The sequence below is a fragment of the Leptosomus discolor genome, chromosome 16, assembly GCF_034619465.1.
Source record: "Leptosomus discolor isolate bLepDis1 chromosome 16, bLepDis1.hap2, whole genome shotgun sequence".
NCBI classification, from domain to species: Eukaryota; Metazoa; Chordata; class Aves; order Leptosomiformes; family Leptosomidae; genus Leptosomus; species Leptosomus discolor.
The window spans coordinates 4,215,534-4,277,596 of NC_141406.1; the positions used below are offsets into that span (position 1 = coordinate 4,215,534).

The 62,063-nt window shown below is 47.1% G+C and overlaps 2 protein-coding genes across 3 annotated transcripts in view; one reads left to right on the forward strand and one right to left on the reverse strand.

The window, feature by feature from the left end:
- The first annotated feature begins 1,316 nt into the window (after positions 1-1,316).
- BICDL1 (BICD family like cargo adaptor 1) lies at positions 1,317-49,224 on the forward strand. The gene is made up of 10 exons (XM_086474345.1): positions 1,317-1,658; positions 6,362-6,577; positions 33,372-33,488; positions 35,516-35,662; positions 36,671-36,850; positions 37,162-37,380; positions 38,547-38,690; positions 41,887-42,017; positions 44,649-44,769; positions 49,024-49,224. Exons 1-10 carry the CDS (start codon positions 1,317-1,319, stop codon positions 49,222-49,224), a joined length of 1,818 nt encoding a protein of 605 aa, XP_086330471.1.
- Positions 49,225-55,992: 6,768 nt separating this feature from the next.
- RAB35 (RAB35, member RAS oncogene family) overlaps positions 55,993-62,063 on the reverse strand; it is a 13,637-nt gene continuing 7,566 nt past the window's right edge. For both annotated transcript variants that reach the window (XM_086474505.1, XM_086474504.1), the window contains 3 exons: positions 57,705-57,829; positions 57,488-57,612; positions 55,993-56,934 (listed from right to left, as the gene is read on the reverse strand). In XM_086474505.1, the coding sequence (XP_086330631.1) occupies positions 56,806-56,934; positions 57,488-57,612; positions 57,705-57,829 (379 nt within the window). In that variant the 3' untranslated portion in view covers positions 55,993-56,805. The remainder of the gene's footprint in view (positions 56,935-57,487; positions 57,613-57,704; positions 57,830-62,063) is intronic.

Here is a 62,063-nt window from a genome sequence, read left to right on the forward strand (position 1 = left end):
ATCGTGGGATGGGTGCTGGCAGGCAGCAAGGCACAAGGCACCAGCTCTCTGCCTGGTCTTTGGAGAGCAGGTGCTCACGTTACAAAAAGCACCACTAGCATTAACTGACGCTGCCAGGAAAAGGGCCAAGAATCGACAAGTCCTGCGAGCTGGGCTGTTTGGGCGTGTCCCTATGAAAGGCTAAGTCCCAGTGGCAGATGGCCAGAGGGAAGTTTGCATTCCCATAATTCATGCTCTAACCGTTACGAATAATCAGCAGCTCTCCAGGGCCCTGGATCTGATGCGAGGCAGGAGCCAGCCCTGATAGAAAACTGCGTCAGCCGTCAACTGCCCTGGCCAAAAACATCCTTGGACTGATGTGTTGGGGCAGTTGCATACAGATGAACACGGTCTAAGTGAATCTTTCATAGGAGGGAGGAAAGCAAGCCCTGTGGAAGCAGGGTCTAAAAAGAAAAGCTGTGAAATTCTCCATTTTCTTCTGCAGAATCTGGGAGTCAAAAGCACACTCAACCACTATTAAAGCCTCACTTGAAATTAAAGCATCATCAGAATTTGAGGAAACACTGTCTTGGCAAAGGCGACAATGTACCGTTTTACTCTGCCTTGCTCTGCCTCAGCCTCCCTCCTGTGGCAAGAAGGAAAGCGATGCCTGGATCTAAGGGAGGAGAAAGTCAACAAAACCAAAACTGAAAAACCAACTGGTCCTGCCCCCAATAGAGTCTCCTCCCAGAGAGAAAAGTGCTATGAGCAGCATCGACTACAACTCCCAACGTCCACTAAGGCAGCTTTTAAGACGAGTTTTATCCGGGAACATCCTTACCAATCTGAAATTGAAAGCAAGCCCCAGTGGTCGTTGGAAGCTGTAGTCAGCTCTCCAGGGGTGAACTACTGAGTAGAAAGATCCCGAGAGCTGCTCCCGTAACGAAAAGAGCCCAGCGGGAGCCCTGGAGGAGCAGGTAGCGGGCCCGCAGAAAGCCCCTTCGGGGGCGCCGCGCTCCCTCCTTGGGCTTTCCAGGCCGCCCCAGCGTTTCGGGGGGACCCTCGGCCTGGGCCCGCAGCACAACCAGTGAGACCCGCGGGCAGCGGGCGGCTCGGCAGGGTCCGTGCGCCGTCGCATAGCCCGAACCTCTCCCACCCCCACCCCCCCCCAGCGGCCGCGGCCCCCCGCCGATGAGCGCGCTGCGCGGGCGCTGCCGCCGGCGGGGCCCGGCGCCGGGGGGCGGGGGCCGGGGGCGGCGGCGCTCCCCGCCCAGCAGCCGCAGCCGCGGGCCGGGCGCGGGGGGCGCAGCGGAGCGGCGGCGGCGGCGCGCAGGGCCATGTCGGCGCCGTGCCTGCGCCTGCCCGCCGCCGGGTCAGCACCGGCGGAGGCGGACAGCGCCGGCGGCATGGAGCCGCCCGCCGCCGCCGCCGGGGCCGCCGCGGCCGCCGCCCTGGAGCTGGCCCTGGAGGAGGAGCTGGCGCTGCTGGCCGCCGCCGGGGAGCCGCCGGAGCCGCCGCCCGCCGCCGCCGCCCGCGACCCCGAGCTGCTCTCGCTGATCCGGCAGAAGGAGAAGGACCTGGTGCTGGCGGCGCGGCTGGGCAAGGCGCTGCTGGAGCGCAACCAGGACATGAGCCGCCAGTACGAGAGGATGCACAAGGAGCTCACCGACAAGCTGGAGGTGAGGCCGCGCCGCGCCGCTCCCCTCCCTCCCTCCCTCCCTCCCCCGGCCCGCAGCGCTCCGCAAGGGCCCCCGCTTCAGGGCCGCGGCCCCCGGCAGCCCCGCGGCCTCCCCTTCCCCGGCAGAGCCCGGGGGCGGCAGGCGGGCGCGGGCCCTGCCGGGCAGCCCACGGAACTCCCCGCGGCCGTGATCGCGAAGAAAACCCTCTTAGGCCTGGGGGAGGCACATCTGCCCTTCTCCCCCCTCCCCGGCTGCGAGCTGGCGGGTCGGCCTGGAGCGCCTGGCTCGGAGGGTCCCTGTGGTGCTGATTTGCCCCAGGACCAGGTACCACCCGGGCGAGGGGAGGTGCGCTGGGCTTAGCTCGTCACGGAAATGCCTCGAAGTTAAATTTATAGATCAGGTACTGAGCCACAGAGCATATCAACCCTTACGCTTAAGCTGTGGCAGCTAAGGCATTAGGCAGGGCAGGAGATAAGCCCTACTGATACGACTCTGTCAGCTGGTCGCTCTGAAAAATACCTACAGGTATCTAGAGAGAGCTGTTTGCCAGGAACTCAGTGGGTCGAGCTATTTATTGATCTTTAAGGATGAAATGGAGCAATTACAAAGAAAAAAAAAAAAAAAAAAAGACTTGTGCAGGCAGCTCCTTTTGGAACAACTCTCTTGCACAACTACATGCGAGAGCCACTGTCACCCCCACTCTTTTTCTCAGAGAAATTTTAATTCTCCCAGCATGTAATACTGCTTAGAAGGCTGAGAAAAAGCCTCTCACCTTTCTGGAGAGAGTTTGAACAGTGCCCTCTTAACATTCAAATTTCAAGTCACAGCCTTAGACCAGTTCTTTCTGCATATTCCTGTGTTCTCTCCTCACAGACTTGCATCTTTCAAGTTCAAGAGGATTTGTGAAATTACTATGTGCCCTTTGTTCTCTGGACAAAATTCCTCTCTATTATTAAACTTAGCACTTTACCCTAGCTGATCCCTTCCTCTTTGCAGGGAAATCTTTCTGCATTTACTATTCTGATGGAAACAATAGTGAAGGTGACATTTGCTCAAATTGTTGTTTAGTGGCACTATTTATCAGATTAGGATTGCCCAGAGTATTAAAATTTGCCAGAGCAAATGTTTTCAGGTTGATCTTTAAGCAAGAACAGACGTATGTGGTGTGGTGCTGACGTGGTTTTCCTGATGAGTTGGAGTAGAACCTTTCCTACCATTAAAGGAAAAACGCACAAGTTTAGGTACTTGCTGAGCTGCCTGTTAGGGAGTTCAGGCATCTCAAATACCGCTCACTGTCTGCAAAATGTAAAGATGAAAAGGAGAGGGGAGAACTATGACTTTATAGTACTTTAAATAACATCCCCCGAATGTTTACCTCTGCTCTTACAGGCCCATTCAGAAGATGAATGAAAGGATGGCAAACACAAACAATTGTTTACATCTTTTCATCCCATTACTATCGCTCTAACTTTCCAGTAGAATAACAGATTGCTATTTTTCAGGCTACCCATCTGAGAGGAGTTAGTTTTATGTACTTAAGGGTCAGATTTTTTCCGCTGGATTTGGCAGATCTAAGACCGCGCTACTTCACACACACACACACACAAAAAAAAAAAATCAAACTTGAACATTAATCTTCTACAACACAAGCCTGGTAATCCTAGCCTCTGCAGATTAAATGTTGGCCTCCTCCTGTTGCCACTGAAGTGAACAAAATTTCACAGTAAGCTTTTCAATGTCAGAGGAGCAGGGAGGAAGGACCCCCATCTGTTACCTCCCTCGCTATGCTGAGAACTTTCTGATGATGACCAGAAGCAAAGTCTCAGAAGAGATCCTTGGTGACAATTGCACCTGATGCGGTAACATTTAAGTGGCATTTAGGAGGAGAGATTTTCTCCCAGTTATCAGTTCAAAGTTGGTTACAAGAGCTCAGTGAAGCCTCTCCATTTCCCAACAGCCAGTGTGCTGGCCTGTTCCTTCGGTGCTTTGCCTCAAGACTAGATATGTTCTAGTTTTGTGGGTTCCTTACTGAAGTGCAGCATTCCTTCCATATACATACTCTGGCAACTCTTTCACTTTACGGCCTGAATTAAAATTCATTTCTAATCATGGAATTGAAGTCCTGTAATAAATTCTGATATGTGATCCCAGTCAGTTTTATCCTCTGTAAGGGATTAAAATGGCTAATGCCTCTGTTCCTGTGACATAGAGAAGCCTGCTGCGTCCAAGCATTTTACAGTATGAACCCTCTTTATCAGCTGGGAAACTCCCCCTTGCCTTTTTAAATGAGGATCAGCCCAGTTAAGTTGAAGAGAAGCTGTTTTCAGAAGAAAACATCTTCTAGAAAGCAGTTTGCTGTAAAAATTGGTAAGCAGCTGGTGGATGGGAGGCACTCGGAAAACAAGAAACTCCCCTACTGAGGACACCCTGTTTGCCCTGTCATCACTACATGCAAAAAAAAACCCAAACCCATCCAGATCTGCAGCTGTGCAGGTGCTGGGGCAAGGGCAGGCGAGGGGAGGTGGCTGCTGGGAGAGGAAGAGGCAGGAGGAATCAGTCAGACTGTCTGGTCTGGTTCATCCTCCCTCTTCGCAACAGCCTCTCTGTGCACCACTGCACCGTTCTGGTTTCTCCATCACAGCAGAATGAACTTGATATTCTTCGCTGCCATCTGACTCCAGCCCTTGTGATGACTATTTATTAGAGCTATACATAGTGTGGATTCTCTTTTCCAGTAAAGGACTAAAGTGGTTTTTAAATGACTGACAAGGCTTATCAGTGGCTTCTAAATCACATTTCAGTATGTCTGGGGAACTTCAGCTGCACTGCTGCTCCTCAGCAGGCTGAAGTTTCATCTTCCATTTAGAGAAGGCCCTGGATCTTTCTAAACGTTGCCTAGCAGTGAAGGAGACAGAGCTATAAAAGACAGCGTCTTCAGTGTGCTGCTACAAGTGAAATTGTGGCTGCTCCAGCCACACTGAACTTACAAACAAGATTTCTTTGCAATGGTTGTCATGGGCCTGGTGCTGGGCTCTCATGCCTATCTATTGCACTAAAAATAATTCTAATAATACTTTGTGCTCTCATTTGCAAGGGGTGCTCACTGTTCTAGTGTCTGAAACAAAGAAATACTGTTGCTTTGGGCCACTGTTTTTAATCAGCCTTCCCTCTCGTTTGAGGGTTTTCCAGAAAGTCCTGAATTTGCAGAAGGGTTTGGAAGGACACAAGCAGGGTGCTGCTACATTGTGCTGGAAGAAGCATAGGAAAGGGCTTGGAGATAAGACTGAGAAAGAGAAAACATGCATTTTCTGCAGAGCAAGAGGTGGAAGATTAGTGATAACGCAGGCCAGAGGGCTGCTGGAGAAGCAGAGAGCTTTGACATTCAGACCTGCTCGGGAAGGTGGCAGAGATCCTGCAAGGGAGGCTGTGTGTCATCGGCAGCAGGCACCCAGGGGAAACAGCCACCTCACAGCCTGTGTTTCTTAAAAGCAATAAAAAGCCACTTCACATAAATGCAGTGCAATTTTCTTTTCCTCCTAGCAGGTTGGTTTTCCCCTCCTGTCGTAAGTGCCATGGGGATTGCTCACTGGGGGATGATACTCTGGGAAAAATGGGCGAGTGCTGCCAGTGCTGGGCCTAGCGGGTTTCTGATCTTTGCTAAGACGCATTCCTAAAGGGCTGGTGAATCCGGTAGAGAGTAGCAGCAGGTTATTCTGGGGGGACAGAAGACAATGAACAAGGAGACAGTTCCTGCTCTTCAGGTTTCCCTGCTAATCCTGGGACATGCCCATGTCCCCAGTCTGTGACTGTTCCGCAAGTGTGCACATGGCTTCAGTCACCAGGGGAAATTCAAGCTCAGAGTTTCAGAGCAGGGATTCTTTCAAATGGGCACAACATAAACCTGTTTTGACCTGATTTGCAGCTCTGTTCCAGTCAAGCCCTCATTTAACTGAGCCCGTAAAACATGCAAAAAAGTTCCACTAGGTTTGTGCTGTCCCTCATTTTCCAGCCAGTCCTAAGCAGAGCAGTCTCCAGAACTGAGAGTGGTTTCTGAAGAACCTGCAACCCGGAACGTGCATGTACATAATATCTATAGAAAGTACTTCATTGCATCCATTGCCATTCCAGAGAGGACTGCATCAAACAATAGAGTTACTGTGCACTATCAAACTACCAGACAACTAATTAGGTCAGGAATAGAAGGAGCAAATGGATAGATGATTCAACTGTTGTTCATAAGAACCGTATGACAAGAAAAATGCCTCATCCAGATTCCTCATCAGCAGTAAGGATACAATTTGTGTAGTTTTGACTATAAAGGCAATTTTTAAAAGAATTCTGCCACTGCCCACTGAAATATTGCTTTGGAGTTAAGCTAGGCTCTGCTAAATCAATTGGCCTGCCTGACCTATATATTCAGCCTATTGACATGCAGCCTGCTTCACTCTTTTGGCAGTTGTTTCAGTAAAAATTCAATGTCCTGATCTCCAGAGGCCAAGGACAGGCCAATTGCTGAAAATGGAAAGCGAGTTTAGTGCCAGTGACCTGCCCTGACATGGGACTGCCACCTCCATGGCGTTGTCCCCTCTAGGACCGTTCTCTTTCCTGCACAAAAGATTTCAGCCCTAAGCACAGAGGAGGAAGAGGACGCAGGGTTCACTTCTTTCCTCCCTTCCTAACCTCTTCTCCCCCCTGTCATCTAGCATCTAGAGCAAGAGAAACATGAACTGAGGAGGCGATTTGAGAACAAAGAAGGAGAATGGGAAGGAAGGGTGTCTGAACTGGAAAGCGACGTGAAGCAGCTGCAGGACGAGCTGGAAAGGCAGCAGGTTCACCTGCGCGAAGCTGACCGCGAGAAGACACGGGCCGTCCAGGAACTCTCCGAACAGAACCAAAGACTCCTGGACCAGCTCAGCAGGGTGAGTCACTGCAGCACGGTGAGGGCAGGCACCCAGCCACCTTGGTCATGGGAAAGGCTCACAGCTCTGCTATAAACCACCTTTCAGGCAAATGAGCAGGAAAGTGTCCTCTTTAAGGAGAAAAAAAAAATACGGTTCTTTGAGTCAGATTACAGAGGTGTCCCTATAAAACATGCTGCCTTTAGACTGAATTTTACACCTTTAAGCAGTGCTACATTTCATTGGCAAAACAGTTATGTTTCTGGGTTGAGTGGTCATTTACTGCATAGATGTGTCTCAGCTGGTTTTGTATCTAAAACTGATTTATAAAATGTGGTTCTAATTTACGAATAGGCTGGACAAACTTAGGAAGAAAAAGGCTAATCTGTGACTGAGGTGAAAGGTTTTTTGCTGGCCTCTCTTTTTTGACATACATTGGCTATAATATTGTAGAATTGAGCATAGCATGTCATTCTAAGACGGTGTGTCCCTGCAGGTCAACTTTGCAATGGTTGGATGCATGAGAATCTACTGAAATTCCTTGGAATTACGTGTTTCAGCAAAGAGCTTAACTTGCCTCTGAATGAAAGTGGTTTTATAGTGAGGCTGCTACAGATCAGCCTAATTGACTGAATACTTCCAGCACAGGTTTCTTTCCGACAGCAAAAGACTTCACAGTTTCTGCCTCCTCCTTCAGAAGTTAACTTGTCTTCTAGAATTAAGAACAATGGGGTTTCCTCTGCACTGGACAGTTAGTACAAACCGTAATTTTAATGCTGGAGAACACAGTTACTCCAGCAGATGAAAGCATTTTCTTCTCATCAGTTGCTTATCCCCAAAGTAGCATAGAACAAAAACCACACATCACAGACTCATGCTGAAGAGGCCCATCTAATGTTGCAAGACCACATTTCAGACTAGATTCTGTCAGAGGTGAGTCTCTGGGGCTGACGCAGTGATTACCTAAGGGAGGGTTGAAACCTCGATCACAACACTAGCACTGTTCAGAGGGAAGACTCTGAAACGGGCCAAGTGCACAGGTCTCTTCACTTGTCTTCACTCGATCTGGGTATGCAGTTTTCCTGTGCCTCTGGAGGTAAGAAGAGCAGGTCTTGGGTATAACACTCTGTACTAGCGCTTCAGGAAATCAATCCTCATTCTGCTACAATTTTCTTGTCAAGTACTAAAAGAGCTCCTTAGTCTGTGGACTTGTTTAACTGGCTTTAAAGGAAAAAAAAAAAAAAACCAACCAAACAACCCCCAACTTCCTCAGCTCAGGAACATTGCAAAGTTGATTCATGTTTTTAAAGCAGTATCTCCCAAGTGTAGCAGATGAGCTAGTGAAGATCTTTCACCTCTTCTCTGGACAGAGCATATTTCACATGTATGTACATGAGTACACATACATTTTCTGTGTATGCATGATTTCCATCACTGGCTGGGAAATGTGAGGCTTGTTATGGTCCTAGCATAAGCACAAACTGAAAGATCAGTCTAGAAGATAGGGGAGAAAAACCAGACAGCTTGCTTTGGGCTTTAAACCACATGGGATTATCCTCACGTGACACTTGTGCTATAGGAGCCTCTTGCAGCCCATATGCTCAGAGAGCTGCTCAGCTAAGCCTTGTGCAAAGGAACTACCAAGTTAGGTCTACCAGCATGCAATGTCCAAGCATGGGTTTTGTTCCCTTAACTCCCTATTACTGACAGAAAGAGTCTTCATCCACCCATTTCAGAACTGCCACGGCCTGGGAAAAAGTTGAGTCTTGGTGCTGCCCTACCTGCTCCAGCCTAGCTCCATTCCCAGCTTGGAGAGGACTATTTTCTCCAATGCAGACTGATAGAGACAGCTTATGCTTGCTGAGGCATGATTCATTGCTCAGAGTTTGTCACCTGGCCAAAACCTGCTAGCAACTCAAATATAGCAATGGATATAGCAAAAGTGTAAACAGTCTTCCTAGACTCATGAGAATCTGGCAAATTGAAACTGAGTTGGGAACTAACTGTTGTCATTCACCCAGGGCTTTAGTTGAGGCTTTTTCAAATTTCAGCATTATATTAGCACTTGATTACTGGGTGCTTAGTGTTCCACATCTGCTGCTCCATAGTGCAATTGCAGTCTTATTTGCCTGGTCTCTTATTCTGAAGGTTATGCATGTAATCCTTGAGGCAGTGGTAGGGGTTAAAGCCTGCACCCACATAGTTCTGGCTCCTGTTACTACTTAGGCTTTCAATAAATAAAAAGGACAAATACAGCTCCCTGGGCATGCTTGCCTGCAGCTGTATTGCCATAGGCGGGAGTCTTGCTAGGGATCACGAACTGAGCACTGGGAAAGAGAAAAAAACCTACAAAGAAGTGTTGTTACAGCTTCTGTGACCTTTGAGGTGTTGCTGGTATCCTCCTTGCGTTCCTGGTTCTGCTTTTTTTACACCTGCATTTGGTGTCACAGCGGGTTGTTTGGGAGGAGAGGGTTGTGAGAAGCCTGGGATAAGGCAATGAAAGACTTATTCAGAACTTCAACTCCACCCCATCTGACACTGTATACCCTATCAGAGGCTTCACTCACAGGATAGAAGGACAGGTTCCTCTCTGGTACAAGTCATTCTACACTAGTAGGTACTAGCTCTTTAAGTTTTAATTTCTGCAGTTTTTAGCAATTACACCTCGTGGCTGAGTTTCACCGTACTTGAGCATCTCTCCTGGGGAGGGTATTCCCTTGGCACTAGGCTCTACATGTCAAATGACAGTCTCAGCCTCATGAGCTACCAGCCCACATGGTCCTGCTTACTCCTTCTGGAGCCCTGGGGCTTCAGCGCCTTCTACCTCAAAGCAGGGCAGCATCCACCATCTCCATCTTACCCCTCCTCCTTCCTGCTGCTGTGATAGTCTTTCACCAACTAATTAAGCTTTGGGACATTTTTTTAATGCTGCCTTCCCCAGAGATGAAAGGCCAACCTAAGCACATACTTTTTCCATCTAAACCTGGCACAAATGCTAACCAGCCAAGCACGCAGTCCCACACACCCACACAAGGATAACAAGGGGACATGGGAAGCTGTCTTGCAATTAAAGCATGGGACTGAAAAAATCCATCCTCAATTGTGGCAAAGACTGATAGGGAAAACTCAAGGGTTGGGATTTTAAGTCTGTTGCAGTCTCTAAAAATCAGGATAACTGTCTTGCCTCAGAGTCACCAGGAGGCTAAAAAGGTCCATAAAATGATTTGAGGTCTTCAGATGAGATGATGATACAGGAGAACTTTACATATCTAATAATAGCAAGTAGGCTATAAGGAACTTGGCCGCCTCTTGAAATACAGCTTTTGGTGTGGTTCTCTGCTTCTGGCAGAACGGAGATACTGCCTGGGGTTATAGCAGTATTAAACCATGGGGAAATTAGCTGGGCTGGACTGGGAGCTCACAGTGAAAGACATGATTCAGATGCCAAAGATCAAGTTGAAGATCTCCACAGTAATCTTATTTTTTAATTTGCTAAGTGATGATTAAAATCCCTTCTGCATGTTGATTCGATTTCCCTCCCCCTGCCTCAGCACAGCAAAGTGTGTGGTAACTCTCAGCAGTGTCTCCACACCAAGCTAAATGCCGATTTTACCTGGGAGAACTGCAGAGCACATTACAAGCAGTATGCCAAGGTACATACCATAAATGCTCAAAGGTAAAGTATAAGAGTCAAAGTACAGTTTCGCTGAGAAAGTCAAGGCTTGAGAATTATTACGTGTTCTGTTTCCAGCTCCTTCAGTCTCTCCCATCTGTTTCAGTTCCCCATTTGGAAAAAAAAAAATTCCTATGCTCTCTGTCCTTTTATGTTATAAAATTTGGGGGGAGTGTGTATAGGGGAAGGTCTCTCTTACATGTGCCCACAGCATCTAACACAGCGAGAGTCCTGTCCCAACCTTTGGGCTTCTAGGAGCTACTAATGCAAATAACAACAACGAGCAGCCCTCTTCCTATAATGAGGCAACATATTACTACTTTGTCAGGAAGTGAATGAAAAAAGACTTTCACACTGTTTCTAAGCGGCTTCACCAGATGGCTTTCCCACACATTTCCTGCTACCAAGCTCCAGGCTCCTGTAGCTGTTTGCTGCATGTAGCTTGGGCAAGGATGTATCCTTCCCAGTTCAGTTGGTCTTCTTTTATGGTACACAGAGCATAAGGAAGTAATTTCACAATGTCAAGCTCAGGTAGTTTTTGCAATGAAAATCTGTTTTCAGTGGCAGGAAGAAGCGTGTCATCTTGCACCGCTGAAATAGCTCTTTGTGTTTAGAGGAGCGCTCGGCTGCCACGGCATCCCTCAGAGGGGCCCTCAATCACCAAGTGCTTATATTCGCTCAGCATCTAATGCCAACATACTGCTACAAAGAATGAGGTGTTTCAGTCAATCCCTCTGGTACAGGACGAAAATGATCAGCCAGCCCACAAGTCTCCAAAGGAGTTTTTATTTGCTAGCCACAAAACCTTCCTTTCAGTAATATTTCAATTGAAGGAGTTTTGTTTCTAGCTCTGCACTGTAACATACAGCATAGCTTCAGAGGACTGGCAGGCACTGCCTGACTTTGATTTGAGAGAAACATGTTTTTATTCAAGAATGAGCTGATCATATTATATTCCCCTTTCCAAACCACTTCTACTTTAAATACATCCTTTTGTGGTCAACAACACACTTACAAGAGAGGCGTCTCTATTGTCAATTTTTGATTTGAATAGATTTTTCTGAATGATTGTTTGTCAGGTCTATCAGCATAGGAACAATGTTGGTTTTAAGAAATCCAGACTAATAATTTTAAAAGTTACTAGAACAAGTGTGCTGGGCAAGATTCACTACTTTTGCCATGCCAGAGATCTGTAGCCATTACACTATGAGCTAGCTTGTCTTTAATTCCTTATTTTACCTGTACAGATGCTTAGTACAAGCCTCCTTACATTTTGTGTTTATTAAGATGTCTCCCAATATACCCTGCTGGGCTATTGGAAACTCCATGCTCAGCACAGAGGCAAGTCAGTCAGTCTAGATTTAAGTACTGCTTCAGGGGTTTTATTTTTAAACAGATGAGGATCCTGAGTGGACTTAGGCTCAAGAAGAGTTGCTTTGACTAGCCCCACATTTCAAGGTGCAGATCAGCCACTACACTGAATTCTTTTTGATAAAAAGCCTCTACTTTTTGCTGTGGCTCAAAGTGTTTTCTCGACCTATTCGGTAAGGAGTAGCTTACTGTAAGGACCTCCATACTGAGCTACTCAGTAGCACATGGAGCCCTGCATAGCAAGTCTTGATCTGTATCACCTCTGAGCAGCCTACATTCAATGGAGGGGGGAGACTGCACAAGAAAAGGCAGCATCCTTTCCTGATGAAGGGGCTGAAGTCACCTTCATTTCACCAGCTTAGAGAGGGCTGCTCACTCCTTGGGGATAGGCCTTCCAGCATCGCTTCGTGCCTAGCAAAAGGTGCACTTGCATTACAAATGGTGAGACAAGAGGAAGGCAGATACCAGCGCAAGACAGAGCCAAACACTGAAGCCAGCAAACCTTCTCTTAACTACGCCAAGCACCCTCCAGCTCCCTGCCCCTCTGGAGCATCAACAGATCCCAGCACCACGTAACCAGATCCGCGATCATCCAGTGAATACCGATTAGCGCACATGCAGGAAAGGCTCCTTCTCACCAGCTACTCCTCCCCTAGCAGAAAGCACTTGTTAATAATTTAGCTTCATGCCACATCAGGACTGGAGTGCTGAGGCTTTCTATGCTAAAGCTGTAAATACAGGACGTGACTGCAGCTGCGTGTTCTCGCCTGCAAAGTCCTTCAATGAAATGATTCAGTGCCCTGGAAGGTAATGAAGAAACATCTTGAGGTCACTGCTGAGTGGCACTCACCCACCACCCATCTGGAGGAAGGGAGGGAGGCAGAAAGAAATGTTCAGTCCTCTGCTGAGAGTCTGGCCAAGCCTGCAGCACCCATTAACCCCATTTTAGGGCACCCAGAGCTTCAGGAGCCAACTGGAACAGGGCCATCCAGACACTAAGGCATAAGTGCAGCAAACACCAAAGTAGTAATTTCAGCAAAGATGGGGGGCAGGCACCCCTACAGAGTTTTCCCCAAAGATTTTGCACCCAGCCATTTCATGCAAGATTTTTACCCTTCTGTCCTTTGGTTTAAATACCAGCGAGCACGGAGGGAACGGGCAGAAAGCTGCACACTGAATAAAACGGGGGCACCCACTGCTACTGCCCTCCCTAGGGAAAGGGTTAAAAAAATTACTATAAAAGGTAAAAAAAAAAAAAAATAATAATTCTGTTCCTGTTAAGGCAGTGAAGCTCCACACATCCCTGCTCGTGGGAAGAAGGGCGGCATCCCTCGGCCCCGGGGGCCGGTGGGACCTTCGTCCCCGCGGGGCAGCGGAGCGGGTCCCCCGCCATCCCCCGGGGACCCTCGCCGGTTGCTAGGCGACAGCACACCACGGTCCCGACGGGTGGTGTTGCTGTGGCAACCGGCTGTGATTCCTCCGCTTGTAACGCCACGACAGCCCGCGGGCGCGCGGGGAGACGCACTGGTGACGTCCGCGGCGGCGGAGGCCCGGCTGCCACCCCCGCGGGCGCGGCGGGAGGGGGCCCCGGCGCCGCCGCTTCAGGCCCCCCCCCCCCCCCCCCCCCCCCACTTCTTCGCCTGTTCACGGCAGTTTTCCCCCCCAAAACCACCCCGGAGATCCCCCAGCAGCCTGTTGTCCGCCCCGCCCGCCACGAGCTGCGGGGGAAAAAACCCGTTTTATTGGGAAAAGCAGCCCCTCGGAGCAGTCAGCCCACCCGAGGGCACAACATTCCCCACGAGTGCAGCTTTTTTTCCGGCAGAAATGACCATCTGCCAGAGCCGCTTCTCCTCCGTGCCACGTACGGCCCATCTCGCATCCTCAGAGGCTCGTGGTGCCTGGCTGGAGCCGCAGACACCGGCCCCATGAGACATCCCCAAAGCCCAGACCTCCTGCCCACCACACCCCGGGCAGCACGTCAGCAGGGAGCGAGTGTCCAGAGCGCTATCTGGGACAAATATACTCGAGGGTTAAGCACCTGGGAGTCAGCCACACACTGCTCTTCCCTGGACTTCAGCTGAGCCCAGCTTACAGCCCAGCTTTTACCTCTAGCAAGTGGTTCTCAAACAGATTTCAAAAGTTTCTGCGAGGCTTCTGCCTCAAGATATTACCAGCACCACTAAGCCTTGAACATATGAAAGCAGGAATCCAACATGAAACTGAAGTTTAACTTGTTCTGGGGTGAAGAGAAAAAACTAAATGAGTCCTTCCCCTCTAAAAATGTCAAGTGGCTATTCTGTTTGGGTCCAAGTCCTTATGTTTATAGGAACTGTTTTATTATGCAGTAGCTCAGAGGTAGGAACACATGGGCAGAAGAGATTTTTTTCAAAATATTTCTGCTTATTCACACTTGCTGTAAACACTTCCTCTAGGAGATTCTAGAAAGTAGGACACAGAAGGTGTTTGCATCCAGCCACTGCATTACTAGCTAGAACCAGAGCTAAACGTGACTGAAGGCTTTGCGAACATCTACATAAGAAAAACCCAATTAAAAGCATTTGATCTTTAAAGAGCCATTCTGGGTTATAAAGTCTGCACACCTTATAATTAAAGTCTTTAAATTCCTTTTTTTGTCAAGTAGGATTGCTTTTTTCTAAATGCAATTTAGTAGACAATAGCTCAAGAGGGAGGTCTTTTCTACACTGAGGGGTTTTTGCCAGCTGTATTAGGTGCTCTGATTACCCATGAAATCGGAGGCCCCTTGCAAAACAGCCTACAGCTTAATCAACATTTTGTTTAGAATGGCATTTAGCAAAACCCAGTTTATTTTGAGCACATATAGGATCAGCAAGACTCTCTTGCTGACTTCTGATGGATGCCGCAACGCAATACAGAGCAGGCTTACGCTTGGCAGTACCACCCATGGGGATGGAAAATGCCACCATAGATGGGAGCAAGAAGCTGTCTAGAGGTGAGACTACGACAGAAAACAACTGAGATTAGAACATGCATCAAGGGACCTTCATGTCAGAGAGACCAGGGTAAAATGCTGCTCCTAAGTAGGCCAAGAGAATATTTCATTTGGAGGAGACACAGGTTGGCCTAACAATTTCGTTAGGTATCCTCCTGTAGAGGTTCAGTTCTGTAGCTGCAGAGATTTGCACCAGATTTCCTTCATGGACAGGATTCCCTGTCAGTGTCTGAGGTGGGGGGGGGGGGACACGACACGACTACTGCCAACATCAGAAGTGTTGGGCACATTTCCATTAACTGCTCTCACCATTTCCTAACTATTCTTCCTAGAAGGTTCTAATGTTGAAGCATAGAAAGAACATTTTTTAAAAAAATAATTACTTGGGTAGTTTCAACTCTGTAATGATTCTACCAAGATTAGCACAGTAATGCAGAGGTGTGACAAATGTGGAGCTATCACAGAACAGTTACAAGATCCGGGGATATATGGGTACCTAAAGCATCCAGCTCACTTGAATTTGCCCTTTAAATATTTACTAGTTCCACTGTGCAGATCATCCAATCTAAAAAAAAAAAAAAATCTATTGTGTTTTCTCTTCATTACTTCCCCCTTTAAGCCCTCAGACCTCCTTCCCTTCTGGATACATCTCAAAAAATCAGCTGAAGCTTAAGTTATCACCAGCCTCAGACTGGTGGGTGTCTCTCCAGTTTTGTTCCTTAGGCTGATGTGGGACCATGTTGTCCCGCAGTTCCTTTGGGCTTAGCTTGGCCTCCACTTTCAGTACACCAAGAGGGGATAATTTAGCCTTGCAATTCCCTTCTCTACATCCTTGGAAGCCTGTTCCTGAATCCACTTCCAGACTTGGCACAGTTTTGTAGTAACAGGGGTGCTCTTAGAAAGCCATTCCATTTGGCAACCATTTAGCCTAGGTTGTTCATGTTTATTCATTGAACAAAGCACCATTGTATTTGCTTGCCTACAAGCTCAGATCAAGGAAAACTGAAGTCTTCTGCAGCCTGAGTACAGACAAAGTTGTTGCTCGCACCAGGGCCACGAGGCAGGTACAAGCCTTAAGACTTGCTAGAGGGAAGGGTCTGTACCATAGTCCCACTTTTGCTGGTGAAGTGTTTCTGACCAAGTCAACACCCACAAGTTTTATCAGAAGGGGACCTTTTGGAGGAGTACTTTAAGAGTCCTCCTTTGTTTCTTTACTTGGTTAGCAAGTGTTTTGCATAGATTTTATTGCAACACCAGAAAACCGAGGCAGAGACACTAGGCAATAATTGTCAGTGTAAGCCAACAAACAAGACCCTATTAAAGGAAAAATCTCCTCCACATTTCAGCAGACTGCAGAGAGTTTGGGCTTTTCTCCCGATCTTAAAGAATGGGGATGAATGGGGGGTGTGTGTGTTTGTTTTATAAAGTGGGGATTAGGAATTTAGTGAGTCCCATACTGAAAGTGTACCACCCCAGGAAAAAGCTATTAGTGCAGACATTACTTTTTTTATAGAGTTTAAGCTTTATTGTCTGTATCCCTTACATGAAGGAGAATGTGTCTAAGAATTAGACTGGACATATAGAAAAACATCCTAGCTGTAAGGTTAGCTGAGAAGAACAGATGGCGTAGAGATGCTACAAGGTCTCCAAAGGAAGCTTTTGGTAAGTAGCCAAGTAGTCACCAGTCAAGCAGGGCTGGCCAATTTTTGGTTTGGCATGAAAAGAACTGGGCAAAGTCAAGTCCAAAAGAGACCTTCTGAGGTTTCTCTATCTTTTATACAGGCAAGACTTTCAGTAACATCAGGTCAAGTCTTTATGCTATTTATGAAAATTGAAGGAAAGAGGTAGAGAAGCCTGAAGGAATACTCACAAGAAATGAATGATCTCTAAGGCTTTGGAAGAGACTTGCGTTTTCACTCTACATGGGCATAAAGTAACTGAGGGGCGAAAACAATTGTAAGCAGGACTATTCAGAGGTAGGTTCCAACCTTTGCTGGAACATGAGCTTTCAAACAGACTCAGATACCGGGGCAGTCACACTTTCCAGCAGGTTTATGTTTAGATGAAGCCAAATGAGAAAGCCTGTAATGACTGTGTTTGCTCAAAAGAGATTGTTTGTAGAATTTAGCAGTGTGATATTTGTCCAAATAACATCTATTGATCAGCTACGAAGTTGCACAGGGATTCGCTAACTCAAATTATTTCTGCCATTTTTGCCTCTAATCCAGAGATATTTGTTTCCCTAGGCTTTACTGGATGTTGTATTTCACTTTGTGCACAAATTCTTCCTAAATGTTGTGCTTCTTACTCTACTTTCCTCTCCACCTTAGTACAAGGGAGCAGACATCTTAGTAAAGACCAGCTAATAAATATTCAAAGCTTTAGGAGCTCAAGGCAAATGCTTATGAAATTGAGGATTTTATTAATACTACCTCTTCCTGGGGCCTTTCTGTGCCTGAAGCACTGGTGCCATGGGCACAGGCCCTCACTTTGCAGAGCTGTAGACAAGGAAGGGTCTCCCAGTCTTGGGCTGCTTTATCAACCTCTGCTGCAAGAAACCACTACCCCCAGAACTGTGAGCTACCCTGTACTCATCTCAGTCAAGGCAAGACAGCCCAAAAAAGCCACTATTCAACCTGCTCAGGCTTATCTGGCTTGTTTTCATGGTATGGAGGAATGAATTCAGCCCCGAGGAAGGGGTGGAAAAGGATAATACACACTTGGGAAACTGGGCTTTTTTTCTCCTGTTAGATGCAATATCCCTGGTGCTTTGAAAGCAAAGTAAGCACAGGCACTTCAAGATCTCCCAGGCAGCACCCTCCCTTCACATGGAGCCCATGCTGAACACAGGCCCCAAACCAAGCAAATAGAGAATGGTGCCATTTAACAGCAGGACTGGAGGCAAGCAGAGACATTGCTCACAAGCAATTTTCATGGCTGGCTGGAATAGACAGGCCAAGTACCATTTTTCTTTGAACTCTTTGAAGGGGAGGCAGGTGCCACTGCAGAAACCTCTACTGAGATTGTAGCCACCAATTTGTACAATCTAAAAGAACTCCTGAAAACACACCTACAGAGGATTAACAGGTTGATTTACTTCACTTAAAGAGGCCTCCTCCATTCCAAGCATTATCCAACACAGCAGCTCAGAGCTGCTTACCAAGATTAACTCAAGCACCAGGAGACACAGCCTATCAGCTGCAGGCTGGCTCTCAGCGGCTCCTTCCTTTCAAAGCAGTAATTTGCATCAGGATTTGAGCACTTGGGAAATTCCTTCTGTCTTCCCATCCTTCATAATCCTCCATCAAGAAACAGTACCACAGAGTAAGAAGGTCAAGTTGGGGGAGAGGGAAGGAGACAGGCAGTCTTTCTCCCTTTGTTATAGGTCACTGCCTCACCTTAACACAGGAAGGGAAGATTTGCCCAGTGTGGGACAGTTCCAGACCACACAGCTTTAGTGCTCCTCGTCCCAGACACCGGCCTCCTCCATCAATCTCTGCCCTTTCTCATGGCCAGGGAGCACACTGCCAAGAAAATATTTTGCTATGCGAAACAGATGATGCAGAAGCCTTTCCAAGCATGAACTTGTTCAAATGAAGATATTAGCTCTCCTGCTTCTTTTAATCTCCCTAAGCAGAGCTATAAGCCACCCCAGGTCAGGGAAAATGGCCTAATCTGACCAAAATACCTATTGAGACCCACATACCAAGTAGCCTGTGATGTTAACCCTTCCCACAGCTCAGGGAATGTGACATAAGTACCCAGGGCCAGCTGGCCATGGTGCAACTTGGCTCACCCTGGGGACAGGGAAGGAGGAAACAGCTGGTTATTCTGGAAAGCCATTGCCAAAGCACGCACACATCTAAGCCTATATATACACACATATACACCCCCTCCACTCTTCCTTCCCCTCACATCGCTTGGTGTACAAGACATTTGCATGAGGCACCTGCTAGTATTTCAAGCACGTGAGGTGGACGTTTTCATTGAGCCTGTGTCAGCACCAGACTGAAACGGCTTGTTGATGTTTACAGCCTGCTGACGCTGCAGAGCACAGACAGATGGGCAGCCATCTCGCAACACCGCAAAAGCCTCGTCTGCCCCTTTGCGCAACAGCGGGTGAGGCCACTGCAGGATAAACTGGAAACATCGAGGCCAAGTTGCTGCTGCTTTAATACCACGGGGGAATTTTTTGCTTGTGTACCAACAGTCTCCCGTAGTCACCACAGATGAGGCAGTACTTCAAAGGCACTCAAACAATCACTTTTTGGTGCATTCCACCAGCATCGTTAAGCAAATGTCCATAAATACCCTGCTCACATATCTTGTCTCACTGAGATTATCCTTGTCTCCTTGGCAACTGTCAGATGATGTATAATGCTAGCAGGGATTAGCCCCAATGAGCCTTATAACCCTCGTGTAAGTTCCTGCTTTATGAAGAGACCTGGCCGAACACTCTTCCCTGGTAATGTTAAAGTGTTGCCATAAACAATATTAAATCCAAGAACCTTTCAGTAAACCTGAGTGAGGATGAAAACTAATATGGAACTTTATAAGTGGTAGTATTTGTCTTGCCCTTCAAACAAGTAAGTTTGAGACATGTGGATAAACTTGGCATTTCACAGCTTGACAAGTAAAGCTGTATTTTGACTCAGTACTTAAGAGAAGGCTGCTGCTGAAAACTTGGGCTCTAATATCTTTATCTCCTTTGTCCCTTGGTGCCAGTGGGGATCACACTGGGAAATTCCAAATCCCCAGAAGAGCTTAACAAACTTATGCTACACTTTAACCTGTTAATTTCTGAAAACTAGGCTGGATTCAGGTCCACACTTGAAATCCGTGTGCATACACCAGTTGCACTAAGCTTTCTGCCTCTGAGCAAGCAGCTGTGGGCTGCACCCTCATGCCCCACTCCTCAGACATGACCAAAGCATCAAATCTAGGAGGTACAGCCCCAACACAAGCTTTCTGCAAGTGGAGCATTTCTATGCTTCATGCCATGTTTGAGCCTGGTGAGGAAGAAGCTGTTTGTCTCTTGGTACTCTATTTAGCCTGCCTGGGCACCTAGGGCAGGCTTTTGCCACATGTGGTACTAACATCACAGGGGTGAGACCTGCCCCCACATAGGAAATGCAGATATGCCACTGCCAGGGAGCCAAGCAGCACTGCATTATACATATACAAGTGTCAAGGGTTGGAGTGTCTAAGTGATAACAAACAGCCTGTGGTGCAGAACTGACATTTAAACTACTTGTTCCTTCTTTGGTCCATTTGAGTCTTTATAACGTCCCAGCTTGGTGAGATCTGCTCTAATTCAGGAGGACAAAAAAAAAAAGCCAAGGAAAGGAGGCTGAAAGAAGCACCAGCCTCGTGAGCAAAACCAAAACCAGACGCACTACAGCAGAAATAAAAGTATTTCTGTAATTAAGGTAACAAATCTCTGGCACAGCATTGTCTATATATGACTTCAACAATGTGCCATGGCTGATACCTATTTAGGCTAATCAACTAGAGAGAGCCGAGAGAGAGGACGACAAAAAACAGGTCTCCAAGATTGTTGCAGGAGGTTGGTCACAAAACAGCCAAGCCAAGGGGTGATGGGGAAGCCAGTGTAGGCAGGGTAGTGACAGGCAAAAGAAAATCCAAGTCGTGGCACAAGCTGGTTAGCAGTGATGCAGCATGATTTCTTTGCATGCTTCTGCGGACGTGTTTGCTCTCCAGCCATCTGCCAACTCCAGCGCACACCTCATCACGTGTGAGACAGGAGGGGGAAAAGGGGTCAGTGGCTTAAGGCAGGTGGTAATTTAAGCACAGATAGGATAACAGTCTTCCTAACTCACATGCTTATGTACTAGCAGAAATTTTAAGTGACACCATTTTAGACACTCCTGCACACAGCAAGCACTCAGTGGATTTAGTATTGCTACCACAGGCTTCTGCACGTAGAAAAATTCAGCTACAGCAGCAGGAGGAATAAAAACTGCTGGGAGCTGAATACCATGATCTCCTCCGTCACTGATCACATCATTCTTGCTTTCAGGCAGCAAGAGGAAGAGAAAGTTAATCATTTAGAGGCAGCAATGCTAGGGAAGATCCCCGTTTAAAATCCTACTGTAGTAGCGTAAGAATTGGAGCAGTAGATCAGCCCGTGCTCAAGTGCAGGATAATCCACACACACTCATGTGAGGAAGTCCTCTCTGATGAAGACAAAGTGATAAAAGAACATAACTGGAAAACAATGAAAGTTGGCACAGTTAAAGTATGAGTGCACTCAAACAGGGCTTTCAAAATGAAGCACGATCCATCAACCCAGTAACTTGACAGAGACAGACTTTGAAGCTAAAGAACAGCCACACCATTTTTGTTGTTTTACTTGGTGTACTTTAGCTGGTCTCCTGTTACCTAGTTAGGGCCAGAAAGCGCATACAAAGGGTACGTGACACTCATCAGTCCTGACATTTGCTTAAAAACACCAGAGCCAAAACCAACAGTATTTTCCCCACACTCTCCCCTTTCTCCCAAAGGGCACCGATAGGTCTTTATACACTCTACCCTTCCAAGACAAATCACTGAGGGTGAAACAGGGGATTTGGGTGAAGGAAGGAAGCATGCTCCCCTTCCTCTGGTTGTGATAGCTTTATCAAGGATGCTACTTCTTTCGAGACAAAGCCTCGGCCATCAAATCTCCAGACACCAGGGAAAAAACATCTTTTCTCAGCATCAGACACACAGAACAGGCTGCCAATTCTCACAGCATCTGCCAGTGCAATGTTTCCCAATCTAAGATCTCATGTGGTGCTTACAGGTCTCCACACCCCAGGGTTGGTTTGCAGGCAGCCTCACAGCTCAGTTGCACAGAAACCTGGGCTGCACATCACCCACAGTCCCCACGTCTGCCTGGTACCTGCTCCCTGCTGCAAGCCCCAGCCCAGGCTCACCGCAAGCTTGCTGTGTCTGCATGGGGTCAGTTGTCAGAAAGCAACAGCCTCAGTGCCAAAAAACCACAGCTTGGGTGATTCTTATCCTTCTAAGCAGCATCTCAGACTGCAAGGGGAAAGGGCTTTCGATTCAATGATGCCTGACCTACATTTGCAAAACCTTGGCTATAGGTGCAAGTCTAAGTATCACATGTGTGTGCCAAATTTGCTGCCTACAGCCAAGCACAGTCTGTCTGCAACGCTTTCAGTGGACTCTAGTGCACACACAGTTACTCTAACAGAGCTGTTGGGATGTTGCTACAGCAGGTTTTTCTTCTGACAGCACTGCACCTCTCCTCCATCAGAGAAATAACTAATAACATGAAGGATTTGTGACTGAGCTGGCTTCCCCCATACAGGGCCATCCATGCTTTACCTTAAGTGATATTCACAGATACGAAGCCTGACACTCATATAAAGAGAGGCTCTTTCCAGCCACTGATAATGATTCCCCTGCATGTGTATGATTTGGCAGCGCATAGTATATTTTATACATCATCCTACAGTATGTGCTGCACCCACCTTGTTTTTCAGCTAAGTTTGCTTTTCGCATTTACTTGCTTTATTTTTCATTTCCAAGCACAGCTTTTTGCAGGACTTCAAGTACCAAAATGCCAGTGCGTTTGCCAAAAGCTGTTATTTAAATAAATTCATGCAAGAACTTTAAAAGCTAGATCGCAGGAGGACAAGTCTCCAAGGAGAGCTCCACATTCTTGTTTCTGGACCATCCCGTCATCCTGAGCCTCTGGCCACAGCGACACCCATGCAGTCTCTTCAGGGGAGCACCTCACCTGCCAGGCTGACACATGAAGATCTGGGGCCTTACAGAAGTGCTCAGCAGCTTCCCAAAAGCTAGGTTACAAGTGTTGTTTGGAAAAATTACCCTCAACTTTGAATACATCTGCTGTGGCTTACTTTGGCAGCTCTGGCTCATGCTAGAGATTACTGTTACATACTGCTACCGAGGTGCAGACTGCTCAAGACCAAGCCCCTGCCCCAAGGATCTACAACTTAATGACCTAATCCCCTTAGTGCTTAGATCTGTGGCACTGCACGAAAAGGTAGACAAGTACTTCTGTGTTCATCTGCTGCACTGAGTCATAAGCTGAACCTTAGTGGAAGCAGAGCAAAGCTGGGCTGAGAGGAGACAAGTGTTCACGTACTTACTACATATGGTAAAGTAGAAAGTATAGATCTGTACTCAACTTCAGCAGATCAGAGTGCTCAGATGTTATTAGTAACACATTGTAATTATCTTTTGTCAGCAATCAGAGCAAGGTCTGCCTTGTGCTTGAAGCCTGCGCCAAAGACCTTTTGCTCTAAACAGATCTTTTTCTTGCTGCCAACAAGGGAGAACAATTCAGGAATAGCTGGAGGCTGCTGAATTACAGGAAGAAGTATTGCTAAGTTAAACTGTATCTCTAGAAGCTTCTTGCCTGCAGGTATCCAGCAGAGTTCTGTTGTGTTTAAAATGACAGATCAAATACTAGCTGACCAAGAAATATTTTTAAGTAAAATGTTACCCAACAGCTCCAGAACAATCCTTCAAGAAAGTAGATTTGGACTTTTTTATTTAAGCTTTGCAATTGTGACATGCTGCCATGTGGGTTTTCTTTTTTTTTTTTTTCCAAAACTTTGCGACAGTCTTGCTCATTTTTATGGCACTCATCTTTTATGACCCTACTGCACCTGTTACTGGTAAAAACGTTTAGCAAAGAGAAAGCTTTAATGGAATAGTTTGCAGCTGTAGCTCCCATCCTGGCCAATGTTCACTGTAGGGTTTGGGTTTCCTTATTCTTTTACAGAAAGCAGCCACAAGTTTTACTGCATCAGCTATGAAAAATAATCCTTCCGCACAGAACATCTATCTTGCTTTAGTCAAGACAAACTCAAAAGAAAAAAAAACCAACTTCTTAGCTCTTCCTCCTCTGGGTTTTGAAATAAATTCATCAAATTGTGAAAGAAATGAGCAAACACATCAGCAGTGTTTTTAAGAAACAGCCTGACAGAAGTTATTGTAAGTCAGACCTGGCAGGGATTTAAAAGATAATAAAACATCTCCCAGGTCAATCTGCCATCAAGTTTAAATATACATCTATGTTTTAGAAAACATTTTCTCTCTTCCTGTCTGAAGGCTTCCTGAAAGAGACTAATGTATTTTAAGCCAACTCCTTGAATTTTGCCCATCATTTTTGGCATCCATTCATTTCATATGTATGGGAACAGACACCAGTATTTTCATGCACTCAGACATGTTTGTTAAGCACAAGTTTGAGCATCAGGTCTACATACACTGGAAAGCTTTCAGCTTGTATATTACTACTAAATCCTAAAATAGTATATTCTGAGCTTAACAGGGCATAGAGATGAAGAGTTCAAGAGCATCACATATTAGGTATCCCCAATACAACTCAGCTAATTTTCTTTGAAATAAAGGAGGTAGAGTGCTTAAAGCCAGAGTGAGAGACTGCAAGCAGCTTAATTATTGTCTCTTGCTTCCAGGCACAGACATTTGAGTTTGAACACCTCCAGGTTTAAAGTCTTAGACTAATACAATTTCATTAAAAAAATAAAAATAAATTCAAGAATGGAGATTGGCTGTCCTGACTTCTGGCTAGCAGGGGAAGACAGCAAAGACTCTCCGAGCAGGATGGTGTGTTACATTTCTCTTTGCCTTCACTATCCTAAGCTTCTGCTTCTTTTTTCGAAAGGTTTTAATAACGAGGTTAAATCATCATGTTTCCAGTTCAGCTTTTTCCTAACTAGACAGGCATTTTGTGTTTCATTAAGCTATCATCTGACCCACACTTACAGCTCACTAGAAATTTACTGGAAATATTTCTCATTCTTTCTCTCAAGTAGAAAAGTCAGACTGAGCTCAAAAAAATCTGGATTAAAAACCCACATCAAAGGTAACTTGGCCAAAATGCTCTATCAAGATACGGTATGCCTTTTGTCAGGGAAAAGTAACTTATTAATGGAAATTAAGCATTAGAAATGCATTAGAAGTTATCTAGGAGAACAGACCACTGAAGTTACTGATGCAAAACATGGACCATGCAGCTTTCAAACAGTACCAGTTCCTTCTGCTGGGCCAAGGCAAAACTTCAGAAACTGCAGTCTCACACACAGATGTGGGGGGACAACAGACTTTTTAACCCAAAGGTCCCAGACCCCCTTGCATCACGATAGACCCAAGCTGTGCTCCACTGAAATTAATGTGGTGGTTCTTTTCAGCTCCACTTTAGCATCACCAGACTTAATTATTTAAGCTATAAGCCTTTCTGATTCTATTTACAAATAGGTACCTAAAGTGCAGAGGAACAAATGATTCATTCAAGGTCATGGGCAGCACATACACAGAACTAGGAGAGCCTGCTAGTGTTACACTTTATTACCTTATTCCTCCTCAACAACCAGGAGCCAAGTTGCTGCCAACGAGCCCCACGCTCAGCTCTCCACTCAGAGCCCTACAGCAGACACCAGCCCTGGGAGCCACTGTGCAAAGCTGTCTCATCTCCCACACTTCTTCTGCAAGCAGAATTTGCATACAGAGAGCAAGAGCCACTTCGTGCACTACTTCGCATTGCGTGTCCTCCAGGCACGCTTTGTCCTCTGAGTTATCTCCAGTGCTAATTTATTGCAGCATTCAAAGCAGCGGGGCCTCCGGCAGTCCCTCCCACAGGAAGCAGGCTGACTCATTTTTCCACACATTATTTTCCTCTCCTCAAGAGCCAAATGCTTAGGTCCAGAATAAACCACAAAAAAAAAAAAAAAGAAGGCTCATGTTTAAGCACCTCCTAAAACATGTGCACAACCCACATCCACTTGTGAAGCTATTTCTTTCATTCAAACAATGAACCTAGCAACATTACACCCAGCTAGAGTTGCCCCCATATGGCACACAACTGTCTTCGCTTCTGCTCTAAACAGCAGTTCCTAATCCTGTAAGATGATTTAGCCTAAGCTAATGGTTTTTGGCCTCAGCCAAACGTTTATCTGAGCATTTACTGAAAAACAAGAGCAAGACCACCATTTTGCATTCGTTCCCCGAAGCTCTTTGCCAAAGCATTCAGATGTTTGCTTTGCAAAGTGATTCTCATGTATCAGCTAGCCTTATAGGAAGGGAAAAAAAGAACAATTACATTGCCAGGAAAACCCTGACCATCTACTCTTTCATGCTTTGCTTAGTGATGCGGCAAAAGTTCACTATCCCCATTACAAGGATTTTTCAAAGACACTTGGAAAAAAAAAAGCAGCAGTACCTTAATGTGCCTTGAGTATTTAAGGAGGTGTCTCCAGCAGCACCTCCAGCCATGAGAAACATGGAAAGCAACCAAATGCAAGCACTTCACCCCCCAAAACAGGCAGCCCGGCTTCAGGCTGAGCAGGTTCAGGTTTTGTGGAGGTTTCCACCAAGGAACTAAACATCTCCACTCCAACACTTCACCTCAATAGGTAGGTGCAAGCCCAGCCCCACACAAAAAAGCCCCAGCTGCTCCCTGCTCTCTCTTATAGCCAGCTCTCCCGACTCTGCCTCTCAGGTGTGAGGCATCTGGGCTGATGCGGCATTAACTCCTTGCCACCCACAAGAGCCCACTGCATGACTGGGGTGTGCTGAGAGGAGACTACTCACATTCTTGGTTTGGTTTGTTTTAAAACTCAGGTAAATAGGAGTGAGGTCAAAGGACACGCTAAGCATTTCCTACTTGGCCTACCGAAGGGAAAGGGGAACAGATCTGCTGCAAAGAATTCTCACTTTCACACAAGCAATGAAGTATCGTAGTTCCAAAATGTCATGGCTGTGGAAGCAGTGCAGACCTTAGCATAAGGTACCACTGCTGTCATTTGTCTCACAGAATCCTGTCAGACTAGGTTTAATGCTACAGCCATGAGGCTTTTCCCATCAATAATGTGTCCCGAGCCTGATGCTTACAAAAGAGTAATTCCAGCGCCTCTCCTCTGTTACTCAGACTCCTTGCTTTGGCAATTAAGGATCCTCATCCTTTAGATCTTTGATTCCCTTCATTCTTGACAGGTCCATTTTGTGATTAAAAAAATGCTCATTTGTTTCCTCTTTTGTCCCCCTGCTCTGTTGTCAGTATAGGATCCCCCAACCATCTAGCTGGCTTGTGCTCTACAATGTCAGCCTGTTTCCGACTGAAAGGAAGACTCATCAGCCTGTACAGCTATAACAAAGGAGGTCAGGCAGTGTGCCACAAAATCAAACCCTTCTGTCTAAGCAGATATAGATTTATTGCATCCTCTGAATAAGAAGAGAGAAGGAATAAGCAGGAGGAGACCTGCAGGGGTGTAAAGACCATTGCAGGTAGCTGAGCCTGAAGGTGTGTGGTACAAAGGCACCAAATGTCAGATACAGAGTAAGTTGTCTGAATTGCAACAGAGACAGAGAGAACAGTGTGCCACATCCAGCTCACAATTTCAAATAGGTGTGTGACTTCAGTGCCAGGCCCTGGTGAGGACGCTGCAGGCTGGATGCTGCAGATCTTACCTGAACGAAGCAGCAGTCAGCTGGGGGTCAAAACCAAGAAGAACACTAGGGAGTGGGCTGACGGGTGCTATGGCGGGTTGCAGAGATGGTTCCTGAGCAGAAATAAACCTGTGTTAGGAAGTAGATCTCACCTGCAAAAGCTGAGCAGATATACTCACTCTGGCTACTGGTGTTTAACCCACCTGCCAGTCTGCTTATAGCTACCAAATATATACTAGGTATAAATTACGTAGCACTATCCTAGCACTTTTACAGTCTTAAAAATCCTTTTTTTTTTTTCTAAAAATATCCCATGGGATCAATGTTAATGGTCTCTGTTGGATGTTCACAACCAAAATATTTTGGAAGTGTTGCAGGTTTCCTGAATTCTAGTTTTTCCACACAACTTCTCCAGGCAGTGACAGCTCTCACACCAGGACCAGGATGCTACATACTCGGTGCAGCTCTATCTCCCCACACCTGGGCAGTATCAGAGCAAGGGATGAGGCAAGGAGAGGAGGATCCAGCCCCACCACATCACTGGGCAGAGGTGGGGACAATGCTGGCCCTGGCCGTGATCCACAACACTCCCCAGCTCTGATCTCCTGCACTGCCCTGGGGAGCCGTGGCAAGAGGCCCTCTGGAGAAGGCTTAGCCAGGTCCCCCTCCTCCTCCTCCTCCAACCTTGGTGCTCACAGGACTCTTTCTCACACTTTTTACCTCACTTGTCCCTGGCAAACAGTGTTTGTCCTTTCTTAAGTACATTTTTCCAGAGGCGCCACTGCCCTTGCTGATAGGCTCGGCCGTGCCCTGTTGCAGAACAAGACGGAGCCATCTGTGTTGGCCGGGCAGCCCCGGCCTCTCCTCAGAGGGGTCCCTGCAGCCCCTGCCAGCGCCTGGACACCTACAACCAGTAAATTCCACCCCTTGCCTTGGTGAAACGCGTATTTAAGAACTGTCATTAAAATACGTGCTTGTCACATGCCCTTCGCAAACTTCACTGATGACATCAACCACCAAAAAAATCTCCTCACACCAAAGTTGCAGCAGCATTGTCACAACACCGTGAAGGTGGGCAATATACACACTCAGTACAGCTTCACCCCTTGTCCCTTCACCACTTTACCACAACAAAAGAATCCCCACTGTTAATCCAGTCCCTGGCAATGGCCAGTCCAAGCTTTGCCCATTACGTCTCCCAGTCACTGTTTTTACTTCAAATTCCTCTAATGGTAAGTGATCCCCCTGTCTTTACCTCAACATACGAGGTTTTTTTCATCTTGTTTTCTCCCCTGATTGTTGAGGAGCAGGGGAGAGAGCAACTGGGTGGGCATCTGGCCAACCCTCCACAGTGCCATTGCTCTTCTCCACACGTGGCATTGCCATCATGGAGCTGAGGGTGCCGCCTCCCAGGGGCCGTCCGCCGGGGAATCCCTCCTCTGTGCTCATAAATCAGCAAACGGAAACTGAAGCCCTTGAAAGGTGATGGACGGTGAGTGCTGCTGTTACGTAAGCACTTTCCTGGATAGAAGACTCCTTCAAGTAACGATTTAAAGTTGACCTGAATTAAAAGCTTCAGTAAAAGGCTCTCAAAGATTCCCTAACTGGGCAACCTCCACCTATGCAAAATATAGATGGTTGCTTATGGTACCAGGGTGCCAAGGGCTGGAAAACAGCCGTGGCCTCACCGCTTTCTTGGCCTGGGTCAGTTAGCCCAGAAGACCAGGCTTCCCACCACTGCCAGCAAGACCCAGGGTGTCGAGGTGCTGGCTGCGGTGGCAGGGCAGCATTCCCAATCCTCCCGGGCTTCCCTCAGCAGCCAGGTTAATGTATTTTTTTCAATTATTATTCTAAAGCAAGATGTTTGCTGTTTCCTCCTTTGCTTGCATTTCAGTAGCCAAATACATTTTCCTCCCAGAGAAGAGCTGGAAATCCAGGGACCTGAAGCCAGGGGAGGCAGCGATTAGTGGTTTTAAGTGTTAATGGTACCACAGTGGGAATGGGGAGTCCCTTGAATTCAGCTGTTAGCAAATTAATAAAAGGGGTAACACGCTCTCCTGAGTGTTATAAATTTAGCACTAATTAGGACTTCTCTCTCTTAGTTATTTTAGGCAAGAAAATCTTCAATATCCTTTGTTAAATTTGAATCATCTTATTTGTAGAAGTATATCATTTAGAAACATTGGTTTCTTCACCCAGCTACAGGCTATTCAACTTTTCCATTCTCCTTTTCTTTCTGACATGACTTACAGCTGGATATTTTGTATGCAGTTAGTTTTATTTAGCAAATCTTCCCCCAAAAGAGTGCTTTCTTTGAGTGATGCTAACTTACAGGCCATTCATTTCTCACAGTCCATCCCAAACGCTTCAAAGATCCTCTCTTACAGGAGCATCAATGCTCCAATTTATTTACAGTTATTTACTTTATTTATTGCTCATATATTCCAGATATTAAAACTCACAGAGTTATTGTAACTGATAACCCATATTTTTCTGCCAAATATCTGCACAGTTTTGTGTATTTTAGCACTTCAGAATTAATCATGAGAGAAAATCAGGTTTGCAATGGAAAAAAGCCCTTAATTAGAGCAGAGGCCAAAATGTCCTCCTGCTCTTCCTTTCTTCTTGCACCACCCAAATCTCATCTAAACCTTGCCTGAAGTCCAGAAAACAAATCTCACAGTTGATTGAATATATCTAATTGTGAATTGATGTCTATGCTTTTGCGGATATGTTTCAAACTCTGCCTGGTGGCTGTGTTGGCTAATTTGCCTATACCCAGGAAATTAATTCTTTCTTAACTACAGAGCAAAGCTATGATGTTGGGTGATCTATGTCTGCCTTTCTGCAAAGAATATTGCTTCTCTCTAGCAAAATCAGTGCATCACTAAATGATTGACATAACCACAAAAGGTTTTAGCTTTTAATGTTTAGGAAAACTCTGATGGGGAAGAGAAGGCACTACAGTTTGCATAATGAGAGCAGAGCCAGACACAGAGGCAGAAGAAACTTGCTTCAATTCAACAAAAGCCATAGCTTATTTGAGCAATAAAGGGAAAATGCAGATAGAAGGTTACATCTTCTGATGACATTAAGTGAAAGAGCGTGTTAGAAGTCATCAGTAATGAGCTCATGGTTTAAAACACACGTTTACACATGCACACACGTACAGCAGTGTGGAGAACCCAAGCAGATGCCGTATGAAAATGCACCTTAAAGCCAGACAACTACTGGACACTGTCAAGGTGGCTTTCCATAAAATAATGCAAATTGATGTTAAAAGCTAGACTTTATGATCAATTAGAAAGGGTAGTTTGGCAGCAGTATTAATAACCTCTGAAACAAATGTAGCATGAAGAGGAGGTTTCCATGACCAATGCTTAGCTCAGAAGTCACTGTCTTGTGTCTATGAAAAATCAAATCTTTGCAAAGGTGAGACGAAAGGTATCAGCTATTTCCCTATCTAGAAGAACGGCATGAAAACTTTTTCTCATTCTCCTGTGGAGGGAAACACATGATACAGTAATTTCTGTTTACTTCTGTCAAATGGCTGGTCAGAGAGAGTATTCTGCACTGTATGAGGCTAAAGAAAGTATTATTTTTACTTTTCTCTACTGCAGGAGATAGGATATGAATGGTGTATGCTGGGGTGACACTGTAACATCCTGTCTGCTTTAGGGCCCTAAGTGCTGACAATAAGTGAGTCCTTTCTTCCCTCCAGATGGGCTATAACTGCGGGAATAAGATGTGTGAGCGTGTGAGCTTGGCAGCAAGTAGTTAAATTCCAGATGATGATTTAAAGCTGGTGAATACAAACCTTACAGTCCTGCAAGCAGTCTAGTACCAGAAAGGACCTTTGAGGTCAATTCATTTCCCTTCTGTCATAGGGAGCCCTCTGAGAGAAACTACATGATAAAGTGATCCAGTTCCATCACAAAATTAATTTTTGCCACAATTTCTCCTACTGTAATGGTGCAGGAGGAGGAATCCTGCTTCAGCTCCTTGGAAATGTAGAAATCTTCCTATTCCCAACCTTAATATACTCTTAGCCGGTTTATTCACATCATTTTTTCTGCCAAAATTGTGATAGCACTTCTTCCTTCTGTGTGCTTATCTGTGATGTATTTATAGGGAGTCCTCTCTCAGCATTCATTGCATGACATAAAACAAGCCGTCCTTTTTTAGTCTCCTCTCATGTAACAGACTTTTCACGATCTGGCTTGCCCTTGCAGCCCATCCCTTCACCTGCTCCAATCTGAGCATGGGGACCAGAACTAGCAGCAGCAGATGTATATTGTCTTACCAGGGACTTCTACAATGTCATTAACAGTCCGTTGTTTCTTACTTCTGTGTTGTGCATTTACGCTGTCTGTACATAGCATCGTTCTAGCATATAACTTATGTTGTACAGTTAACCATGAAATACTGGTGTGTCATCTCATCTGGTACCACATGTGCCCCTTAGGAGTGTGGTCAGCATCTTGCAGGCAAAATCCTTTTGGTGCTTTTAATCTGGTGCATTTCCATCCTTGACAGGTCCTGCGGAGCAGTTCAGCATGAAGATGTTTCAGCAGTCTTTACAAAAGCAAGTGAATAATTAAAAAAAAAAAAAAAAAGCACAATCCATCTATCTTTTGTAGCGTCACCAATTAATAGCTGCTCAGGACGCTTTGAAATCTATAGCTGCTTAAGGGAAGAAAAATAACCAACTCCTTCCTATAGTGCTGTGCTATCATTATGTTTCGTGTACTCTGCCTGTGCAAGCTTTATTAAATAAATGAGGTGAGGGCAATAGGCACAAGCCTGATGTGAGGCTTTAAAGAAGGGGGAAAGACCAGTTATGTAATCTAGGATAAGAAGGGGACTAAACACCAATTGGTAGATAGGATTACTTCTTACTGTTGGAAACCATTTCTCATTCCAGAAGCAGGTGGTCAGAGCCTGGTTGATTTTGGTGGCTGCACTTCTCTTCTGCTTCCCCTGCAAGCGAGCAGTGTTGGGGCAGTTTCCTCCACTTGATGGAGCTGGAACGGCCTTTTACCTCTTGCTTCTGATTTGGATTATTTGCTGCAGACTGTGCAAAATAAGGGACCATTTTTAAAAGGGGATAGTGTTGGCTTTGTGGACAGTTCAGGCTGGGTCTGTGTGCACATTCCTCAGGTCACAAGCTGCTAGACCAAAGTCATTACACCCTTTGGCAGAGCTGCTGCCTTGGGCTCCCTGTCAGCCAGAGCACCCTGGGTCAAATCCTGACCAGCATTTGCCAGACTTAAGGATGCAGTCCCAAACCTCCCCACAGCTGCTGACCCCAATGGGGGTTTTCTCCTCTTGCCCCCATCCCTCCCCCCCATCTCATCCCTGTCTAGGGCATTGTGGCCACTGATGGCATTTGCCGTTGGACATATGTGCCTGTGCCTTAAGCAGGACATCAATGCTGCCTCTTGAGGAGGATCAACTCACTTCCAGCTAATCTACAGGAGAAGGAGGTCTGTGCCTAAGTGTAATGGAACCTGATGGAGGCTAATTAAATAGAAAACCATCCATTTGTGCTGTCTCATTAGGGATTTGTCATAAAAACCTTATGTTCTCTTACAAGCCTAAACAATTGTGTTCACCACGTAAAAATCAGCCATAAAGCTGTCTTGGAGAGTAGTTAACATGTCTAAGCTGTCACTTAATCAGGCTGTCTGCAGCCTGGATCCTGCAGGTGAATAGCCTTTCCCCTGTCCTCAAACCACCTCGCATAAATGGGGCATCCCTCCTTCGAAATGGGAAAGAGGGCCAAGCCCAGCGATCCTGCACAGACAGTCATGTGGAGCGGATGCTTCTCCGTCTGGCTCTGACGGGAGCCAGAAATCAGAGGCAAAGAGCACTTGTTATTTTAGCACTGTGCCAAAGGTGTTCAGAGGTTTAAAAAGTGTAAATTTAATAGCAGTGTTTCCTGAGGTCTGTGAAGATTGCCTCCCCTCTGCCTTTGCGAGTGGCCTAGTCTCCTCCTCAACCCAAATCAGGCTACTGTTTTTGAGGAAAACTAACTTCCTTCTAGGGCATGGGAGTCAACATGCTATTTTCCAATGGAAGAAAGTTATGGGCTCTGTCCCTTTGGCTGCCCCAGGGGATAATCAACATGGTCTATACAGCTGCTCTCCTCAACGTCCGTCCAGGACAAGCTTTTCCCTCATCCAGACTCTGCAGGCTTCGGAGTTTCTGCCAAAACTAGGGCTTGTGCAGAAGTCATACTGGGGCAGATCTTCCCATGGGCAGGAGGAGATAACTGCTCTCAGTCTATGGGACAACCCCCTGGGGTAATGCCAGCTGGTGTCTCCTTGCAGGCGTCGGAGGTGGAGCGGCAGCTCTCCCTGCAGGTCCACACCCTCCGGGAGGACTTTCGGGAGAAGAACTCCTCCAGCAGCCAACACATCGTGCGGCTCGAGAGCCTCCAGGCCGAGGTGAGTCACCCTTGCTCGGCCTCACTCCTTCTAAAGGTGGCCAGGGCTGTTTTAACTTGTATAATGAACCCCTCTGAACCGGGTAAACAAAACTTACTGCTTGGAGCAACCAAAGAGAAACATGGTAGCTATGGGGCAAAGGACTCCCCCGATGAGGATTTTTGCGGCCACCCAGGGCTCATTGGGGTGGCACGGGCCAGCTTCCACCGCTGCCTCGGCCACAAGTGTGCCTGCAGGATGAACGGATGAGAAGGATCTTCCAGGTGCTAAACCATGGCTATGCTCTTGCAGGGCTGCTGCCCAGTACAGACTAAACTCTGGGGCACGGTGGGAAGGGCTGCAAAGAGTTTTATTCTGTTTCTCGTGCTTGCAAAGAAAGCAGCAATCCTCTCCTGCCCCTGAGCCACGCACGTGGGAAAGCAAGGACCCCCTGCCTGTTTTAGCTCTGGTACATTAGCAGGAATGATATTACCTTCCTTCCTTTTCCCTTCCCTGACAGGGGTCACTGGGAACCATGTAGGCAGGAATTAGACGGGTAGAAGATGTCCAACTCTACTACCCAACCACTTATTTATAAGCTGTCTGGAAGAGCTTTTCCTAAAATCACTCAATTTCTTCTTTTCTCCTGCTCCCACCTGCTCCCTGCTGGTCCCTCGTGTTTTCTTCCCTTCCCCTTGGTGTGGAGCAGCAGGTCCTCGAAGTAAGTATGGAGGCTTGGAAAGGGTTTGCCTGCGCGTGCACCGCTGTTGTCATGCATGCCTGTCACTGTGCATGCCTCACCCTGCCTCCTCACCTCCTTCCTCTCTCTTGCTTTCCAAATCCCTTTCCCCCTGTGCCCTTCCCACGGCCCAGGGCCCATGGCAGAGCAATGGTTTTTTGTTATACGATCATTCACAAGGTGTTCATTGCTTGGTTGGATAACAAATATGAATTCTCAATACCATCTCTGTATTATACCTCTTCTTTTTCTTGCACCCCTTTTTTCCAACCCACGCAAATCATGATGGTGGTGAGAAGAGACATTTCAGAAACAAATAGTCCCCTAAAAGCAGCTTTCGGATACCTACAGCAGCCTTTACCCTGCAGAAATTGCAATTCCACACACTTTGCTAATATTTCTCCATGCAGCCAAATCTTTTCAGCAACGTGGAAAGCAGCAAAAAGACAAGATCCTAAAGAGGCCAAAAAAGCAATGGAAGTTGCTGAATTTGCCTATGGTCCGTGAATTGCAGGAGACCATAGGGAATATTTAGGGTTATATTGGACTGGCAAATGGCATGCTCAGTCCCCAGAGGTCCTGTGTGTACTAATCTGGGAAAAGGCTCTTTTTTCTTGGTTAAACAAGAAGTGACCTTGGCTAGTGCTGATTCATCCTGTGCACTGTTCCCAGCTCACTGAATCACAGAGGTTTTGCTTGGCACGTTGTCCCTCTTCACCTGAAATTGCTGCCCTTGACAATTAAAAGAAATGAACCAATTTTAAAGGCAACCGATCACTGGGAGACTAAAAATAAGCATGGCACAGAAAGAAGTTTTCACAAGTAAAAATGACAGAAAAATCCCTGGTGAGGACTTGGTGAACGTTAAGAAAAGCGGATGGGCAGCGGGGTGGCACAGCCCTGCGGGGAGCAGGGTGCCACAGGCTCAGCCTGTGGTCTCCAGCACCCAAACAGGAGAGAACACCGCCATGCTCAGTCAGGGACCAGCCAGGAGGAATAACTAGTTTTGCCCAGTCTTGCTGGTCTCCACTTAACCATTTGGACACTTCTGCCTGCTCCCTGGCCTCCTGCCGATGCACACCCAGCCCCTTTGGAGCTGCCTCTGCAGCCTGGGGAAGGAGGTTTCCTTTCAGAGCCTTCCTAAGCTTTAAACCCCACACAGAGATACAGTTTCTTTCATACAGGTTCAGAACATGTATGTGCATACTTTTGCTTTTTGCTGTTTCATTTCTCTCTTGGGAATATGATTTCCCTCCTCTTTGCTCCCTGGAAAGCGTGGGATCCGACACCACCTCTCTTTCCACTGCAGATCAAAATGCTGACGGACAGAAAGCGGGAGCTCGAGCATCGCCTTAGTGCCATGATGGAGGAGAACGACCTGCTCCAGGGAACCGTGGAGGAGCTGCAGGACCGAGTCCTCATCCTGGAGAGACAAAGCCATGACAAGGACCTGCAGGTGAGGAGACAGCAATGGGAGAGGGAAGGGGGGGGGGGGGGGAATGGAGTAAAAGAAATGGTTTGGGGTAAAATTGACCAGGAAGATACTCAGTGACTGGGAGACAAAACAACTGGAAGAATAAAAAGGCCCATGTAAGCATGGCAGCAAGCAAGGTCCTGGGTGTTCACCATATGGACAGATAACAGGAGCCGCATCTTGACAGCAAAGAGCAGCTTGAGAGGGAGATCTCAGCAAGGGAGTGGGACAGGGTGCTGGGGAAATGAGGTAAATGTAAAAAGAAGCAGAGAACTCTGGTTGCAGTTCATTTTACTTAGTTTTTTAATAGTAGAATTGGCTTCAGAGGGGGCTTCTTTGGACCCTGCAGTCCCAGAGGTCAGTAACTGACCTCGTACCTCTCACTGCTCAGATGGTTTCCCAACAAACCCCATGTGTTTGCAGTCGTGTCACCAAACGCCGCTACCCCGAGAGCAAGCTGGCACCTCTGTGGCTTTGTGCGTCTTAGTAAAGAGCACGATTTTTACATTTCTCTTCTGTGGGTTGACAACCACTGGATCTCCAGCTCTCCAAAACTGCCTTGAATCTTTTTTTCCCTTTTTATATAATTTTTTTTTTGTATTTATATATGTGTATAGTTTTTTTTAAAAAACAGTCTATATTACTTTTTTTTTTGATTCATTTCCTGCTGTGTTTTTTTCAGCAAAGTTTTTTACTCACATCCCAACTTCTTCACAATGTTCCTCATTTTGGTGCTGATTAACGTGCTATTTTTATCTTTCAGGATATTCTGTAGTCTAAACAGTATCTAATGACATTTGGAGATTACTAACCTGCAATAAATAGCAATACCAGCCAAGAGTACTTTCCTCCTGGCTGGAAACCCTGTTTTGTGACACCCATTCCTTCCTCTCAGCTCCTTCACAAACCAAGAGACTCATCCAGTCCATATCACCTCCACTAATATTTTTTCCCTGCTTCCTTAACAAATTCCTTGATTTTCTTTGCAAGCTGCACCAAAGCCAGCTGGAGCTCCAGGAGGTGCGGCTGTCCTACCGGCAGCTGCAGGGGAAGGTAGAAGAGCTCAGTGAGGAGAGAAGTCTCCAAAATTTCAACACAACCAGCACATCCCTGCTATCTGAGATAGAGCAGAGCATGGAGGCCGAGGAGCTGGAACAAGAACGAGAACAGGTATTTGCACTCCAGCCTGTGGGAAAGGCCATGGACTTCTGTGACCAGTCCCGGAGGGAGAGGGAGTTTAATGCATTTGATCTGGATTCGGAGCCGAACCAAGAGCAAAAAAATTGGGGTGGTTGTCTCAGCTCTGGTGTCAACACGCTTTTGACCATATGAAGTAAAACTCTGTGTCCATTTGAAATTCAATATAGCAAGCTAGACAAATATTTGTGAGGTTTGGCAATCACATGCCTCACTTTTCACTATGGAAGGAGGATCTCCATAGCCTTGATGTCCTAGGCTAATGCCAGGTTCTCTTGTTCCAGCTGAGGCTGCAGCTCTGGGAAGCGTACTGCCAAGTGCGGTATCTCTGCTCCCACCTCAGAGGAAACGACAGCGCAGACTCAGCTGTCTCTACAGACTCCTCCATGGATGAGTCTTCAGAAACCTCATCAGCCAAAGACGTCCCAGCCGGCAGCCTACGGGCAGCTCTCAGCGAGCTGAAAAGGCTGATACAAAATGTGCTGGATGGGGCAGACTCCACGGTAAGTTGATGGCACAGAGAGACCTTGGCTCGTGCATGTCCCTTCGCCCAGGTGGCAGAGCTTGCTGCAGGTTTCCACTGGATCCTGAAGTCCCCGGTCTCTGAGATAAACCTCTGTGGCCCACAGAGATGGGCTGTCACAGTGCGCAGCCTGCTCCATGTGTCTCAAATGGTCAGCCAAGAACCAAGTCAGTACATGGGGTCTCAGCCTGCAGCAGTCAGACTGCAATAAGTTTCAAGCTCATGCAACCATCATTGATCTGGCCAGGAGTCATTCTGGAAAATACGTGAAAGTAGGCTTTCTCTGAGATTTGCAGTAAGTTGGAGTTTCAACGTGGAAATATTGCAGATTGTCTTATACCTCGCAGTTCGGTTATTTCTCTTAGGATTTTCCTAACCTTGCTTTATTCGTAATAGTATCACAGAAACATCATAACCCCTATGTGGGTAGGTTCTGCCCCTGCAAATTGACACTGGGTACAAATGTCTTGGCAAGAGCTGCCAGACTGAAATCCATTAACAGGTGAAGGGTTTTGCTGACCCAAAACGATGGTGTCTGTTGGGTATGGTCCCGGGGCTGCTGGGGAGGAGGGGATGGCATGGAGGACGACTCAGCATCCACAGGAGTAGTTTTTCTACAAGCAAACACTTCACTTTTTGCAATGGCTCAAATCAGGCCTATTTCCAGCAGCCACAAGCTGGTTGCATTGCCAGTATGACTTCTTGCCATGGTGAGGAAGACCCCGCAACTGCAGACCTGCTTGGGAGTACTCACCCTCCTCATTTCAGTACCTGTAGTAGCTGGTAAGAAGACTAAGCATAGAGATGAAGTTGTATTTGTTAAATGAAAAATAGAGAGTCCTGCAAAAGGGCTACAAACACGGAGACTGTAGCCATATGTTACCAAGTGGTCAGTAGGTCTCTGTCAATGTGGGTTATGCTAAGGTGAGGACATGACTGCATGCTCTTTTAATCATGTGTGGAAGCACAAGCCGTGGCTGAGCATGTGTGGAGGTGTGTGGGAACACAACTGAAACTCTACCAAAGTCACATTCACACTTTCTTCTTCTTTGTGTAGTACCCCCCCCATCCCAAACCAGTATCAAATTAACGCAATTGCCTTTCTTAAAGTGAAATCTGAGCAAGAGATTTCTCTCCCACTCTCAGAGCTCTCGACGAAGCGAGGACGACACCTTGGAGGAACAGATCAGGCGAACGAGCGAGGATTCGCGAGCCCTGAGGGAATTAATGGAGGGAGAACGGGGGAAACTGAGGCAGAGTTTGGAGGAGCTGCAGCGACTGCACAGCCAGGTTAGCAATTCCCACACTTTACATGTGGTCTTGTAACACCAGTGTTCATCCTGCCTTCCACAGAAGGGATCAACATGATAAATAACCCAGGAGAATCTGGGCCAAAACCAGGTATGGTTGGAGGAGGGAGGCTCTGTTAAAGCCAGTGCAGAGGCTTCGTGCATTTAGGATCAGAGGTTTTGACAAGTTGTCTGGGGCCCATCCCAGACATCGGCTCAAGCAGCCAAACTGCCTTTACGCGTTCCCCGCAATCTGCTTTTCAGCCAGCCTGTCTCGCTTAAGTTCTTCTCAGCAGACGAACCCAAAGTACAAGGCTGCTTCATACGGGGTACTGGAAACCCATAAGGTCTCCAGTCTGACCCGTTTTGCTTGCACTGAGCCCTCATAAAGGGTATATGCGACCACTGGATGCACAAAACCGTGCTGCTCTGCTGTGCATGGTGCAAGGTTCATGCCCTCCCACAGCAGCCTCAGAAAACCCTCATAAATGCACATCTCGAGAATCTTAATCACGGTGAGCCTGGCACCAGGCAGCACCCCAGGGCCAACAGGGACCAGCTAAGACAACCTCAACAGCAACGAATGATCAAACCCCGAAACCCACATCACACCCAAAGCACAAAAATCACACTGCGCTCGCACTGAACGTAGCATCGTCTGTGTCTGAGGTCCTATACCAAAAGCAGCAAATGGAGACACTCTGCGCTCAAGGAGATGCTCTGCCATCCCTATCTCTATGGGACAAGTCTCCAAACACTGGAAGGGGTCTGGAGGCTGCAGCAGAAGCAGCCTTTTGCGCAGCTAGTTGTGCAGCACCGGCTGCGTTGGAGCAAGAAATGGGATTAACACCCTTGGCTGGTCTTGCCAGCAGTGCTGTATCGCCCTTTCGCTGTACCACTCTGGAGAAAAGAAAAGAAAACACATCCCTGTTCAGAAAGTCAGCACAACCTGGGGTCTGACAGCCTTGTATAGGCCTATGGGAGCTCCCACCGTGGGGCCGAAGAAAAAAGAGCGTGAGCATCGTTAAATACCGCTGGCAGTGATGGCTGCATGTGTACAAGGATGGGAAACAGACTTGCTGACAAAGCAACTGATCAGAGGCAGACTGCAGCGGGGGAACAGCCCTGGCACCTGTCCTTCCCCAGGGACTGCTCCTCTCAGTGACGTGGCCACCACAAGAGACACCTTCAAAGGTCCAAGCTCGTGCACCCAGTGAGACATGAACCCGGACACTCCTCTGGCCATGCTGCCATGGTCCTGTGCTGACAGAGACCGTTAGAGGCTTATTCACAGACTTTGAGCGACCAGCCGAACACCAGCCTGCTTGTCCGGACACCACACCTCCTCACCACTGCTCCCAGGCACACAGGACACCAGGAGGGAGTAGCACTTGGTTGTTCTTTGCTGCATCTGGTCTCCCCAAACTCCCCAGCCAGGAAGGACCAGAGGACTCACCCTGGATCACAAGTCTGGACACCTGTGTCTGCTTTTAGAGGTCCCTGACTACTGAAGCTCTGAATATTTAGGGAGCAAAGGGAAGACCGCAGTTCTACCCTCTTCTCACATCTCCGTGTTAGATGGAGAAAGATGGCACATAACGACAAACGCAGCAGACATTGCTCTCAGAGAAGCGCTCCAGCCTCATGCAGCAAGTACACATCTCCCGCAGCTTTTGCCCATAACCTAGCCTTGCACTTGCTCAAGGTTAATATTTATTCTCACCTCCCGTGGAAGAGGCAACGTTGTCTTCAGTTCAGTACTAAAGAAAATCAACGCACATGGAAATCTGGTCCACCGGGGCAGCAGTGCTTTGCTGCCTCCACGTCCCTGCGTGCCGTCACGGGTATTGAGACAATAAAAGGGGAACTCCTCCTAAACGGCACCACACGCATTCATTGCTCCTGCATGAGAGCAAGGTGAGCTGGTAGAAACAGGAGTTGCCCCTGACTTTGTCTATACTGGAAAGCAGTGTTACACCTTCTGCCTAGTCCATTTCCTCCCTGCGTAGCATCCCAGTCTTACGTGAAACACAGGCAAAACCAGTTAAAACCCTAAACCTATCTCCAAATGCAGTTTTTTGGGCCTCTTGATCCACTGTCCCCTGGGATTTCAGCAGAATGCTCAGCACCTTTCACATAGCTCCCACCACTGCTCGCCGTCACGTCATCGCTGTGAGGTGCATCCCATGCCGGGCTGCGGGAGGACACAGCTGGGCAGGGCTCCCCGCTTCCCTGGCAGCCCCAGCACGCAGTGGGGAGCCTCTGCCCACAGACAGGGCATGTTCGCACCCTCCTCCCCCTCGACCCAGCCATGCCGTGCTAACGGCAGATCCTCCCACGCCGTGGATGTGATGAGCCCTTTTTGACTGTCTGCCCTCTATTTAAAGATTTCTTTGAGGCTTCAAGCACTGCTGAGCTGCATTTAGAGAAAGAAGGTGGGTCAAACGCTGGAAGGGTTTCCAGGTGGTGGAGTAGCGTGACAGAGCATGTGTGTGCCCTAGACAAAGAAATTAAACGTGTATGAAATATTGCAAAGCTGTGCTAATGCAATCCTTGCATGATTTCACACCCTATTAACTCACTCTGCACAGGAACAAAACGATAGATCATTTCTCAGACTATTTAAGACTCCACACATAATTTAAAGTCTGAGATTGTAAGGTGTGCCAGTAACACCTTCCATGGTGTGAACGGGAATTTTCACATCCTTTGTCTTCAGTTTCATACTACTTCAAGAGACGTAACCTCCTCCAAAAAAAAACCTTATTTGCTGCTAAATTATGTTTGCAATAATTTAACCCTGGAAAGATCAGAATACAACAGGCAAACTCAGAGGATGCACAAGACAAACCACTTGGAGAGGGGAAGTATTTCAGTGCTGATGCCATAATGACACCAAAGTTGCAGACGGGTCCTGCCCCAGGCACCTGCACAGCTTTCAGTGCTGCTGCTGCATCTTACCGAGGCTGTACTGGTGACCCATCTTGCTCAGACCAGCAATGCCAGCATCCTAGGGCAAGCTGGCACATTCCGGGGGGGTTGCACCAGCACTAACAGCCCCCTGCCAGCAGACACAACTTCTACAAGCAGGGGAGCTCAGCCTCCAGGCTGGCCCATGTAGCTTTTTTTTTTTCCTCCCCGCTCGCGGTGAATTTGTCTGAGCAGCCCTGGGTTTCACACCCTCCCTCTGCCCACAGGTCACGCTGCTGAGTGTGGAAATGACAACACTGAAGGAGGAACGGGACCGGCTGCGAGGTGCTGCTGAAGACAAAGAGACAAGCGAACAGCTCCTGCAGGCCATCAGGGACCGAGACGAGGCCATTGCCAAGTGAGTGGTATGAGCAGCCAAAGCCAGGCTGGGTTAGCAGTTATGGAGTGCCTTTGCAGGAGAAACCCACCCTCCACGGATTTCGGTAGCTGTTCCAAAGTGATAGAGTGAGTCTCGCCTTTGCTGGCATTGGGAAATGCTGCCAGGAGCCTGGGAGCAGGGCAGGAGATGCCGATTTCCAGAGCTGCCCCATGGCAGGATTGGGGGCATTTAGGAGGATGCTGTGAACCACGTTTTTGCCATCCCTAGTGCTGGTCTGAGTCACAGCAAGGAGGAGAGGACTTCAGGGAATTGAACGCAAACACTAGGTCTGCCCTATTTGTCATATTTGTCTTCTTTCGCTCTCCCAGACACTCAACCCCGCTTTCCTGCCCATCCCCATTACAGTCCCGCTTGGGCTTCTTCCCTAAACCATTTCTCTGGTCACTCACTCTCCTTTCCTATCCCAGGGTCTTTTTTTTGCATCTCCAGTCCTGTAATTCTCTATTTCTCCTTTCAGGATTCTCCCATTGGTTTGAATTTATTTTCCCCATCCCCCTTGCAGACCCGTGCACTTTTGCTACCCCATATGCCCCTTTCCCCAGTGCTTGGGCTTGCCACACCGCCCTGCGCACTCTTTGCCCCGAGGAGGGGGGCAGAAACGTTCACCCCCCTGCGCTCTAGATAGAAAGGATACATCTGAGAATCTCTTCAGAGACACCACCGGTCCCTCTCCTTATGGAAACGCCTAACACTCAAGCCCTCGGCAAGAGGAGGAGCACAAGAGCATTGTGCCTCTGAGGATGTGGGGAGCTAAGTCAGCATCCACAGCCCCTTCGTCTGTTTTTAAGCGACCACAGCCCACCCGTGCTGCTGTCGCTGGGGCAGCCGGCTACCAAATTCCCGTCGCTGTCCTCTGTAACACCTCCATCTGTCGGCAAAAATCAGGAGCATCCCAGCTGCACTGCCGGGTGCAGAGAGATGGTTCTGACATTTCCAGTGCGTGTAGGTTGCTGGTTCTGCCGTGGCTATGGCAACGCGCTGCCGCCGCGATAAATCCCCCGGTCCTCTCCAAGCAGCAGTGGGGAGCTTCACAACAAAAGGCTGTTTAAGGGGCTCAGACCCACAGCCGGGAGTGGAAGGGAACAGCTTCTCCACGGCGGTTAATGACCCTGCTGGGACAAAGCGCTAATATTTACGGGTGACTGTCCTAGAGCGGCAGGAGCCCAGGGAAAGGGGGACGGGACAAGTGTGCACGGGTGAGCGGCGGGTGATTAATGAGCAGAAAGTGGCTGCGAGGGAAAGCAGACAAGAGCGTCTTGTTGCTAGAAATGAAAGCATCCCTCCACAGACTGAGCGGGCTGCTCCCGGGCAGCGAGCCTCCTGGGAGGCTCATGAGATGCTTCCCACCTCACACCTCAAGGGTTAAGTCACTTTTGTTGAAGCCCTCCCAGAAGAAATATCCTAACTCTGAACAGAAATAAAATCACTGCCTGAGGCAGACATCTGGCATGGAAAATTTTTAGCCTGAAGCTGAAGTTTGGCAACACGGGAAGCAATAGGAAAGTAGGATCCTTTAATAGGAGGTGTTAAGCAACCTGGAATATAAACACAAATTCCCAAATTGCTCTTCTGCAGGGGAGCACAAGGGAGCTGTTAGGAGGCGATGAATTGGCTACAGTTAATAAGATGCAATTATTTCTCCTGAAAATGTTTGCAAGGAAAGATGGTTCCCAGCAAGTCATGTTGCGGGTTCCCATCACACAGCAGTTAATTGAAAACATAAGGTTTGTGCTCACCTGCGTGCTCCCAGCATGGTGAGCAGCATTTCCCGGCTTGGGCAGCTTAGCAAGTTGTTCCTTCCTAGAGGACAATTCCTTTCCACTAGCCAGCAGCAACTGGAACATCTCGGCCACTGAGCACTTACCCTTTGGGCAACCTTGGCCATGGCATCACATGCCCAGTGGCCACTAAATGCCTGGAAAGAAAAGCAGCAGCAGTGTCCCCAAGGGCCAGCACAAGCCCATTGAAACTGGGAGCTTTCCTTAAAGCATAACATTTAATTCAAACAATTTTAACAGTTTGTCATTCTTAAAGAGCATATGCTGTGATAAACTTTCCTCCTTCATTTCTTCCTTCCTTCAGGCCAAGTCCCAACTGAAAGCAGAGTTGTACTCTTTGAGGGTTGGTTTGTTTGCTTGTTTTATACTGTGACTTATTGATCAAGTGATCAGATACAGATCATTTGGGTTTTAGCACATACCATTGCCTTTCCTATGCATGAGTAAACAAAAGGAAAAAATATTTATATGTAGATTCTACCTCATTTTAGATCTTAATTCTTAATGGCAGATCCTGCACGTTATCTGGGCACACTATATTATCTTACACAGCAGTGTATCTGAGTATCTTTTTGTATTCTTCATAGTGTGCTTACCAGAGATTTGCTGTTTTTATAGTAGTGATGTCTGCAGTTCTGTCCCACTCTTCAGATGAATAGATTGTCCAGAATACAACAGAGGTGAACAGCTTGGGATTTGGGGACTTGCCAGTGAAAGAAATTGTTGACTTCTCCTCAAGGATATATATATAACACGTCCTTTAAAAAGAAAAAAAAAAGTCTAATGCCCCAATTTCTTGCTTCACCTGCAGGAAGAACGCGGTGGAGGTGGAACTGGCCAAGTGCAAGATTGACATGATGTCCCTCAACAGCCAGCTGCTGGACGCCATCCAGCAGAAGGTGAACCTCTCGCAGCAGCTGGAGGCCTGGCAGGTGAGCAGCCCCCAGTGCTGCTGTGGCAGGTCCTGTGGTGGCAGGACAGGGTCTGGGTGGCACACGGCCCAGGAGGCACCTTTGGGTGACTTCTCCCCGCTCCCTGGGGGTTTGCTGCGTTCTCAGCCCGAGCGTCCATAGACAGGAGCATGGGATTTTGGCTCTGCAGGAGCCAGTGATGCGGTGGTGCTCAGGGGGGTGAAACACAGCCCTCCTCTGCTCAAAGCCTTTCAGCTGTGGGCTGCTAATGAATTACATGGGAATACCCGTTGACAATGGAGAAACAAACTCTGTCATGGCTGCGGGCGCCATGGGTAACATACACTTTGCAGAGTAACCGGCTGTGGCCCGGGGAGGGAAAGTGCCCGTGCAGGAGGTGTCCCTGGGCAGGGGCAGCCTTGGGGACCTGTGGGCACAGCGCGTCCTTGCATCTCTGTAACAGAGCAGAAAGGTGGGAGGCAGAGAGGTTGTGGTGATTGTGTCATGGTATAGCTGCACTGTTTTCATCCACTCAGACGATCCAGCAAGATGGAGAAGCTAAAATTCCAGCTCTCCACCCAGGTAAAAAAAAAAAAAGCCAAACTCACGGCAGTTCAGCGGCTGCCCTGGAGAAGCTCTGCTTGGGGTCAATGGGGAAAACCCATGTAAAGGCAGAGAGCCCTCGAGAGCAGACAAAGCGGTCTCCTCCCAGAAACTAGCACTAAGGGAGGGCAACTTTGACAGAAAACAAGCAGATACAATTGAAAAAGTCTGGACCAGTTACAGTAATTTGTTGCAGACCATGCAAGACCCCGACTCTACTAACAACCAGCCTGACCGGTAGAACCTCTCCCGTACAACCTCGCTCCTGTTTCAACTCCACTGTGTTTTCGTTTCTCTCTCTCTCTCTCTTTTTTTTTTTTTTTTTTTCTTTTTCTTTTCTTTCTCCTGCTTACAGTTTGCTTCCTCAGGGCTTTTTACTATCTGGCTCCTTTGGTTTCTGATCTAGTGGCCTTTCTCAGTTCCTGTACCAACAGCTTTAGTCGTACACCCCTCCTGCCTTTGAGGTGAGCTCCCTGCACCCTTGCCAAGCACCCGCCATCCCCTCACCTGCTCCATTCACTGCCACGGTCACCTGCATCTGTCTGTCCTCACCATCATCCAGCAAGAGGGGCCAGTGGGGGGTCTCCATCACCCACCAATATTCTGCTCGCACACCCCCCCCCCACCCCAGCATCAGACCAGGGCACAAGGGGCAGCACCCCCTTGTGAGGGGATCACCCCCCCAAGGTGAGGCTTTACCCCCCCAGATCACCACGCGGAAAGCCAGGCTGAGCCGCACATATCATTAATCCTCTATATTCAGCGTATCTAGTATCTGGAAAACTTCTTGAAATACAGGCTGGGATTTTACTTCTCAGCCTCGTTATCTGGGAAGTGACAGTCAGTGCTCTGCATAGGAGCTGTCTGTATCCATCTTGGTATCCAAGTTCAGTTTGGATGGGTGGTAAAAACCAAGACTGACTTACTAGTTCACTGAGCATTTAGTACTGGAATATCCCCAGTTTAGAATTTTAACAACAGGCGTTTCCTTTCTCACTTCACACTATGTCATCTGATTGCAGCAATACAGCAACCCCAATGCTGCTCCCACCAGCATTCCGAGATGAGGGTCAGGCCCACAAGCACTGCAGAAAGTTGCCTCCAACATACTGACCTAAAGTGTTATTATTACACAGTAGCAAAATATTTTCCAAGCACCTAATGTCCCCAGAACAGAAGCTCAACCACAGAGGCACAAAACAAATCAGTTGATTTATGTATTTTGGGGTCTACTTTGCACATCTGAATGTTTCTGATAAAATGGGATGAGATTCTCTGCTTTAGCTGAGCATAAATGGAGGCTTTAATCTGATAAAATTTTGCCCTTGCACACTTCTAGTCTGCATTTTACCAAGGACCATCAATAAGATTACAGTTTTCCGTAAGCACATAATCATACAGGCTATGAAATACGCCACAAGCAAAATCCCGCGCATCCGAGCCTAGCACAGGAGTAGCGTAGGAGTGGATGTGCACCTCACCCCCGTGTCTAATCTGACCCCCCACTGGTATTCATCATTATCCGACTCGGGGCAGGAGGGGTGTTACTGGGAGTAGGGAAGGAATGTGGAGCAAGCTTGACAGTGAAGAGGGCTGCTTCTCTGAAAGGAGAGCTCGGTGCCTTCGGTGCAACAGCGACAGGGGCACCGTTAGGTTAGAAAGCGCTGCAATGCCGGCAGAGAGCTGCAGCCTGCACGGCCACAGCCACCTGCCTCCGAGGTCATCTTGGGCAGCTCCAACCCTTATCTCATGCAGGAGAGCCCAGCTCCAGCTCACAAAGAGGTTACCTGCCTTTTGCACCTCCCTCAGCCTCACCCTTTTTGCAAAGAGCAGAAACTCCTTCCCAGAACGCCCAGAGCACACCGGTACCACGTTATCCAGCTTTATGAAACCACTTTATCAGAGGGGTCTCGTACCGCTGGCGTTTGTCCTCCCTCCGTGTCCCTGGACACTCCCGCACCCCTGCCTGGTGCCGAGGCAGGGACTGCAGCTCTGCCCCAGCCTTGCTGCGTACCATCTACCCCGGTTCCCCACAGCCAGGTGCTGTGCTTTCAGATTCACACATCGGATGGACAGGGACCCGAACGCAGTGCACTAAGTACTGCATACTGTATTTTTTTATATATACAATTTTTTTGTATATATATATATAAAAATCATGCTCATCCCTTGTTATGTGGTTAACCAAGGACATAGATCTGCCATGCTGGAGCCTGGGTGCCTACCTTATTTGCTAGAAGAGGTGCCTTCAAAATCCAAGTGCTTTACATTTCCACATGGCAGCTTCACCTCTGGAAACCTGTTTCACCTTAATGCTGATGTTTACCTTAACCTCTTCAATTCTCCTTCTGCCTTTTCCCTTTCCAGCCCTGCTCTAAAAAGATCCAAAGCTTCCTCTGTCCACGTAGCTCTGCACCCTCCTGCTCCCCCAAGGAAAGTCCCCTACTAAATTCAGGTCCAGGCCATGGCTGTCAATCCTTTTCCCTGCAGAAAGTGCTGCAACAAGGAGATTAGCCATCATTCAAGTTTCCAGCCCAAACTGGATGTTTTTATTTCACATTGAGCTACAGAGTAGCTGGGGCACCTGCTGGGCGATGGCAGCACCTTCCCTTCCGTCTCGGTGCTGCCCTGATGGGCTGCCCTGCATGAGATGCCAAATGAACAGCACTTCCACCACTACAGCCCATCCAGAGTATTCTTCTTCTCACCAGATAGTCCCCGCAGTCCTAATCAGGGCCCAAAACACTGGAGAACAGTTGGTTTCTCCTGTGGGGCTACTTTGTGTACATACATTTTCACTAAATTACAGTTTAAATATGCAATTATAGCCGAAATAATGGATCTGAAGGTTTAAAATTCGTGGAATTGATAGCCAGGTTTTCAAGGAACACATTAGCACATCATTAGCAGCCACAGAACTGACTGATCATTTTGTGTAGAGCAATTTGACTGTGCTGCAAACATGGATGAAACCAGAGCGTTTCTGGTACATCTGGAAAAACCACAGTGCAGTTGTTCATGCCAAGCCGTCAGAGAGCTCCCACCGCTCTGCTGGCTCTAGGGGAAGGAGCAGCTCCAAGGGACAAGCGCAGTTCTCTTTGGTAAGTCTGGTGCAGAACCCACGCCGGGTCTGGTGGGCCCACGCCTGGCCCCAGCCCCTCGGCTCCCAGTGGCACCTTCCCCGAAGCAGCCCCGCTAACAGTGGCTGTGCAGGCAGCTCTGTCACGCCTGCCTGCTCCCCATGGCAAACACACAGACCTGCTCCAGACAGGCATCCTTACTTTTTCTGGCATTTGCTTTCAGCTGCATTTGTTCTTTTTTTTTAATTCACTTCTCCCCCCAAAGGGGACATCTGCGAGCTGCAGGCAGCAGGGAAACATAGTTTAGGGGTGTCACAGAGTCCCAAGCAGGCACGATGCTCCTCTGAGAGACCCCCTGAGTAATTTATCTCTCAGATTTGTGTGATTTACCTTCCTTGCTCGCTAAAAAGCCTCATAGCAGTAAGCAAGGCTGAGCCTGCTGCCAGGTGGGGAGCTAGACCTGTCCCCACTCTTGTCATCCCTCCTCCATCCCATCATAGCACGTTTCACACCCATTTCAGCTGCGCCCCTGCACAAGCTCCCTTTGAGCATCAGCTGCCACTAACCACCCTCTCCTCTCCCTCTGCTGCAGGATGACATGCACAGGGTCATTGACCAGCAGCTGATGGACAAACACCCGAAGGAATGGAGCCAGCTTGCTTATTCCTTCTCCAGTGGCCACGGCACAAAGCGGAGTGCCAGACCCTCCCCCGTGTTCAGGCCGGAGCAGCAGGGGGACGAGCCCGTTGGGGCAGAAGGGAACCGTCTCTTTTCCTTTTTCAAGAAAAATTAAATTGAAAAAGAGAAACCTCTCCAACAATTCCTGCTTCAAGATGGGGAGTGGGGCAGCTGCCCAGCTTGCTGATGGACCCAACTCTGATCCACTAAGAAAAAAAAGAAGGGGGCAAAGGAGTTAACCCTTGAGACTCTGCACTATTTACACTGCACCTGGTCTGAACCAAATGTTTACATGAACTGGAGATTTGCAAATTGACAATGCGATACTAATAGAAAGAAACTTTTCTTATACTTAAGTGAAGTGATAAACTTCAGGGTATATTTTAGGCGCTTTGACACAGTCCAGTTTCTGCTGTGAAGAATAATCTGATTGTCTTAAAAGCATTCCCATGCTGGAGAAGGAAATAAGCAGCCCCAAGACAAAGCAGCGCAGGGGATTGAGAACTGCCGTCACAGCCAGCAGAGAGGGAAGAAGAAGGCTGAAAGCAAGAGAAGAGAGGGGAGTCACTTATACCGCCCTCCGGTCCTGGCAGCTGTGATATCCTTCGTCCATCCCACTGAGACTGGAGTCGCTCTGGCCCTGGCATCGCCGTGTTTTGACAAGTGTAGCTTTCGCCACGGTGGAAGTTGAGCCCTCACTGCAGATCCAGCCTGGGCAGCAGATCTCCCCTGCAGCTCTGCGTAGCTGTTCACCCCTCGCTGGGAATCCAGGCTCCTCATAGATCAGGGCAGTTTTAAGATTGCTGATGTTACTGACTTCTCGAGCTCCCTCCTGTTAGAGAGATAAGAGTTGCAGAGTCTGTAGTTACACAGAATATTAAGGATTTCTCCCCAAGAGACTGACCATCTACAACAGATTACAAACTGGGTAAGTGTTGTGGATGCCCAGTCCTGGGGCACCTACCGTCCCTCCAATGGCCAAAGGTCATGGTGGAGCTTCAGCGAGTCACACACCTTTCCCCAAAGCCATTTATCCCCCCCAAACAGAGTAAGAAACCTGGCATTTTAACTGCTTAGGCCCCCAAAAAGCCTAACTAGTAATTCAGTGAAAGCCTACCCATAATGATGTCAGTAGGTCTTTGATGCTGGGTTGGCAGACTTGGTCCTCAGAAAGCACGCAGGCATCTACCTTCGCTAAAGCAAAAGGCGATTAGCGTGTCTACAAAGCTCTGGAAATTCTGCAGCTTACCCTGCCCCACGCAGGAACATTAGCTATGGCCTGACAAAAACGATGAGTATTTGTCCCTGCCTGTGGATCATTTACAACTCAGCCCTTCGGCGAGCAGGTAGCTGAAGATGACTGAAGATGACCAGAGCCTGCTTTGCTGTAAGCATGACCTGAATGAGAAGGACCGTAGCTTACGTGGTGTGTGCACACGGCGGTGCTGGAAATCCTGCAATACTGAAGTAGGGACCTTCCCTACGCACTGGATGGGCGCCTTACAGCTCTTCTCTTTCACACGGTCTACCATCACAAACCAGCGAGGAACACCAGCCTATGTTCAGAGATGTCCTGCTGCTGTCATGTGATTTTCACACATTCTCCCAGCTCATGATACCCACAGGTCCTAGTTTGTTTCCCTGTTGCTTTAAAGAGGCTACCACCTACACTGTCCCACAGGAGACGGGGCTAGGTACACGTTCAGCTCTGCCCTGCTCAGCAACCTAGGTGCTAAAACACCATCCTACGGGGAGCTGCTAACTCTGCTCCCTATTTACAGTAACAAGCTTTCCGCTAGATTTAGGTATCAAACACCTTCTTCTAAGAAGCAGGTAAGAGGTTGGTGGCTTGTTTTTTTTTTTTATTATTATTCAACTTATCTATGGGATAGGACATCCATAATACCTCAGTACAAATATCCTTTCTGCCTACAAAGATTTGAGCATTCCCATTAGTTTCTTGTTAGCATGAAACTACCACACTGGTATGAAATCATCTTGCACTAAGGCAGCTCTATGTTGCAAGGAGCAGAGTACTCTTTGGGATTGAAAACGATGGTAAAAAACTGAGTGGTAAAACCCATTTACTTGAAAGCAATGAAACCTGGATTGCAGATCCTGCTCCAGAAGCACTTGGGTAAATCACCACCAATACAGCTCGATGCTTGCAGGGGAAGGAGCCTGGAGTCTCACAGGCAGGGAAGGAAACCAAACCTTGGCCTCCCCTTTCTAGGCAATGCTCAGCTTTGCTGATCTTGCTTGTACCCACAGGTGAGGGAAAGGGAGTTAGCGCAGTGCCCAGCGTGCTCAGGATGGCAAGTCCCATCCTCCCGTCTCGCCTACGCTGTGACTCTCAGCAGGGCAGAGCCATGAGGCACCCGCGCAGCATCTCCTGCTGTCAGGACTCGGTTGCGCCCACGTGCGTTAACACAAACTTTGGTACCTGCGAAAGCAGGCGTGGGTTCATGGACGCCAGCGATACCTGCAAACGGTGGTCACACACGCTCTCTGGAAACGATGGTCCGCTTACTGTGGGAGAGCCATGGGAACGTCTTGGTCCTCACGAACCTTTTTCTGCTGTCAGTTGGCACTTCCCAGGCCCCAGCAGCTCCCTTCAAGCCACATGCCCAGCAGCTGTGTGGGCCTCTGCCCCCGTAAGGACGTATGTATGTATGTATGTATGTATGCAATCCTAAGGCAAGGGCCTTAAGTTATCCAATGAAGATGCAGTAATGAGGTGAAGAAAGGTGCCTTCTGCTACATGTTTGCTGAGAGGGAAGTGTCTCAGTTGCAGGGGTAGGCAATTGAAATGCACAGCACATCTCTTCATTTAAGGAGGAACCTACCTTAATCCCATTGCAATTTTATTTATTCAATAGCAGTGATGGAAGAGATTGCAAGAGGACAGTCAGCATGTTCTAAGGTGCCAGTTGGGTACGGTTTCTTAAAACGAGCCCCTTAACCCTAAAGACTTAGTTGCACTACTAAACCCAGAAATACAAGAGAATTGGGTTTAATGAACTGGACAACACACCAAAGGAGACCTCCTTGTGCTGAGCTGCTACTCAACAGGAACAGAAACTGCCTTAACATAGCAGCTAGGTTTTGTTGTTTTGTCTTCAAAAACCTCATCAATGCCGTCCTTCACAGTCTCTCGTTCGTCACGTTGCGTTTTAACAAGGTCCAGACTCTTTCACGTTGAGCTGTCATTAAAATACTCATCTCCATCCTGCCACGGCCAGGAGCCTGCAGTCATCCTCGCGGTGTCGGGTTAGAAGACCCTCCACTTGTGATACTTGATACTCCTAGGACACACATATGAAGGAGTGAAGGAAACACCGGCTCCAGTGAATGAAGTGGAGGAAGCACATTAATCCAGCAGGCACTCAGGATCCCAAAGCAGATTTAAGGAGTGGGATCAGCAGCTCTAAACACACCACTCACCCTTGCTTTTGAGAGAACGGTAAATAAAACAGCAGTGCTGCACCGTCATCGTTCAGATATTGCACAGAGCAGAGATGCCTGCTGAGATTAAGGTTACCGAGAACTTTCCCACGGCTAAGTAGCAGGTGTCTGTTTGGGCCAATGTTTGTCACGCTAGCCTAAGGGAAAGGGGAGCAATCTCCCTTTAGTAAACTCTGCAAGGGAAGGAACTGTAAACAAGAAACAAGCACGTGTAAATGAAGGGCAAGTCACTAGCACTTTATCTTAAGACAAACTTAGATCAGCAACTTGCCCTCGAGGTGAACAATGGATCAATTAAAGACAACAGAATGATTTTGCACAGAGAAGCAAGAAGTGAGGTTGGAGGCAGTGCTGCATGCGCTTGTCCTACTTAGGGTGGTAAATTCCAGATATGCCTCTGCATCAGGCAAACTCTCTACTCCCCACTCAGCTATAAAAAGCAAGATTGTTTTAACCAAAAAGCCAAGAAAGGAAGCGTCTGGGTGCTGCAGCAAGGATTCCCTTAGACTGAGAGGGGAAAAGCACACAGCAGGGACAAGCAGAAAGAATGTATCTATAGATATGTACATATACCACAGTGCTGTAATTTTTGTATGTAGCAGTAATGTAAATAAATGTATGGTTTTTATAAGATACATATTATAAAAATCTATAAAGGCATATTTTTAGTAAAAACAATGCTCTACTTCTTTTGTAAATAGTTCTCTTCAGAATAAACCAGATCATTTATACGATACCGTCTCAGCTCTCAAGTCACTGCTTATCTGGCCAAGCTGCTGAAGCAGCTCACTTTTTAAACTGTCATCTTAACACCCAACAGCATCTTTAGCACTTCATCATCCCACGAAATTCAGCCACATACAAGCACTTGCACGTGTTCAGAAGAGAACGGTCCTGAAGAAAGAACATTTGAAGCATTTACATCTCCTGCCACACAGGAAAACAGAAAGGTGAGCCAGTAAATCTTCACCTTCCAGCCATTTGTGTCATTTACTGGCCTTTATATGGAGGGACATTCAAACTTCGATGAGTTTAGACCCAAGACACAGATGGACAATGGAAGACCTCCAGCTTGCGCCCGTTCAGGTCATCTACACGTCCTCAGGATTCCACCCTGCACAGGCACACCAGAGCAGCGCAGACAGAAGAAAAGGCACGTCCCCACAGTGGGTTTTCATCGGGCTTCTCCAGAAGCGAGGACTTGCCTTCAACACCCTGCTCGCGCTCCGGGGCAGGCAGGGGTAAGTGAATGCAACAAGCACAGCGACGGCTGCGCAGCTCCCATAAACACACGCTCGTTTCCTGGGAAAGCAAGGAGAGACTCCAGATGCTTTTTAATCAACTCGGGCTCTGACCCCTGCTGCCCTTGAGGAGAAGCTTTCAAAGCTCCCTCAACACTTTTTGTTGAGCAGAAAGACAAAAGATCACAGTAAAATCACAAGCATCTCACTTTCACGCAGAAATAAGGTTACCAGTTCCAGCTTACTCTTCCATTCACATTTAGAACTAGAAAAGCAACTAAACACTTGAAAGCCTTAACTGCGGTTTTGTCAATACCCTTTCCCAGGAAAAAAAACCCTCTACGTACAGCAGAAGAGCTCACCCCTGGCTTGCCACCCTCCACCTCCAGATGCTGGACAGCAGAGGAAACAGAGCCTCAAAAAAAGATTTGGCAGCTTGTAACCTTTATTTTTAGTTTTTTAAAATTATTTAAAAAGCATAATTAGAAACTTTCATTACAGAAATAATCCTAGCAAACCAGTTAGACATTCCATTGCTCAACATTTAGGAAACTTCACATCAGCACCACTAGAGACACAGTCCCTACCCCTTCCAATTGAATAGTCAGTGGCAAGAGCAGAGCGGTAACTGCTCCTCTACAGCCAGCTCTAGGAAAAAAAAAAAAATAATAAAAAAATCCCACTTTAAGTCAGGAAGTTGGACACCTGGATTGGCAGGGTTCAAACTGTGGCCACAAAGACCTGGACTCAAAGAGGACCAATCTTTCCATATAAGAGAACACTCCAGGCTTGGGTGCACCATTTCCTCATTTTATTGCATCATTTCCAGTAAATTCAGACATCTTTTTTTTACTTCTGCCTGTATGAAGTTACTCCCTCCTAGATCTGCACGCACGCTACCAACAAGCGTCCCAAAGTAACGCAGCTGGACCCCTCAATCTGAAAGTGGTAACGGTGACAGGAGAGCCTCATTTCAACAGGAAGGCTTTGGGACTGACCCCGCGCCCTCCTCGGGCACACAGCACGCTCGACATCAGAAAGCAGGCAGGATGGACTGGTGTAACCTAAGCCGCCACTTTCCAGAGCTGCTCAAGCCTTACAATTATCAGAGCTCACACTAGCAATACCATCCCAGCTCATTCTCATTCTTGGGCTACCAATGCAAGATATGTGAAGAAAAGAGACGGGTGAAGGCAGCTGGATACACACTCCCAGCACCTGAACTGATTAAAACAAAATGTGTTACACATTCATAGTTTGCACTTTTTAAAAAGTCTTTAACGTGATTGACTGTGATGTGATTGTATGATTAGGGCTCTTACCACAACCCGTAAAATCTAAAAAAATGCAGGCAAAATAAGTGATTAAAATTTAGCCTCTCCTGGGGGAGGGGGAGGAAGGGAAAGAAGTGGGCTGACTCAAGCTCATGGACATCGGTGAATCTCATCCTGCCAAACTAAGGCCAGTGATTCCCTAGGGCCACTTACCGACAAACTGAGTACATCCACCTTCAAGGTCTTAAAGGAAGTCATATCCTCCGTGCCTTTCACCCATTTTAAGGAAAAATTCTTTTTTTCATTATTATTATTTAGACAATTATTCAGGTGCTGAGCATGTACTTTCAGCCCAGACATTTGATATTTTAGTTACACACACATACACTCTCCACCTTTATCTACACCTATTCAGGCTGAAGAACTGAGCCCTTGTTTCCCCAGAAAGGCCAACAAGGGCCAGGCAAACGTTGCTGAGCATAGCGAGACCAGTTTGTCTCCAAGGGTGATCCTCCACCACCACGGAACCCAAGCAAGCAAGCTTTCCATTTCTTTACGTTAAACAGCAGTCCTCCTTTCTAACAGAAGAATCCTGGGAACGATCCTGCAGCAGCTTCCATATTCAGACAGCAATCCAGAACAGCTCGATTTATTTTCATGCCTTTTCTCTCTCAAAACCAAAAGCTTTGCCACCAAAATTCACATTCAAGTTCAGATTGCCTATTTGTGGACAGGGCAACGAGGAGAAGTTTGTGGGTTTTGGCAGAATCACGTGGTTTTTTTCTTGTTCTCCAAAGAAATGGACCCTCACTTAGGACCCTGGCAGAACCAGAAGCAGAGGTCAAAGGAGTTAAACTTTGCTCTTTTTTTTTTTTAAAAAAAAAAAAAAAAAAAAAGGTTTTATCCAAATAAATCCCACAAATCCCACTTCTGCAGGTCAGTTTGTTTTTCAGTATCTTGATACAAACTAAAGGAGAGCACAGGTACAGCTGGGCTGCAGCACAAGGAGGTGATACCCAAGGACCCAGCCACCAATCTGGATCATGGCAAACCGAAATTCAAGGCCCCAGCAGCAGCACCAGCTGCCAGCCCGGGGGCTGGTGAAGTGAAACCCCAGGCCCCAGCAGCAACACCTGCAATCCTGGTACCTAGAAAAACAAAGCCGGAGCCCCAGTAAAAGCCTGGAACTCCAGGTGAAGCCATAGGCCCCAGGGGCACCAGTTGCCAGCCTGGAGCCCAACAGAAATGAAGCCGGAGGCCCCAGGAAGCAGTTGCTGCCAGCCTGGGGCCAACGTGAATTAAGAACTTTGTACTATTTCTTTAAAAAGATGAACTCTGCAGTCCTTGATTGGTTGACATTAAGTAGGCATAAGCCAAAGCGACAACGGGGAGGCGAGGCTGGTTAAAGCAATATACATTATATACAAACTCTTGGGTTAATTAGTCCACTTGGTAGGCAACGTCCTTCTTGTCTACAAGGCGCACTGGAATGAGCAGGGGAGGAGAGGGGGGCAAGATTCCATCCGATACCTTCTTGGCACTGAAGTGGTAAGGTGCCAGCGCCTCTCGATAGAAAACATGGAGAAAAAAATAATCTTTAAATAACGGCACAAAACTGAGAAAGTCCTCCCAAAGCCTGCCCCAGTGGAATTGCCCGAGTCTAGCTGGAGGGGCTGATCTGTCTGAGAGCAGAGTCTCTGCAGCAGGGAAAGGGCATTAGCAGCACCGCTTCTTCCTTTTACTGTTCTTCGTTAGCTTCACCACATCATTCTGTTGCTGCTGTTGCTGCTTTGCTAAGTTTTCTTTCTTTGCTCGCAGGACTAGCTCTGTAATGCAATTAAACATCTGCAAGAGAAACAAGCACGTTCAGACCACCCAGGAACTCAGGCTAGTTTCTGTGGGATGCTGCTCTTTTGAAGCAACTCCACTTTTCCAGGTATTCCAATAATGGTTCAGAAATCCTCCCCAACCCGCTACGGGCCAAGTGGAAACCCAGCACCCTCCCGACCCAGTCCCAAGCTAAATCAGTAACACCTCTATCCCCTTTCCCAACCCAGAAAATGAAAACAGGTCAGTTTTCGGCAGCTGAGGTCAGGAGTGAAGACTGAGCAGCCCTACCTCCTGGAAGCATTCTCCCTAGTGACAAGTCCTTCCTGAGACCACGCCTAATACGTTAGCACTGTAAAGCTAGTGAAAATGCAATGTCAGCTCCTCCATTTCGCTTCCCCAGCTCTTCCAAACACAGCTGGGGGGCTCTTTTTGACATTTTACCTACTCACTTGCAACTTGCACAAAGCATTTCATCCTCCTCCTTCAATGGGAAGAATGTCATTGTTATTTTTTCCCAAACCATTATCCCCAAATCGCTTTATCTATACCCTTCTGTGTACTATATTACCTCTTCCACATTAATATTTTCTTTGGCGCTGGTCTCAAACAATTGGATCTCCATCTGCCCAGCAAATTTATAGGCATCTTCTGTTTCTACCACTTTTCGCTCTGGGTCATCGTTCTTATTCCCCACTAAAAAAGGAAAGGAAAAAAAAAGTCAGTTTGGTACTTCAGCAGGTCAGCCCACTAAATAAGATGCTGCAACTCTCTGATGAGAAACTTACCTAGTATCCGGCAGACATCATCACAATTTTGATTAATTTCATGCAACCACCGTTTTACATTCACAAAAGATTCTGCACTCGTTACATCATAGACCACAATGACCCCATGTGTTCCTCTGTAATACCTATGGAGCAGGAAAAGACAATAAATGTTAACTCAAGCTATGTGTCACCTTCTCAGCCCTTTCTCTTTCACTTGGCTTCTACAAGATTCATAACAAATGCCCAAGTTACGTCAATCAAGAGCCTCCATTTTCTTTCCACTGGGAGTCATTTAATTCTTTTACAACAGCTAGGTCACATGCTACTCCTCTAAACCCACAGGGTTTCCCTGCTCATTTAGTCTATACATGTAGGTCTCAAAGTCCAAGACCGCTGTTTACTTCTTTGTTTGGGTTGCCAAGACCTTCAAAGACGAATGCTGTCTTCCAGCTACGTGAGCAACAGGTAGCAGTGCCCCCAGTATGTCCTCAGAACTGGCTGCAATGTGAACCTCCGCGCTGTAGAAGCCACACCAAGTTTTTGCGGCAATTCTCCTATCTGTGAAAGACCACTTACAGACTAAAACTTCAGCAGATCTCCAAATATACTCAACCCTCAGTCACAGTTCTCTTGAGCTCACAAAAATTTGTCTTGTTGAGCGACTGTGTTCTGATCACACCTTCCTACTCAACAGATCAACTCCATATGTGCATTCAGTGGTGCTCTGCTACCTTTAGCCATTAAAAATAAGCTTCATTTCAGTTTATTCCCATTAGTTTTGGGCAACCAGCACCTTTAAAAGATGATGAGCAATTCTGATATGCAAGAAAAATACCTGAATTCAAGTTCCAACATTATCACCCGCATGAACCTACTAAAGGCAGGCAGTATGGCACCGTAAGAATGCTGTATTAAAAAAGCAAGCTCCACCTTCTCAGTTTTCAGCCACATTCACAAGGCTATCAGGTATTTTCCCTACTGCAAATTAGGCAGCTTTGACCAAAAAAAAAAATTAAAAATTGAAACAGTTGACAGTGAGGTCTTCACCCACATCCAGTTTTTTAGTGTAGCTTTACTCTTTCCCTTTCATTTCCTCCTCTTTCTTATGATCAACATTAAGGTTTTTTAATAAAACAAATTCAAGAATCCAGCATACCAAAATGAAGGATTTCCCCTTAAATTGTGACAGCTTTTCTAGATCTTGATCTCTTACCACAAGCAACTCTTGCAGCCCTCTCCCCTTCACTGCCCTTTAAAGGTGTCCACTGTGACCACTCGGGTCCTCTTTGATAATTTATTCCAACCCAGTGAGCACACCTTTGAACTTCAAAGCCATTTCTCTACTCCAAACACGCTGCCTTTCGGAAGGCCTCAAAGCTTCGGCTCCCGTCCGCTGCTGATGCGCTTGAGCACGTCACTCTTGCCCACCTTTAGCCTCACCGTTCCTTCTGTAGCAGAAGTCACCTGCCTGTACAAACCATCGCGACCGACTTCCACAGACAGGCGTGTACCACGGGCAGAGTGCACACAGCTCCCCCCACCCCCTTCCTCTCACGATCTCTTTGCAGCGACAGTCCCTGGGTATCAATGCTCCCCTACGATACCACACCCACCCCATGGAAGCAGGAGAGCCTGCTCCTATTGCTCATCTGGGCACTTTCAGAAGACAGTCAAACATTTCTTCCATGCCATGTTTTAGCGGTAATTTATGCTGTACATTCACTTTCCTTGGCAAGAACTAACTCAGGTAAGAATTACTTATTCCCAGCACATAAGAGATCCTGCACTTTCAAATATTCTAGTCCGTTCGAAATAGTTCCCTTAATAACTTTAAATCTTCCTACAGCACTGCATTTGTGCTTTCTTCATTACAAGCTCAACTTTATTTCATAACTTGGATCCTTCAGAAGAAGAAGTATTCCATATCCTGAACCCACACGTTGCAAAAATAATCTGTCCTCTCCTGAGACTGGCATGTACTGCACATTGGTTTTGATGAATCCTGTTGCGTGATAGCATCAGAAAGGGAAAGATCTCCAATCCAATCAACACACTAGACTTCTCCACATCTGAACAATAAACAAATGATCTTCAAACTCTCCCATATCACCTAACAGTCTTTTAATTTAGCAACCCTCTGGCTGACCTACCACTTCCTCCTGAACATTGAGCATTACATTTGCAAAGACACACTCAGCCTTTAAAGAAACGCGGTGGTTCAGCTGCACCTACGCAGTGCTGCTTCATTCTGCTGTGCACGCCATAAAACCATGCCTGGTATCCCAGTCATCCGAACCAGAAGACCCAACGGAGCATCCTGCTGCTCCTACCTTGCCCACGCACCTAGGTTTTCTTCTCAGCAAAGCATATGATGTCGGGGAGTAGAATACCATGCACCCTGCACATATAGATCCCACTCCTGACACGTTGTCAGTACAGTCGTCGTTTACTCCTAGGGATGAGGATTGTGGGCTGGACCATGCAACACAGACCACTATGGCATTCAAAACACTGCAGGAGCTGGGAGCTCCTGCCACAAAACACTAATATTGCCAACCACCTCATCATAAATACCTTCCTTCGTGCAAGACAGCAACCCCTGACTCCTGCTGAGTTCCTATCAGCATACTGCTTCTATTTTTGGAAGGGAAAATTGTCTGGCACATCATTCTAGAAAGGTTGCCAACCCCTCATCTACACTAAAATGTCATTTTCTCCATTGGCTGACATTACTTTTTAGCAGCCCGAGAGATGAGACCATGACTACCTTTTATTCTCTAACTCTTAAGCCACATAATACACATTTTTCTCAAAAAGCTAGTCATGCTGTTTTCTATCATTTGTCAGATATAGTCTTATGTCCTAGATAACGTTTTAGGCTTAACAAGTCCATCAAAGATGCAGGACAGCACTACAAAACAAAATCTTGATTTATCCTACCCCATGCTTCAAATTTCAGAATGATGCAGTGCAGAATTGCTTTTATAACAAGTTGTAGGCTTTGGCGAGCAGAAAACAGATGGGGCTTTTGGCATTCAGGGAGGAGTAGGTGTAGATTTTGTGCTTTTGGCAACCAAGAGGTAGATGAGGCTTTGACACTATGGAAGGAATGCCTTATCTTCTTCCCATCCACATTTTAGGGAAGATTGAGACCACAGAAATGAGAGCAGAAGGGAAATGAAGTTCTCAGTCTCAGCCTCCCATTCAAGGACTGAATGACTGATGCTAGCTGTCCTCTATATGGTAGGTATATGTACTCTACAAACCTCAAAAGCCAGTACTTGCTACCACTCCTAGTGATAAATACATTAATGAAATACGGGGGGGCGGGGGGGGGAAGAAAGAAGTTGTAGAACAGTTATTCATGTTTAGAGTGTCCTTGAAAGTATCCCATTGAGGTGAAAGACAACCAAACCTGACCTGTATACGCCCTTGGATGCTTGGTAGTAGCCAACGATCTTCCACACAGTTGGAAAAGTTACCTAAATCTAAAGGGTTTACATTTAGCTTTGGTGTGGAAAAGGCTTAAGAATGATAACATTTAAGTTGAAATAAACACAGTACCACCTAAGCTGCTTGTTCTACCCATAGAATTATATTTAATGAAGCTTAAAGGCATAAGCCTAGTGCCTTTGAAACACTACCTAGTAATGCTGCAGACCTGATACATAAAACCTTGAGAACTGGTTAACCAAACTCATCGTGTCCTTCAGCCATCCGCATTCCCCCCTCGCATCTCTGAACACTACCTTTCTAAGCAGAAGGGAACATTTTGCCATCCATTGTCATACTCCCTACAAGATACCAGAGAGTTCGCAGATTTCCTCTAGTAAATGCTTCCCAAGACCAGCATCCAGAGTTATAATAATTAGTTTCATGAAGCATGAAGGTAGCTAAGTCAGATTTAGAAGGGACAGAGTATCATTGACTGCATCAGTTCAGTAGGGCACACAGGTTCATTTTTCCAGGGGGAAAAAAAAAAAAAAAAGTAACTGGACACCTTGAAAGACAGGTCATTGGTTAGATCCAACACCTTTGTTAACATTTCACCAGTCTGTAGTACATGTGTTTCCTTGCTTTGCATTCCTCTACAATTCCAACCAATTCCAGAGACTTCTAATAATCTGGTTTTATACTTATCTTTTTTTCAGGTTCCTGGAAGCACATCTACTGTCACAGGTCAGTTGACTACTCTTTCAATCATCGTATCTAGTTTACAAGACAGAGCAATCATATAATCTCAAAAACCTTATCCCTCTCTTGAACGTGCCATTCCACACAAATGCATGGCAGAAAGTCCCTCTGCTATCACTGTACATCCTGAGCTAGCATCTGACAACTATTATTTAAAGCTTAAATCCTAAACCCACAGTCCTG

What these genes read in the sequence shown, in the direction of transcription:
- BICDL1 (XM_086474345.1), top strand. Translation starts at nt 1,317, where the DNA reads ATGTCGGCGCCGTGCCTGCGCCTGCCCGCCGCCGGGTCAGCACCGGCG. An exon ending in TGGAACAAGAACGAGAACAG is followed by an intron (nt 36,851 to 37,161) that starts GTATTTGCACTC and finishes CTCTTGTTCCAG; the next exon opens with CTGAGGCTGCAGCTCTGGGA. An exon ending in TGCAGCGACTGCACAGCCAG is followed by an intron (nt 38,691 to 41,886) that starts GTTAGCAATTCC and finishes CTCTGCCCACAG; the next exon opens with GTCACGCTGCTGAGTGTGGA.